The 71,005-nt window shown below is 46.4% G+C and overlaps 2 protein-coding genes across 3 annotated transcripts; one reads left to right on the plus strand and one right to left on the minus strand.

Moving 5' to 3' along the window:
* Positions 1 to 447: 447 nt before the first annotated feature.
* On the minus strand, positions 448 to 30,557 carry MOV10L1 (Mov10 like RISC complex RNA helicase 1). Its single transcript, XM_058023297.1, has 30 exons — positions 30,551 to 30,557; positions 29,776 to 30,071; positions 29,645 to 29,702; positions 28,334 to 28,525; positions 27,115 to 27,139; positions 26,146 to 26,285; positions 25,630 to 25,742; positions 24,665 to 24,855; positions 22,527 to 22,667; positions 21,418 to 21,644; positions 21,200 to 21,286; positions 18,441 to 18,564; positions 16,974 to 17,088; positions 15,493 to 15,670; positions 14,810 to 14,880; positions 14,344 to 14,435; positions 13,537 to 13,595; positions 12,874 to 12,989; positions 11,747 to 11,777; positions 10,459 to 10,637; positions 9,803 to 9,949; positions 8,908 to 9,029; positions 8,005 to 8,104; positions 7,462 to 7,626; positions 5,850 to 6,023; positions 4,940 to 5,089; positions 3,336 to 3,443; positions 2,490 to 2,627; positions 1,647 to 1,738; positions 448 to 1,127 (listed from the first exon to the last, which is right to left on the minus strand). Exons 1-30 carry the CDS (start codon positions 30,555 to 30,557, stop codon positions 1,118 to 1,120), a joined length of 3,648 nt encoding a protein of 1,215 aa, XP_057879280.1. The 3' UTR covers positions 448 to 1,117.
* Positions 30,558 to 34,501: 3,944 nt separating this feature from the next.
* MLC1 (modulator of VRAC current 1) lies at positions 34,502 to 48,627 on the plus strand. 2 transcript variants are annotated; one of them, XM_058022822.1, is made up of 12 exons: positions 34,502 to 34,593; positions 35,270 to 35,453; positions 37,568 to 37,657; positions 39,688 to 39,741; positions 39,891 to 39,992; positions 41,640 to 41,741; positions 42,641 to 42,712; positions 43,182 to 43,298; positions 44,019 to 44,075; positions 45,209 to 45,331; positions 46,736 to 46,903; positions 48,056 to 48,627. In XM_058022822.1, the coding sequence occupies exons 2-12, from the start codon at positions 35,274 to 35,276 to the stop codon at positions 48,128 to 48,130; spliced, it is 1,140 nt and encodes a 379-aa protein (XP_057878805.1). In that variant the 5' UTR covers positions 34,502 to 34,593; positions 35,270 to 35,273; the 3' UTR covers positions 48,131 to 48,627. The 2 variants fall into 2 exon arrangements, with proteins under 2 accessions (XP_057878805.1, XP_057878806.1); XM_058022823.1 differs by lacking the exon at positions 39,688 to 39,741 and having other exon boundaries at positions 39,906 to 39,992.
* Positions 48,628 to 71,005: the final 22,378 nt, after the last annotated feature.

Consider the following 71,005-nt stretch of genomic DNA (forward strand, 5'->3'; position numbering starts at 1 on the left):
TTTCCTTAAGAAGAGTGCAGATAAGTTACAGTAGCTGCACATTGTGCATTGCAAGGGAAAGAAGCACAGTGCATACCAGGAATGGAAGTGGCATGAAAGGACTGTAAAAAAGACAAACAGAAGCTTCCCATCTTTTCCCCCTGCCTTATTTGTTTCTCTGCAGCCTATACTCCTATCTAACACGCTTCTGTTTGATACAGAAAGCCATCTTGCTGTACTGGCAATTTTTAAACACAGTGTCTAATTATCGTGCTACTCCTGAAGTGCTGTCTGGCAAGACTTAACCACCAAGGAAAGGACAAGGAAGAGACAAAAATACTGTTTAATGGGAAAGCACAGTGCCAAATTAAGCCAAGAGCAGAAATACTGCTAATCTATGGTTTTGTTTTAATTTTGCCAAAATAAACACAATACTTTATTCTATAGCACATTTACAGGAAGGCAAAACAGTTTTAATTTTCTTTTTTTTCTTTAACCCACCACTTAAGGCATTGCTCTGACATGCACCACAGCAGATGGCTAAACTACAGTGGAAAGCAAGAACACCCTGTGTGATCTCAGCTGTATTTACAAAGGCCTTAAAAACTGGAAGTGGGGTTTTGGCTTAAGGTACTCAGTACCAGTTGAGTGGAAATATTTAATGTATCATTCCAGTTCACATCAAACATACATTACTGTAATGCTCCCACAACAATGACACACATTTACGTTCTTGGGACAGTCCAGTTTTAGGTGGCACTACACAAGGCTGAGAAAACTGAGAAGCTGAAACAATTATGGAATATGGAAAAGCTGATGTAGGAGTCCTTCAGTACTTTTCTCCTGAAGTCTGGAGGATTCAGGCATATTGTTCTTTGCAGAGGCACATTAATACACATTTTAAACAGAAAAGCTAATAAGGTGCCACTACTACTTTACAGTATTAATTTCAATTTTTTCACTTCTTAAAAGAAAAAAAAAAATCTTGTTTGCAGAAACTTCTATCCATTTCAGAACATGTGCCTCTCCCTGAGGACAAAAAGTGCTTGATCTGCTCAGGAGTAAATTTTTTATAAGTGTTTTTAGTTTCAAAACAGATGAATACCAAACTCTTGAATGCATCTTGAATACCAAAAAACTAGTCACACCTGTCAATTAAAGAGAGTAACATAAAAATCTTGCTTACTTTTCCCATAAACAACAGTTTTGATTAAAAAAAATAGTATAATCTAGGGTGATTATATATAATCATTGAACCCTATAATACCCATTGAACACTGTATTCATTACATGTTACCAGAAGAAACATATTTAAAATTTCAAGCACTTTGTTTTTAACTACAGTGAAATCACCTTAAATACTTCTGCTGTACCCTCCACCTTAACGATGATCAAATATGCCATTATCATTTGGGGATACATAAGATACCAAAGCCAACAACAGCTCTTATTTAATAATGAATGGTCAGATTCTTTTATGGGGCAGGAGAAAACAGGGTTACATTACACCATTATGTTTACATAATGTTTACTTAGGAATGCAAAATCCAATCCTACTATGGTAACCCAGGCTGTTGTACTGATCAATCTTCCAAATGACACCAGTTCTAAAAATACTGAAAACTGATCAATATCTGGCAAGGTTAAACTGAAGACCAGACACTTACTTGTGCAGGTGTTCCAGCTCTGTGGGCAGGTCACAACCTATATAAACTCTGTTCATTAAACTGTATTCTAACAGTGCACAAAAACAGGGATCCTACAAGAGAAAATTAATATATAATTGTAATCATGGTGCTCTGTAAAGTGAATTTGCAAACAAATTAACATGGCACATGAATGTAAGAGATTTAATAGGATCTCTTCCAGAAACAGAACTCTACAAATGGTGCAAGTATGGTGCAAAATGCGAGGAAGGTACCTACAGCTGCTCTCACTCACATAGTTACATGTTAGGTGTGGGGGAATTAAATTTTCATTCAGACCATTTCTGGAACACTGTTTTCCTTGTTGTTTGTCAGACATAAAATGAGATATTAAGACAAGCTGAACTTATTCCTGTGGAAGGACCATGCATGAGTCCAAAAGGAGTCCTCCCTGGCACTTGTTGCATTAATTGGGAACAATCACTTCTGCCACCCTCCACTTGAAGTGATGCAACTACATTTTGTGAAGAACCTAATTGTGTGAGGTCATTCAGAACATGCTTAATGGACTTGCATGATGCTGGAGAACTTGAGAGGAAGTCAGAGCCTCCAGGCTGGAGACAAAAAGGAGCTAGGAGTCTGTACACACAGAGCAGGATTTCCCTTGTGCTTGGAAATCTACTGTGTGTGTGCCTGAACTGTCTGTTCGTACTGAACACACGGAGATCAGATACTCCCAAATGCAGACTGAGGACAATATTCCTAACATGTTCTGATGCTTCCTCACATCAGATTAACCACAAAATCATACAACTGCTGGGGCAAATAACATATGCAATTCAAAGATATAAACCCAAAACTTACTTTCACAAGAACGTGAGGATTTCCCACGACAATCAGCAAAGCTTTTGCTCGAGTAATTGCTACGTTAAATCTCTTTGGGTTACAGAGAAAGCCCAGAGAGTGTTTTTCATCATCAATTACCATTTTCTGAGATCGCACCTAAAATTAAGGATAGTTTTAGAAATAAAATGATGAGAATACAACATACCACAGTGTAACTTTAACATAGTATTTCCTTACTGCAAAAATCCACTCAGCTGAATGACAATTCACAATGTGTCTTTCAGTATTCCTTCTTCAGTAGCCTCATCAGTGTGCTTTGTCTTAGCATAGGAAAACCAGCCAAAGCAAGTAGTGTGCTAAAACTATGACTCATTATTTTTTTACCCATTTTTCATCCATACGTGAACTTATCTTTGAAAAAAGAAAATCTTCATTACCTAAATAATGAGTTCTTATAAATAAGAGTGCAGTACATACCTAGAAATACTTTAAGGGAATTCTAATAGTGGACTGAAAAGCTATGGTATGATGTTGATCATCATACCACTTGTGAAACTAAGTACAGTACCACTGCCCTCAGGAAGAAAAAAAAAAAAAGTGAGAAAATCCTGGATTCTTCCTCCAAGCTGCAAGTATGAAGTACTACTACCATTATTTAAACAGAAAGCAACAGATTTTTAACAATCCATATTTTAAAGAGAAGAGCAACTAAACAAGCATGCACTTAATAAGCTCTGCTTTCAAATACTGTGATAGACTGACAAAAATATAGCTTCTAAATTTTTTAAAGGCCTATATCAAAACTGAAACACAGAGAATTAGACACATAAAAATTCTCAATAATACCACAGTAAATTTACGCACTGTTGATAAGATGATAACCATGTATTCCTGCCCTTGAAACTCTTCTACTGTGCCAACCTTTATGTCTTCCAAATCAATACTTCTGAGAAGAAATCTAATTTTTTCCACCTATCAAGAAAAAAAAAAACGTGGTTGAGGGAATTTAGTGTTACATTTGAGGGTGCACTGCTTTAAAACCAAAACCATACCACATACACCAAGCTACACAATCATTCACTAGTGAGATTTTCAAATAACATAGTAACTTTTCCTTCAAGAAAGTATCACAGCTAATACACAACTTAGGTAAAGGAGTACTCTCTACCATAAACTGAATAGAAGGCAAGATTTTTAGTAGTCCAGATTTTAAAGATAACTCAGATCCTTAAACCCTCTTTTTCCAGTGTGCATCATATCCAAAACAATGCATATGACAGATCCAAGGACAAGCAGCTTCCATTAGCCCTTGAAGAAGATGACCACAAAGATTCCACCTTTGCTTGCCAGGAGCATCATGCAGAGTGACAGGCAGATGTGGGGTATGATCTTAAGTACCCACCAAAAGAGAGAGAGAACAAGGAGTCTCAGGCACTGGGATCCTGGTACATATGGGATTACTGCACTGCCATCTGCTAAAAGTTGTTCAGAGATTATAACTGAAGTGCTCCAAAAGATTTCAGAAGAAATCCTGCCTGACTATGCTGAAGATTACAGTCAAAGACTACTTTCTAATCAGTGTTCCTGCAATACAAAGTGACTTTTTTAATGTGGACATTACTATCATATGCCTTGTATTATAGGCAGATGAAGGACAAAGTCGCATTAAATCATATGAAATTATTGTTTATGGAGTGTAAGAAATTCAGTAACATCAACAGTATGAATACTTACGAATATTTGAAAAAACAAATAACTGTAAACACAGCCACCATGAAATACAGTGTGGGAACTCAGCACATCACTCCTGATGTCCAGAGTTACCAAGACAACCCTTTGGGGGCTTGGAAATCCTGAAATGTTGCCAGAAGTGCTTGGTGGTTGGATTTTGACCCTGCACGGGATGTGCCACCTCTGTGAGGACAAGAGGTGTCCAATTCCTTCACCACTTGGGGATAAGTGGTGAAGGAATTGATTATTCACAGGGTGAAAATACAAGTTTTGGGATTTTGGTACAGGGGGGTTTTTAGGAGACAAGATGGAGGAATTAGGACGTGTCTTGTCCTTCTCCTCTTCTTCTTGTCATCCATCTTTGGTGGTGATGCTGGCACTTTAAGATTGGTTCACATTAAATGTGCACTTGTTAATAAGGGTAAAAGGTATCGGAAGGTAAAGGTAAATATCTTATACGTAGTTTTTAGTATAAAAATAGACGACTGCCCAGAGGGAGGTCAGTGTGCCCATGGCTGTCTTGCTGGGCAGACCTCTGTCAGGCTGGGGGACGACTTTGTAGATAAGAATCAATAAACAATATTGAAGACCGAAAAATCTGGAGAGTGCTCTCGTCCTTTGGAGCATGGGTTGTCCCAAGGCCATCCTACGCCTAACCAGGCAGAGACAACAGGCTGAGAATGGAGAATACAGCAGCTCTGAGGCTCTGAAGACATCAGACCTGCTGAACACTGTACCTGTTTGCGGTATGGTGCAATCACTCCAATGTCTGTCACTGGCACTGCAGAGTATTCACTTCTGGCCAGCTGGCAACAGTACGTCATCACTTGGACGGCCTCGGCTGGATTGAACCATGAAGGACTGCGACCTTCACGTGTTTCACTGCCCTGTGTTGGGGGAAAGGAAATGAGATGATGGAGATCAGGTGCAGAAATGACTATGTACTTATTAACACATTATTCTTATACCTCCTGAATGCAAAAAAAGTGATGGAATATTCTGTATCATTTCTCTCCCTCTCTATACACCTTTTCGAGAGAACAAGTATTACCTGACATTTTATATATATTTTTATACATTTATAAATATAAGCAATATAACAAAAGTATTTTAAGTATGCAACAAAGGAGTTATATCTCAACTCAGAATAAAATGTTAATAAGCTGACATCTTGCTTTTTTCAAGGCGGAAGAGTTCTAAACCAAGCCTCTCCAAGCAGCAGATATTACTTCTTACTAACTTCTTGGAAGATTCAAGAATTTTTTTTTCCCAAGGTACTACTTTTTCCCCTGCCAAGTTAAGCTCTAATGATCCTTTAGTTTTAGAGGCTTGTAACCATCTGAATGTAGGAAACTCTCATCAAAAGCAATCTAGAGCAGCTGATGGTAACACCAGTCTGGTCATCTGCTATGAATTTAAACTTGCATGAAAATGTCTCCACAGTGCACTTCAGGAGGCAGCTGTTCAAGTTCCTACTAAATATGTGACTTAAGTATTTGTTTTTAAAACCAGATGGTCAGGAAGTCACATTATCTGTGAAAGGCATATTAAGCTTTTTTCATATCCTTTCTAGAATTTATTCTAAAGAAATCAGCAAGCTGCTAGCAAGCCTATACATTTAGTTCACTGTATGAACATTTCACATACCCTTATTCCATGAAAAATTAATGGAAATCCCTTCCTGGGCAATTTCTCCCAATTCAAGAAAGAAGTCACTACTGAAGTATCTGCACAAACTTCTAGCTCCTTATGATAAAACAATTTAGATGGCAAGGCAAGCAACGCAGAATGTGACCTGTAGTTCTTTGTGAGTTTAGTGATCTGCAAAGACAAAATCCAAAATCTGTAACTGAAACAGGTAATTATTCATCAGACTTCTCAGAACACAGCTACTACCTTACCATCCACTAGCATTTAGCATTTCTAAGGCTGCCAAAGAACTGTATTCAAGGCAAAAACAGCAGTTGTGGTCTTCTGTAAGTAAGAAGTACACCAAAGCAGTTTTTTGAAGGACCATCTCCCTCCCTTCCAAAGGGGAAACAAAGAGAATTGAATGTACATGATAGACAAATAGGACATTCTCCAGTTTCTTGAAACATTTGATGTATAGACACATTCTCCTTTTTTAAGAGTCAGATTATTTCCATGGGATTTCAATGGATACAATGTCTTTTTCTGAAAAAGTCTTGACAGGCAAACAGGGAGCATCGGAACAGCTGACAGAAGCTGGCCTTAAAACATCTAAAAGGTGTTTTAAAGGTCTTTAAATGAAAAAATAATCTTAAGGAAGCATTCCAGAAAGTAATGACCAGCTCAAAAAACCCCAGTCCTGTAAAAGGGATAACATAGGATATTCCAGTCAAAACCTATCCTTAAAGCCCTCCCATTTCCTGATCTCTCACTATGCCAATTCTCCTCAAGCACCACGTAAGGAACACAACAACCAGAGTTTGCGCTAACAGATTTTAGGAGGAATTGTGACAGGTTTTTCAGCAGGCTGAACCTGACCTAAAGCCTAGGTCCAAATACCCTCACTTTCACCCTTAAATGTGCCATCAGATTTCCTCCCTTCTCTATTTCCATGGTCATTTAGTCATCTTTTGCTCTCAGTTTAGTCCTTTGAAGTATGTTACCATGAGAATAGGAAGGCACCTTAGGAAGCTTAACATCAGCCCTATGTTTGGGATTCAGACAGTAATTAAAGCAGCTCAAACATCTGTAATTGTTTAAATACTATGCTACCTCTGCCACTTAACATAGATTTTAGGTACTTGCCCATACAGAAATCTGGGGAAGCTAACCTTCAAATGAAGACATGATACAGAAATAAGAACAATTTCTCTTCTTTCCTTTGTGAAACATGATGTTTGCAAAATTAATCTTCAAAGAAGATACTCTGTCTTTTTATGGTAAAAGCAGAAATTGTACTTTTTCATCTGTGGAAAATGAAGTAATGGTAAACCTGGACTATGAATGTGAAAGAGAATTTTAAGCTATTATTTACAACTGTGCTTTGTGCACCATATTTGACTTATGATACTTAAGAATAGAGGATCCCTTCAAAGAAAAGTTTTACCATGATGGAAGAGTCAGCATCTTTACTATTCAGACTACATATGCAAATTAATCAAGCTTTTCTAGAGAATTCATGCTCAAGCTAGACTTATCATTAAGCATCAGGGAGCAAAACGGTGACAAGAAACCACAAGTTCTCCTTTTTTGATTGAGCTGAAAAAGATTGATGGAAGGCTTAACTCACCAACAAAGGATTGTATGCTCCACAGGCACCAAAAGCATCCTCATCTCTGAGATACAGCTCTCTTGATGACAGTCTTTCTAGCAAGGACATACTTAATCCAAAAGACTGTGCAAGTTTAGATTTTATTACTGGCCCTAATTGCTTCGGATCTCCAACGAGAATTATCTGTATATGAAATTTAAAAACATCCATTTTAGATTAAAATAATTGTTACTGAAACTTCATTTTATAATGACATACATGTTTCAGAATTCAAAGACCAATTCATATCAAGTATTCTGCTTTCTTTCAAACATTTGTTTGCAAAGAACAGAACACATCCTTTATTGTGGTATCTCCCACACAGACCCAGTCCTCCCAGCACAGATTTGCTCTAGAGGTAAAGAAACTTGTTTAAGTGTTGAGAATTGATATTATGCATGAATAATCTCTATTAAAAAACTCATTACCAGAAAATGGCTGCTTGCACTCTACATAATCCACAAAATATGAAAATAATAAACAAGCTTTTTCCCTTTAAGTAAATGATGTTAAGAGAATTACCTGTCCATCAGCTTCTGAAATCAACCCAATAGGAATGAGACTCTCTGGTTCACTTGCTTGACCTGCTTCATCCAGAATCACATGAGTGAAATGCCCAAGCCTGTAATTAAGTAACATTAACCTGAAACAGGGCTGTTTTCAGATTAGTTCGTTCTGCCACCCTGTGGTTGACCTCAGCAATTGTGTTAACATCCTTGTCAAGTGTGCCAGGCAACCCAAAGACACAGAGCAAAGATGGGTATTTCCAGAAGGAAATAGAGAAAAAACAATCCCCTAACTTTCATTTTTCTTCTTTGATTTCACTTACATACTCTGATATACACAACCTTTAATTAAAGCATTGTAGCAACGTTAAGATAGTTAGAAAAGCTTCCCTTATTCTCAGTATTCCTAAGATATTGAATTAAAACAAGGCACTTGGTACAGCAAAAACAATCCCCAAGCTTTGTTTCTGCCAAACAACTTGAGATAGGAAAGCTTTAGACTGTCCTTTTCCGAAATTAAAATCCAAGTCAGACACAACCTTGGTTAAAAGAACTGGTTATGAAAGTTGTTTACAGTTATTAAAGGGGACTTGATAAAAACCAAATACATGGTAATTTCTAGTGTGGCAATCATTTTGAGCCAAAGTGATTGTCAAGAGCAATGTAATTCCCACAGGAGGCAGAGGAGACATTATTGTTTCAAAAATCTTAAACATTCCTCCAGATAATTCCTAAATTTACCATGAGGAAAGTTTCTGCTTAAACATTACTCAAACCAAGTGCTTTGCTCTCTAACACAATACAGGTTCATGCAATAAACTATTAAAACAGCCCAAGTTACAGGTCAGTCAGGCTGTAAAAGCTCTGGGGTTTGTGTCATTCAGCCACTTCAGTGACACTGCTATCTATGGTACTGTACCGTGTATCTGTTTGATAAAACAGTCCTGCACTGCTGCATGTTGTAATTACAATCCTGGACCACAATGCCTTCTGAATATCATCACCATCTTTGCAGTAAGGTTTCACCATGTCATCAATTTGCTGCACAAAAAAAAGTAAAAAAAAACTTGAAAAAAAAAAAAAAGGTAAAACAACTTGCCAGCCTAAAACAGAAATTTTAAATCTGAATAGAAAAGCTCTCTGAAAACTGTTTTAAAAGCTGAGCAAAACACATAGCCTAACACCCATTCATACACCAAAATGAATGAACTAATTTTCCTAAGAAAATAGTACATATGGAAGACATCTGTGCTTTACTGTAAGGATCAAAATGGAACTTTTGGCTATTTTATGTACTCATCTATATATACACAAACATATATGTGCATATATACATACACACACACATATGTATATACACACAAATGTATATCTCTATATATACACATTTACATGTAAATACATACACATATGTATACATATACATGTATATATATGAAATGAACCCACAAGGTGTGTGTCCTGCATAGAGATGACAATCCTACCTGCTTACTTTCTGTGTAAGCAGTCTTAACCTGGACTGATAACAAAAAAAAACCTAAATGAAATCAAAAATCCCCACCAACGCCTATTTGCTGTTTGTAGAGTAATGCATAGCAAGAAAAAGGTGAAGATCTTATGCTCATACAATCAAATTAAGGATTATGATCAACTTTCCAGTTAATCTTCTGGAAAAGCTGAAGAAATGTAATACTCTGGATGCTAAGCAAACCTAAGCAGCCTCATAGCCGCTGAGAGTTAAAATACTAAATCAGTATTTTAAGGTAAAAATATTAAAATGGAAACCTTAAGTGACAGGCATATCTAATATTTACCTCTGCTGACCTGAAGGCAGCATTAACTCGAACCATAGTTCCTGGTTTTAAGAGATTGCTTTGATGCAGTCTCAAGCAAATCAGATCTGTTGCAGCATTTGATGGTGCACACACCAAAATCCGACTGTCTGGCAGAGTAAAGTGTATCTACATTAAAGAAGACAGATATTAAAAAAAAAAGGTTATTTAAGAAGCAGCAGTAGTGCAAACATTCCCATTTTATTGTACTGAATACAGAACCCAGAGGAGTTCTGCACATGTGTGATTTCCATTCATTCTTTTACAGTTCAGAAATGCTCCTGCCAACAGTCATGACTAAGTAGTCTCAAACTGAGTGTAGCCATAAAAGAACTAATTAATGATTATCACATTAATGTACACCGTGCTTCATGAATACATTATGCACTACTGGAATCACAAGGTAGATACTGTTCACTGAAGTTTTAAAGACAAAAAAGCTTGAAAATAAGCCATTCAAAATTTTGTTAAATCCATATGAAGATGGATTTTCCTCATTCCATGGAGCTGTAGAAAATTATTTTAAAAGAGTATTTTGAAAATGCCTTTGGAAAAAAATATGTTGGCACTTACAGAAATACTATAAATGTTCCAACATGGAAAAGACTAGAGATGACTGATTTGTTATTTACTACTACCTGTAAAATAGCTTCAATTACTGTCACTGTTTTTCCAGTTCCTGGTGGTCCAAAGAGAAGATAAGGTGTTGGGCGACATTCACCACTCAGTATCCTTTTCACTGCCAGCTTCTGTTGCACATTCAGCACAGGATTGAAAAATTCACCTTCTCTCTGTTTAAGTGCCACAGTTTCACCAGCTGTAATCGAGACAAGCATATCTCAGAAATTCACATATGTTTTTAATGTAAGTAGATTAAAACAATTCCTATTCATAACATGCTTCTGCACATTTTTTGTTTTCCTTTTGTGGTAACAACCAATGAATTTCTCTAAAATTCCATTTTCATTGAATACTAAGTAGAAAATAAGCCATTCATATTTCTAAAGTGTACTGGCTCTTTATTGAAAAGCACAAAAGGACCCTGATTACATAACCGAACAATCAATAAAAACTCTATTCAGTAATTTTAGAATCAAGTTCACTTTCTTGTCCTAGAACAGCAAAACTTGAGAAACTTCCAGTAACTGGCACTTTGGGAATGGTATCAGTATTACATGATCAGCCCTCTGCTACAACTGCTAGAAGTTTTTTTTCTTAATCCTGTCTGAATTAGTTTAACTTCAGCTTTCTGCAGTAGAATCTTATTAACCTTTGGACAGAAGTGCATTCTAGGTAATTTCTCAGAAATTCTTAAAAATACTTTTGACAAAAAATGGCATGATCACTCTCCTCTCAGGCATTTCATTAAAATGATATTTAAAGTCATATTTTCAAAAAAAAAAAAAGCATAGCAATAATCTGGGATACTTGAAAAAGTTTTAGCATCTTTAGCAAAACTTTCCCAAAGATGAGAAACAGCATCCCAATAACAAATTGAAAACTCTGAATATGATCAAAAAGTCATGAGTAAATGACTGGGAAACAACTATTTATTTATTACAAAATATCAGATGCTTGCTCCCCCTTCCCCCAAAGAAAGTGTTCAAAGCCAGCCTGGGTGAACTCTGGGCAACCCAGTCTAGTGGGAGGTGTTCTTGACTGTGGCAGAGAGGTTGGAACTCGATGACCTTTAAGGTCCTTTCCAACCCAAATCATTCTAGATTCTGTGAATTAGAGATGTTTAAGTCATGCACCAAAAGCCTCCATAGAAACTTCCTGCTAGTATTTCTAGAGTTTGTCTTTAAAGGCAGAGCCTGATTTACTGATGTGATACTTATTATTTAAGCACAGAAAATATACCAAGTTGGCTTTTTTGCAGAGTTACTCTCATCACCTCTGTTATGTTCACCTCCCTTGATGTCATACCTTTTGTCTGTTTGTTCTGCTTTTTTCTGATCTGCAAAGAGAAAGTGAAGATAAATGCATTTATAACCTTATGAAGACAGGCAACTATCTTCCCTGATAATTTTGAATTTGCTAAGCTTTAATTTTTTCCCCATTAAATAGAATACCTACTGTTAAGACAGAAAGGTAAGAACAGTAGGAGAAGGTGCCAGGAATTTCCATGTTAAGTTTAAGATTTCCAATACTTTGGCTCTGTTAACATTAGACATTTATTTCATAAATACTCTGCAGGCTCAGATGAGGATTCTGAAGCCATGATTACATAACTTGTTTGCTTCCACAACAGCAGTCAAATTCCAGACCACTTTGAAAGATACATCTTCCTTGGTGGACATGTCCCTTTAGATGGCAGCACAGGAGAAAATTGCTTGTAGGGAATGTGGTGTTGGCAAGGTTCTGGATGTCATCTTAAAAATACTGGTTCCAAATCAGATTGATTGATTACTTCTTGTTGTAAAGCATAAACTCCAGGTGAAATAATTAGGGAATTAGGAAAAAATCTTGAGTGTAAAGGTGGTGAAATACAGGTTATGCAGACACTGAGAAAAGTCTAGACAAAAAAAAAAAAAAAAAGAAATGCTGCCACATGCCCCCAAGCAGACTTGATTTAGTGCTGGTGACAGTCTTGCTTCAAAAAGGAAAGAGAATTAGGCAGCCTCCAAAAGTCCTTTCTACATTTTACTAATATATTATAAGTGGCAGCTAAGCCTGGGTAAATCTACTCAGAAAAGGATGATTTTTCTTCTATTACAAAATTATTTCCTGCCACATTAACTGGACTTACAGTATCTACTCAACAGTAGCTATGAGAACTAGTCTAAGGCAAATCTGACAATTTCCACCACAATCACACTTTTCACTTTTTTTAATATGCACTTTCCATTTTGTAAGCTTTATAGTATCAGCTGTCATAAAATCTCCCATCTCCAGGCAGCAAACAAAAACTTCTGTCATTAGAATGCAGCAGAATACAATTTGATTCTTTGATACTCCATTATTCAAGTCCCTTCTGGCAATCGCTGTACAGTAAGTATCTGGTACCCATCTGAATGAAGGAGTATTTTAAGGAACATTTACAGAATAGTTACCTTACTTTCCTGCTGTGAAGGTTGTTTAAGGCCATCATCAACAGCACAATACTCTGTAGCATTCTGGGTCCTTATAGCTTGTGGTGATTGTAACACAAGCCTTTCTGGAAATAACACTAAATTAAGCAGAGAAAAAGAAAGTAGAGAAATTTCAAACAAACACTTTGCATATTTCACTGATTAATTTTACTGTTCATACATCAGCTTAGTCTGAGCTGCCAAAATTGGTTTATAAGAACTAAGGTGGTAATAAGTGAAGTTCACATGCATTGCTCAACTCAACCATGGAACAGGAAATCAGTGGTTTTTAATAAATTCTGAGGTAATACAAAGCACAGCCATTTCAGTGGCTATTATTATAGCAGTATGCATGAGTCCTACATTTCTTGTTGGCTCTAACAGTTCACAAAGTTTGCTTCCTACCCTCCTGCCTGTGATGGCCAACAGATGAAATAATTTTGACAAAACCTTCTACACATTCAGTATTGTTTTTTCTTCTTAAAAACCAAACCAAAACAAAAAGCCCCTAAGGCATGGAAAACTCCTGTAAGAACAAATTACAATGCATTCTTCCCAGTATGCCCTGATGTGAAAGCAATAAAATCCACAGGACTCTGCACAAAGAAACTCCTCTAGACAGCTTAACAGTCAAATGAAATGTACCTTTTTCACCCAGGTACACAGCTTGCTGAATGGCCAACTGGCATCGCCTGCTAGGAATACTGAAACCAGAATACAGATTTGTAATTAAAGTAAAAGCTTACATTTCCATGTACTGTGAGAGCACACTCCTAGGAGTTACCTGGTACTTTTTACTGTGCATAAAAAAAAGGTTTTATATAAAAATGTGTGTTTTTAAAAGAAACAATCTACTGAGAAATATGTTGCAGAGGTATAAACAGCTTAGCTATGAAAAATATTGACACACATAGTCTCTGGCTTTTCAGTGATACAAAGATAGCCTGGTGTTCAACACTTTCAAGGAAGCTCTTTGCAAGGCTGAATTTACAGAGAAGATTTATTACATAACTCCAAGCAGGTAACAACATCCCATGAATTAAACATAAGTATAAAAGAATGGGAGGTTATCACCACCTACTTTTACTTCCTGCATAGTCTTGCAGCTATATTAGTACATTAAAAAAACAAAAACAAAACCAAACCACCCAAAACCTAAGAAAAATACCCCCAAACACCCCACCTCATTCCTCCCCATTTTTCTATCTGGCATTGGTGTGGCTATCTAGAAATGATTAAGATAACAACTCTTTGGACACTTGTACAGTTAAAGTCTTTTAACCATGAATATGGTGGCAAAGGTGGGTTGAGGAAAAGAAGTGAAAAACTTGGCAAGATCTTAACTATGTCTTTCTCTGTGTCCACCAAAATAAACAGCTGATGGTCATATTTTAAAAGTCATTCTACTAGAGGAATCATTAAACACAGCTTTCTGGAAGCTTATAAAAACACCTGCAATGAACAAATTCCACATCCATGGGCTCCAAGTTGTAAGCACGTTCAAAGTCAGCATTAACCTTAAGAGTAACATCTTCTTCACATATCTGTTGCAAAGATAAAAGAAGTCAGGATCCTGATGAAGATTTAGTACTTTAAACATAAAAAAGCACCTCTGAAAGCACTTAACCCCCCACTAACTCCAAAATGTAAATCTAGATTTACCTACTAACAACACATTACATATCTAGATTATGTTAAAAGTGCTTTCAGAGCAGGCAAACATTATAACCTCAAAAGAATACGGAAGCCAGTTATCAAAAATACAACAAAAATACAAAATCACCATTCCAAATACAGATAGAATAAACCTATCTTCTCAGAAGTCAGGTTAAAATAGTCTCCAACTCCAGGAATTGCAAGCTTCCCCTATAAAACCTGTGGACCATGGTATTTTCAAGAGGAGAAACACTTTGCTTACCTCAGAGACATAGGCAATGTACTCTATTATATGATCTGAGTAGACCTGACTTTTCAGTATCACCTTATCACCTAATTGAAAACAAAGATAAAAGGCAAAATACTGTTACAAGGAATAGCAACATTTTCACTGCAGCATGTAATTTCTCCTTCCCTCCTGCATGTTTAAACTAGGAATTTGGAAGAGGCTAACTTCAGCAAAGTTGCTGCATCCATCAGTACTGTTTTGAAATGCCATATGTAGTTGTATATTATAAAAGGTATCTAGTATTGATGCCATCAGACAACACCTCTTGAAAACACTATCTTGTATATTACTTGAAATTCTAAACTTAATTTTAGCTGCTTTCCCAGTCTTTTTGCTACACTTACTGCTTTTAAAGCTATTACTACATTGCACAGTTTATTTTTGCTGAAAGTCCCACTGATTATTGTAAAAGAAAAACCCTAAAGTGCTGAAACATCTGTAAGAACAGACACATGCAATGCTGCTTCAGATAGCAGCCACTGTAAGACTGAGACACTAACATAGTGTCCTTGAGTCCCCTGTCCAGTAGCCTAAATGAATAACTTTGTACTCAAACGTCTGAAAGACTTCTTTAAACAAATGAATAAACAATACAGTTTGCATTGTGAAAACATAGATCAACATGCCATTTGACTTTATCTCACATTCATTTCTACCTGGAATCAGGCGAGGTCTGCCCTCTTCTACTCCTGGCACTTCCAGCACTAACAAGTTCCCATTCCTTTTTAAAGTAACCCCACTCATGTAGTAATCTTTTAAATCCATTTCTGCTTTGATCTCTTCAAGCCATAAAAGAGTAGAAAAGTTTGCTTTATAATTATCTAGATTAAGACGCTGAAAAAAAAACCCAGAAGACACTATTGTGGTACACGAAGATACAGAATCCACTATTGCTAACATTAAACAAAACACTTCTTGAGACAGACTGCACAGCAACTGGGTTGCCAAATAAGATATCTAAATACATGCATCCATGCACTAGATAATATTTTAAACCTGCTAAATAGCCAAAATGAGATTAGTATAGTCCTTGAGCTCAAATACAACAGCCCCTCAGCTAAAGAGTTAACCAAGTCTCTCTCTACTACAGCAGCAGTTTCACCATCTGAATTCAGGGGCAGTCTACAGACTGAGTTCTAGGCTCAGAGAACAAAAAATCTAAATAGATGGACAGAGACAGCTGAAAAGAGAGAGTCATGTCAGTCTTGGCCCTGGCTGATGATCATGCAACTTACGGCGAGCTCAAAGAATCTGCATTTTCTCCCTCAGAGCTTACCGAATCTCACTGCAGAGGAATTCTCCAACAGCACCAACTTCTATCTAAGCTTAGGGTGTGGTTAAAAAAAGTAACCATTGATGGCAGGCCTTCACTGTAAAATTATTATAGACACTACAGAGCTTTATCTTCCTTTTTGAGAGAGGATGTCTAACCTACTAATTTAATGCTGTGATCCCAAGTTTAATGTGAGATATTTAGTCAGCAGACAATATAGCCTCTTACTTTAAGTATCAGCTCCAGTTTGTAAGTACTTAAAATTTATAAAAACATGTGAGCTGCAGCCATATTCTACCAGAAATCAGAGCAAAGTTTTGGAGAAGGAATCATTGTAGTACTCTTGTTAAGACTTTATAGCTTTTTGGGGGGTGTTTTATATGTATTCTGAAACTGCTATACTTGTGGGAAGAATTTGAACAAGATTTAGTGAATTACATCTGAAGATGTTTACAAAAACAATTTTTAACAATCAGAAAAGAATCCTCTGTTATTGCAGTAATTCAAGAGATTGCAATTTTCTATGAAATAACAACTTTCCTGACATCTCAAAAAACCCCTTCCAGTGATGCCTAAAAAGTGAGAATACAGAGAAATCTTTCTTCAGCTTCTATGATGTCAACCCCCAAAACACTTCAAGTCTCTTTTCAGATTTTCCCATTTATGCTTTTGTAGGCTTGGATTCTGTAACATACTGAAACCCATGGAAGTTATGGGATCCAAACTGAAGTTTAAGTCTACCTGATTAAGTGTTATGTCATCTTCTCTTACACTAAGGACTATACATTCTTCCTAAGTTAAAGGTGCTTGAACAAAACCACCATATCAAAAAGTATTTTTTATATAAAACCTACACTTACATACCTCTGCTAGGAGGGGCTGAAAGGTCAGTATGTCTAATTGCTGTTCCACACATTTTCTTAACTCATCTGGTATGGTAAAATGTGGGAGAAAGTTTGAACACCACCTTCTCTTATTTCTAAAATGAAAATGTACAACATTACATTTAGCTTGCTCAAGTAATGTACGTAAAACCAGCTGATTAACATGCCACATCACCATGACTATAAACCCAAAACACACACACACACAACAGACTAGTGACTCCTTCAAAGTGACAACTGAGAAATTTGTAATACTGGGAAGAAAGGTAAGAGATCTTATGAAGATGCTCCTTGATGCTGTAGGGAAAAAAAATGCACGTGGCCAAAGCTCAATTGAAGGTGAAGCTGTCCAGTACTGTGGGAGACAACAAAAATGTTTTAAAAATATGCCAATAGCAAAAAGTACTATTGGCCCATTACAGGATGAGGATGGTCACCTAACACACAGGGACACAGACAAAGCTCAGATGTTTAATGCTTTCTTTGTCTCTGTCCTCAACATCAATGAGGGGCTAAGGGAGTGCCACTGCCCTTAGCTGGAGAGTCATGACTGAGAATGATAAACTCCAAGTTGAACCTGAACTTCTGCAGGATTTGCTGCTGGATCGCTGTAAGTCTATGGGACTTGATGGTATTCATCTGAATACTCAAAGGCCTGGTTGATGTCATCACAAGACAGTAAAGTTTTAGATACTGTGTCTCAGAGGATCCTTCAGGACAAAATATCCAGCCCACAGCTGGACAAACACATCATGTGACAGTGAGCAACTGGCTCACAGGTTGGGCACAAAGGGTTACAGTGAAGGGGGTGACATCTGACTGGTGACCTGTCCCTAGTGGGGTTTCACAGGGCTCCACCTTAGGGTTACTTTTCTTCAACATCCTCTCAGATGACTTGGAAGCCACATTTGAAGGTATGCTGAGTAAGTCTGCCAATGACACTAAATAGGGAGGAGCTGAGAACTCCCTCAGATGCAGAGTAGCGCTGAAGAGAGACTTACACCAATTAGAAAGATGGACAACCATCAACAAAAGTTTTGAATGAAAGATGGGAGACATTAGTCAGATGTAGACATTAAAGTTGTGTAATGAATTAAGAAGCTTATGATCTCAGAAAACTATTCTCAGTTTCCCATTTTTTTCCACAATAACACAATTGTTACTAAGTAGATAACTAAAGAAACAGTGTTTTATCTTATTACCATACTGCACATTAGAAATTCTGTTTGAAAAACCTACAAAAAAAATCAAGCAGTTAATTACTAAACAACCTCTTCTATCAGAAATGTCCACAACCATCTTGTTTACAACATATACATGCATATGTAAAAACATGTAGAGATTCTCCCAGTTTCACATTTTCTTTCTCAGCATTACAGAAAAGATATAACAATACCAAACAGAGCAGTGTTAGGTAAGTATTATTTTATACTCAAAGTGACAGTACCTTTTTTGTTTAGGGGCAGCCACTGTTGTCTTCCTTAGCTGAGAATCTGGAATATTTTTAGGCTTTCCTGGAGAATAAGGTTGTACAGGTGCTATAAGTAATTCTTCTTCTTTTGTTACAGTGGCTTCAATATAGCGGCCAACAGTAAAATCAGAAAAGCCAAGCAGCAGGAGCTCTTTACTGTACCCATGAATCCTTCAAGTAAACAGAAGTTATCTTCTTAAAACCAACATGGCCACACTTCATTTTCCCCAGCCATGAGATAAATTCTCATTTCAGTTATATATGAGAATTGCTAATTTAGGGTAATTCCTCAACGCTCCCCCACCTCAAGTTCAATCCAGGTATCCCAAAAAATTAAAAAAACCCACCCACCTCACTCAACCAAAAAATACCAACTCAAAACCCCAGCAAAAAATCTCAACCCCACAATTTCATCAAAATCTTGGGTAAAATGCAAAATCCCTCCACTCAACCTACTAGGGCATAGAATTAATACTTCTGTTACAAGGAACATCTTGGAATTACTGCTACTGCAAAAGAAGAGCCAAACAGGTCCAACAGAGGAACCTGAAGCAAATCCCTTCACTGTCTGCAGTAACTGCTCCGCAGCACCTTGTGAAAGGCTACTCAAAACTGAACCCTAACTTCAAGACATCAACGGAGAAAGCAGGAAAAATCCTCTAAATCTGGAAAACATACTTTGTATTTGCAATTGTTGCTTGGGCAGTGACACATGGGACAAAAAGAGGAGGTTTGGTCAGATTGGTTTCTATGAAACCTAAGCACCGCTACAGTGCAATACCCTAACTACATGGTCCAACCCTGCTACCAAGTGCTGGAAACAAATGCATCCCAGAAGAATTCCAGCTTACCTTCTCTTTGGCAGGAAAACCACTTTTGCCAACTAAGACTATCTGCTCAGGTTAAAACTATATCCTGGTTTTCTCTGACATAAAAACTCAAAACAGACACCAAACCGTCCAAATTTATGGTCTACATCTGCAGTCTCTCTGGCCTCTTAAGTGGCCAGCAAACACAGTTAAGCCTTGTTAACTTCATGCTGCAGCCTCCCATGAAGCTTTGTGTGGCTTATTCTGTATTCTTAGAAGACTCTAAGACTTTGTGTCTTTTATGGCTTTACAGCGAAATATAAATCATCCTTTCTACATGTCTGTCTCCATGAAGGCAAGCCATGCCTGCAGCTCTATCTTTCAAACTAGAGCTAAATCATCCTCCTAAGAAATTTTTTACCCTTTACTTCACTATTTAAAATGAGAAGTAGTGTGAATATTATTGCAGCATTACGTCAATGAATTAAACCTTATTTTCCTCTGTCCAACTATTCCTTTACCATCCTAGGAATCAATGGCTGTGGAACACAAAGTCTGTAGAGCTACAGCTGGAAGTGAGTGAAAAGTTACACAAATGTAATACTCCTACTTGAATGCAGGAGCTCCCACAAAGCCACTTTCTATTCTTAACTAAATGAAGAAAGTATTTTGTGCAGCTGAGTATTTTTTCTTTTTCAGGGGTTTTCTAAGATTTGCAAACCACTTCCTCTGTGAATTACACCTTCAGTGAAGAAAGCATTTTCTTTTATATTTCAGCATACATAACTTGAATTTCCCATCACAGAACAGGAAAACTCAAGATCAGGGCATGTAGCAATACCAGATACTAGACTAGAGGAAATGCATCAGACATAACAGAGGAAATCTGCATTAGCTCTAGTGCTCATGGAGCAATGGATTTACTACTAAGAATATATCCATCTGCAGGCATTATACTCACCTCACTGTGTCATTTTAGAGATGCAACCTACTCCCACTCATATTGCTTCATTAGCTACTACAATTTTCTTTCAATAAAAATTCAGAATCAAGCAGTGAAATGGTAACTGCTTTCACAGTCACATACATTTCCAGATGTTTTGCTAATATGTATTGGCTTACTTTATACTACACCATGTGCCTGTTTTGACTGTGGTAGAGTTAATTTTCTTCATAGTAGCTAGTATGGGGCTCTGGCTTGGATCTGTGCTGAAGAGTGTTGATAGCATAGGGATGTTTCTACAGTGTTGAAAAAGGCTTGCACAGAGTCAAGGCCTTTTCCCCTTCTCATGTTGTCCCACCACTGAGGAGTCCAGGGGTGCACAAGGAGTTGGAAGGGGACACAGGCAGGACAGCTGACACCAACTGCTCCAAGGGATATTCCACATCATAGGGCATCATGCTCAGTACATAAAGCTGGGGGAAGGAAGAAGGGAGGACATTCTGAGTGACAGCATTTGTCTTCCCAAGTCACCATCATGTGTGATGGAGCTGTGCTGTGCTGGGGATGGCTGAACACCTGACTGCCCATGGAAGTGAATGTATTCCTTGTTTTACTTTGCTTCTGATGTGGCTTTTGCTTTACCTTATCAATTCTCTTTATATCAACACATGAGTTTTCTCATTTTTACTCTTCCCATCGTCCCCACGGTCCCACTGGAAGGAGTGAGCAAGCAGCTGAATGGGGATCAGTTTCCAGCTGGGGTTAAAGCACAACATGCCAAGAAGAGAACTATGCTCAGAAACAGAACTGCTAAGTCTATTTTCACTACTTCTTGGCATTGTATTGGTTAGAAATAAGGGAAAGAAATACTTACACAGCTGTGCATATAATCACTATGGATATTTTTTCACCTGGTGCTATCACAATTTCTGGAGTAATATTGCTGTGCTTAGTTGGTTGCTCCACATGGTCTTTTTGCTCACTTTCTCCATTTTGCATATTTTCATCTTTCACCAAGGAATTGTTTTCCTTTGTCCTTGATAAATTCGTATCTTGAAAATTAATTCCTTCTGGAGTAAATGTATAACAATAAACTTTGTTATCACAATTTCTATTGCTAACACAGGCAAATCTTCTCAAACAAACCTACTGGTCTCCCGAGGAGCTAACATTCAGCACTCAAACACTCATTTCACTGTACCTGGAATGACTCCATTCTTCATAATGGATGTATGGTTCAATGACTCACATGCTGTTCCTTCACTGTTGTTAAATGAATTAATTGCAGCTTTTGAGAGGTTTTCTTGATTTATTGGAAAAGATGGACTGCTTTCACAGTTTTGAGGAATCTCAATACTGAATTGCTTGTCTTTCACCCATCCAGCTAATCTGCAGCTGATTAAGGACTGTGGTATGCTCCCTTTATTCCTAGAAGTAGTTTGTGATTAGTTACATAATTAAGTGCAGGGTGTATGTTCTTGAGAAGTTTATTTCTACCTGAAGTCAAATCCAATTGTCTGCAGCAGGTTAGTTCCCCTTATTTCATAACTGCTATCAGAAAGAAATTGCACTGCTGCTTCCAACTAATGAGCACAAGAACCTCTGCTTTATGTTAATATTTCTAGGTCGCATCAACTACCATTAAAGCATATACAAATACCATGTATAATATAAACAATGGGAGCTTAAAGTTCATCATTGGGTAAGCAACTCTTAGGAAAGAACACAGAATAACAAAGAATGGATATGCAGGCTTGTCTTCATTTAAGCCTTGATGCCCAGATGTGAAAAAAAACCCACACACAAACAACCCCCATCAACCAACCCCCCCAAAACCCCCACCACCAAAACAAAACCCTCCCAAGGATGCACCGAATAGTTCTTCAGCATCCAAGTTCACAAAAAAAGAAAAAAAAAAAAAAAAAAAAAATCTGTTCTCCTTTTAATACACAAATATGCAACAATCCTCTTGTTCTAAGATTTTGAAGATGGCAGAGTATCTGCAGCTTAAGTTAAACACACAAGTAAAAGCTTTTGCTTCAATCCTTGCTCTAGGAAAGATTTTACTAGGATTGAAAAGAGATACAGAACTGGAGAGTCTCAAAACACTGTCTGCAAGATAAATGCTCAGTATCAAAAAGGCTATCCTACAGACATTAAATTCAGTGTGAATTTAATTCCATAGTAACTGGAGGTTACTTAAATAACACAAACCACAAGGCTCAACTAGCAGAGACTTCTGAATGTAAAACAGGTTAACAGATAGAGTGATAGAAATAAAGAAATCTTCAAATAATCAGAAAGGCTTACTCTATCCAGACCATCATTCTTTTAGATTCACCCTGCTTCAGAGTTCCAAAGTCAGTCATTCTTGATACTTTCAACTCTCCTTTGTCTCTCATTATGTCTTCATAAGGTTCATCCACATTACCTTCATTAGAGTGAGACTGTCTGCAAAAATAATTTTAAGTAGCAGTTTTTAAACACTAATAGCCTCAGGAAATATTTTTGACTCGGCACAAGTTTAGGAAACTATACCAAGACACAGTCACAATATTTAGAAACAAGCAGGTGAAATAGTTCATTTGTTTTTTCAGCCATTTATACTTCCAAGAAAATTAGATTAAGTAATTTAAGCAGCAACAAGTCTTTTGTCAGCAGCACAGTAAACCAGCATAAAACTTTGGATGCAAGACTAAAATGATTGGAGGAGTTAACAAATCCCTGCTAAAGAACTAAATCAAATGGTGAGTGAAGGAATTTCATTTTCATGGCTCTCTTTGGGAGCTGAACAAAGACACAACAAACAGCAGCTCCTTAGCAGGAGTCATGATTAGCACTGCAGCTAAGAGATAAAATGACTAGACTGGAAGTGTTTCACCCTATGCACTTGTGTCTTCTGCTTACTGTTCCTACCTGAAATCAGCAAGCTGAGGACAAAACTAACAAACAGTTGAAAACCAAAGATTACCCTCGAAAACTTTTATTACACACAACTAATGAAAAAGGCCTATGAAACCAGGCATGTGCTCTTTCCTGTCTGAAACACTGAGCACAAGTCTAAACTCCTGGTGTCTTCTGCCTGTAAAACAAATTTCCACATAGTTCCTATTCTGTAATTAAGAAACTATTAATTTAGATAAAGTGGCATGAAAATAATTTAGAAATATTTTAATAATCTCACTAATATGTATACACCCTCATTAATCCTGAGTTATCTGACATACTGAAGCAGAAAATGAGTGCAGCTGCTTTTCATTAGCTGTATCAATTTACTAGTCAAGCCCACTAGATGTCTCCCACTGCAGCCTAAGCTGCAGTTTTTGATATGGTAGATGTACACTAAACCTGAGAAATCAATCAATTTTCTATATAAAATGCATAATTAAAAATAGGTGCAACTGGAAAAAACAAATTATGAACAATTTGTACTGTTTTGCAAAATCATGCAAACGCCTCAAGTTTCATTTAGGTGCAACTTACTATATCTGTTATCTCTAGAGAAAACAAAACAGCTTATATCATTCTTTGTAGATCCTTTGAAGACATATATATGGCCACAAGGCCTTGGCTAAATTTCCTAGAGATCTACCAAAGATGATGTCTGAAAGATATCAGAATGCTCTCCCCTTGGACTTTCCAATTGACAATTTATTTTTGGCCAGCAGAGTTAGACTATGTAATCCTGCCAAGACCTCAGCATGGAAAGTGACTTTACAGTTAAAATATCAATTTATTCAGGTGGTAACTGTGTGTTTCACAGTACAGACACTTAAATTCCAAAGTCAAATTCCAGATCTTTGCTGAGGTCTGTTATTGACCTGTTGCCCATTTTACTTTCGTGTAGTTATTTTCCCTAAGTTTTGCTTCTCCATACTGAGGATCACCTACTTTTTTCCACCTCTTCTGCAGTGTATCCAAATCCTCCTCATACCACATTTAACATCTAAAGGCCCTGCAGAACCTCTCAGATCAATACTTGCAGGTTGAATTAATCCATTATTTAGACCATGAAACTTTTCCTTTTAAGACAGATATCCGAACAATCACTGTAACTTGAGACAAATAGATTAAAGAAACATGTATTTTATGTGAATTTTGCTGTGATTTGTTTTCAAACAGTGAAGTCCCTACTAGAGGAGCACAATGAACTTGGCATTTTACTAACATACATAAAAAACTCCTTCCCTGCCTAGCAATATCCCGGAGAGGAGCTGCTATTTGTTTTGCTTCTCTAGTAGCACTCATGTTCCCACCTTCTGGAAGGAGATAAAAACCCAAACAAGGGCCAAACCATCTCATGCTCTGATTTTACCAATGGTCTATTATGCCTTCTAGTCACCTAGGGAAATAGTCACAGTATTTCTTGCTGAACAGATGCAATAAAACGTCAGGTGCAAAACTACACCAGGTCTCTAACTGTGATAAAGAGAAGAAAGTAATGTTACCCATCCTGGCTGACTGGCACCAAGCAGAGAGCTCTCCAAATGTAACAGGACTGGCTGCTCTCCACCACAATCGTGTTCACTAGATCATTTCTCCGAGGTAGGTAGCCATCAGGAAGTCTCAGTGAATCCAAAGTGAAAAATATGCTGTCATCTATTGTCCCAGCTCTGCCACAGATGCTGGAAATGCGAACCTGTAATAGTTTGTATTCACTTGATATTATCTCTTTAAACTAACACACATACTATTTTTCACCTGAAGCAGCCCCTCTAGCATCAACAAAAATGCATTCTGAAATTTCAGTTATTCATAGGAGATAAACACAGAGCCCTAACCCAGAATCGCTGCGCCTGCTTTCAGATTTAGAAGAGTAAAGAAACACAAGTACTTCACATAAGCATTAAGTTCCACTGAAGTGCATGCTACAACATGCACTAGACTTAACCATGATACCTTTCTTGTGACATGTCAACTTAACTAATTTACACTTCCATACTAGCAGTAATGAGACATTTTTTTCCTATGCTTGATGTGCAAATATTCAATATATAGAGTTAAGACAAAGACAATAAACCACAAACCTACTATAGCATATGCATTACTAGAGCAAACAAATGTTTTCATTAAAATAAAAAGAAGAGACTGTGGTTGTTTTTAAGCTGAAACACTTGAATAAATTAAACTTAATAAATTCCCAATCATGACACGTCCTCATTATAACTAATAGCAAGAATTCAAACCAGCAATTCATAATAGGTAAGTTAGTGACTCCTTCTGTTCAATGAAAGTTATGTATGCATTTTCAAAATTATTTTACACACATGCTCTAAATGGATGAATTAATACATTTTATCTTTCAATTAAAGATGTTTTATAGAAGATCTACCAATACTTGTAACTGAAACCAATTTGAAACCCCACTTCACCCAGGATTCCTATTGCCAAAAACAACATGCAGAACATTTACCTTGTTTACTTGTTTATACCTCAAAGGCCTTACAGCAACTGCCTCAGTCTTCCATGTTGTCGAGTTAATATAATATTTAGCTTGCACCCAGTCCCCTTCACAAGGTTTGAAATCTATACAAACAGAACACTTCTCAAGGTTAATTACTATTGATACTATTTACATTACTCCACTACAGAATTAGTGTGAGTTAAATAAAAGCCAGAACAATGCATTATTCAGACCCACTGAGTCCAAAGTTTTCTCTGCAGTCCTTCACTTTGCAGGTTGTGGCAAACGACATAGGAGATGCTAGCTGAAAATCCACCTGCTAACATGTAACTTATGCTTAAATGCAGGCTGTGCTCAGTGAGAATGCACTGGCAGCTTTCTCCATCCATGCTTGGCTGTTTCACTATGTTCCACTGCATATTCCATTAGAATTTCTTTGGGATGACAACTGCAAGGTTGTCAGAAGATATTTCTATTGTATACACAAAATTATTAAGAAATAGCAAACAAGAAGTCCCTACACACCTTCCCAGACGTTTTGCATTGCAAAGTATGTATTCTGATTAATATAGCCACCATCCACAGAGAGAGAGGTAATATTGCCAATTAATGTTTTCTGATTTAGTTCAGAGGCATCACAAGTAGGACTGGACTCTTCTTGGGTACTCTGGATGGTGTCCACCTGTTAATACAAAAATAACCCAAACATTTAAACAGTTGACACTTATAATTAAATACATATTCCTACAACAAATATACAAAATTTCAATTGCTAATGGACACAAAGCTTCTTACTACACAATTACTTACTATAGCTGTTACTTTTTGGACACAAAAAGAGTAAATAATAAACAGTAACTTCTCTTTTAAAGAGAAACTTTAAAACTTCTCTTTTAAAGAGCAATGCATGCTGCAGTGCTGACAACTGCTAAAATTACATGTTGATTTTTCAAACTTTCTCATACCTCCCTTACTCTAGGTCTGCTTAAGATTTTTCAATTGACAGGAACACCATATCCAGCAATCTGTCTGTACAAAAGTGGAAGTAGAAAATGACTATTTCAGAAAGCAAAAAATATATTTTCAAGATGGTATTTATAAACACTACATGTATTTATATAGAGACTGACCCTGTCACTTTTTAGTAATTTGATTAAGAAAACCCCTAGAGCAGCTTCTAACAGACTCTTCATATCACCACCTCAGCTATGAGTTTACTGAAGTCTGACCCAATCTGAAGCATACTATCCTACTAAATTTTATGATTTATTTTGTTGAACATAATGCTTACCATTTGCAATAGTAATGAATAGTGTAAGTCTATGCATACTTCTGAGGTTTGTAAACACTAGTTGACTATAAATAGCTATTTTGTTTTTAGCCAATACTGTTTTATTGCATTAAAAGAGTTACTATTACATAATACTTGACAACATGAAAAGTTACTGTAAAAAAATGAAAGAAAAATCTATACTTTGTTCCAGTCTGACAGACATATCTTCCCATTCACTAGGAAGATCTAAGAATATCAAACTTTCTCCAAAGTGCTTTTTATGGCTTCACTTGGATAGGACATGAATAAGCAAACTGTTCCTCAGAAGATTACTAAATTGACACTTCATGCAAACTACACATGCACTTACACTTGAAAGTAATTTGCAGGCATAAAGAAATGTTTTTAAGACATGATAACACCTTAAAACTCCCAACATACATTTTCTTTTGATACTTCTCAATTTTTCTCTACCAATAAAACTAAAGTTCTTTCTCATACTAGGTTAAAAAGGCCTTCCTGCTACCACTGGTGGCAGCCTGTTTTTAAAGACTGCTACAAACCTATAATCATTCCATGCAGAGTTTAATTAGGACTGGACCTCAAATAAACTGAAATCCGAACTTTGGAGCCAGGATCTTTCCAAACCACGCGGCCAGCAGCTCCAAAGAGCACACTGAGCAGAGAGCTGACCATGGTCTTCCTAAAAGCAAGCAACATAAACACACTGACACCACCAAAGTCTGAAATGCACCTTCCAGATTCTGCCCCAAACTGCACTGGCAGTGTCCAGGCTTCAGAGCTTCTGTCTGCAATAGAGGAGTACCTTTTAGTTCACTTAAAACAAAAAGTTAAGTGGTAATATCTCAACTATTTGGGTACTGGTATTCAAGTATCTTTTTGTACAGTAGTTATTAATTATGCTTGTTAGGAAGCTAAATTTTCTCCTCTAACTAGGGGTTTGAAAATGGACTTAATTCTCTACCATGCAAAACAACTACAATTCAAATACTGTTGTCTGTTTTTATCAAATGTTCAGAGTATCTCAAGTTTGTGCCAGTATATGCAAAGTAAGGCAATACATCACAAAGTACAGATTGGTTTAGGTTTTTATTTATGTTCTTGGAAAAGTTATACAGATGCGGAGTAGCTATGACTAAAATTTTGACCTGATAATCTCAAGTAATAGCTTCTTGTTCACTACACCTACACCTGTATTCAGAGAATCAGTATTAAACGTAGTTTGAAAGGCAATGGAATGAAACAATAAAATGACCCACAAACCCCTTATCCCCTCTAGGGTGAACAGCTTATCCCCTCTAGGTGAACAGCTTGCAATTTCTCCTATTTTGTAGAATTTGTAAGGCTAAAACTATAGTAACTTCCAAAACAAAGTCTCAAGGTACTCAAGGAGAAAGTGAGACTACTATTTATCTTCACCTCTTACCCTGACAGCCTTCAGGCCGCCTGATGTTTTATCCTCTTCCACAGTGGCAATAACTTCTTGTCCAACAGCCAGCAACATGTTTTTTGTAACAACATCCTTTGTGAAGACTATTGTGTCATCTATCATCCCATAATCATGGCAAAGTCTTGTCACTACTCCTTGTACTGTTTTCAATGCTTTTTCATCTGCATCAAAAGGAAAAGTGTTGACATAAACCCAAATCACTTGTTTATAGAACTATGCAAAAAGTTATGAAGGCTATTAAAAGGGACATCCATTCTGTCAAAAGCCCAAATGAAAATAGCAACAGCTGCCAACTAATTATTTTCACAATTAAGTCTTGAATCTTAGGGCAATTTATGGTTTCAACCAATTAAGAAAGCTAGTTAAATACAAATATTTTAAAACCAACATGCTTAAAACTGTATTTTAAAAAATGAATTAATGGAATATCTCACACTAACAGAGACCCATAAGGATCATGGGGGTCTAACTCTCTGCTCCTCACAGGACTACCTAAAACTAAACAATATGATTCAGTGCATCATCCAGATGCCCCTTAACTCTGACAGACTTGGTGCTTTCCCTGGGAAGCCTGTTCCAGTGACTACCACCCTGCCAGTGAGGAGCCTTTCCCCACTGTCCAATTTAAACTTCCCCTGATGCAGTTTCCTTCCATGTCCTTGTGTCCTGTCACTGGTACTCGGAGATAGGAGACCAGCACCCTCCCGAAGGTGTGGGCTGTGCTGAGGTCCCACCTCAGCTTTCTTTCCTCCAAGCCGAACAAGCCGAGTGACCTCAGCTGCTCCTCTTAAATCACACCCCCGAAACCTTTCACCGTCTTGCTCAGCCTCCAACTAGACTCACTCTAATGGCTTGAGGTAGGTCGTGTATTGAGGCCTCTGAAAGTGCACAGAGGATTGTGAGGCTGTCCCAGTGCAGAGCAGAGCAGACAACCCCTCCCTCACACACCAAGGATGCAGTGTCTGATGCACCCCAGCAGGACATGACCGGCCCCCATGGCTGCCCGGGCACTGCTCCCACTCCTCACTCCATACTCTCAGCAGCAACAGGAACCTGTCCTACCTAGGAAACGGCAAAAAAAGTACTTCCGGGAAAACTTCCACATGCTCTGGAGTCAAAATGATGCCTTATCATCTCAATGATGCCTTATCATCTCAATCTCCTCCTTATATCCCTTCCTAAGGAAACAGGGCTGCACTCAGCTCCAGGCAGTGGGGGACGAGCACGCTTCACGGCTCAAAAGCTGCACCACAAACCCACAACAGGCCCGGAATTCCTACCAGAGGTCGCCCCTCTCTCATCTTCACCACCTGCGCGTCTCCAGAAGTAGGAGACCGCCTTAGAAAGGAGAGAGAGCATCCCGGAGCGCCTCAGCGAGGAGCCGGAGCCCCAGGACGGCCTCAGAACCCGCACTGCGGGCGCAGCCGGGACGCGACGTCTCCCTGCGGCCGCCTCGAGCCCGCGCTGCTGCCGCGGCCAATGGCGACGCTCGCTCCGGGTCACGCGGCAGCGCCACGCGCCTCGGGGGCGCCCGCAGGCCCGCGCAGGGGCGGCCCCGGCGCCGGGAAGCGCCCTCAGGGCTCCGGGCCGCCCTCAGCGCTGCCCTCAGGGAGCGGCCGGGGCGGGGCTGCCCTCTGCAGGGTCTGCCCTCTGCAGGTGCACGGCCGGCTGCGCCTGAGGGCGTGGGAAAGGTGGAGTCGCGCGAGGCTACCGCGAAGAGCTTAAAGGAAGAGGGTGTGTGCAGCCTGTTGCTTGCTGGTGGTGCTGTCTGAAATTGTGGTCGTAGTGTATGACAGCGTTCCTGCGATGGGACGCCCGAAGCAGGGAGAACCCACGGACCGGCTGTGACCTCCCCTGGGCTGAGCTCTCCGTGGCTCTGGGAATACGCCGGGCACGGAGTCGCTCCAGCGTGGTGAAACACCGGGCTTGGGAGAGTTTGCATGTGGAACATTGGTGGATTGTGATGCTCTCAGCAGCAGCCAGTTTCAAAATGGTAGAATAAACTCTAGAACGTGGTAAACTTGCCTAACAGGAAAAAAAAGGTGCTTTGGACTTAATATCGTTAATAAAGCAGCTGCTATAGTGCCTGAGGAAATATGATTTTACTGACTTGTTTACTATCTCTGTAGTTCTAGAGAACTATCTCAGTAGTTCTGGAGTTACTGTGTCTGTAGTTCTGTGCTTACTATCCATCTGTGCTTACTATCTGTGTGGTTACTATCTCTGTATTTTTTTACTAGTTGTGAAAAATGCATGTATTTTATGATTGGCTTTTCGCAAATATTAAAATGATTATTATATGTGTTGTGTCAGAAAGTAATTCTGAATTAATTTTCTTAAGTACTGTGTTAAATATAGTTTTAGGTTATGAAAATTGTTAAAATAGAAACGATGCTATGTAAGGTGCTTTGTTGAAAAGAAAGGACTTGCAGCGAGACAGCAGCCACAGGGCACCTAAATCTTTCAGAGAAAGGGAATTTATTGCCTTCTTATCAGAAGAAACGAACTTCTTCCCGCCTCGAAGGTGCTGTTAGGATTATGAGGAAGAAGTTGATGAAGACCAGATGGAATCCTGTGTTTGAATGGAATTTATGCATCATATATGAAGTGTATGAATATGCATTGGGCTGTTGTTCTTAATGGTTAATCCTTTGTTAACGGGTGTCCTTTCCTGGGCTCATGATGCCCAGAAAAAGGCACCTGGACATCCGTAACTCTTTGTTTTTGTTGTCTCATATTGTCTTCATTCAATTTGTCCAAATTGTTATTACTCTAATTGTGTTACTATTTTTTTAACCATTTTATTACTATTAAACTTTAAAAAATTTTAAAAACAAGTGATTGGCATTTTTCACACCAGTTCTCTTCACAAAGTGCAGTTCGGGTATCTTGTATAAGACCTCTTTGCATTTTGTTCAACAAATGCTGTTTCACAAAGCAAAGTTTTTTGAGTTTATGAGCTCAGCGTCCCAGTAGTTTAAATAGGAGCTGCCATATAAAGCTGTTCCAGGAGATGCTTTCAGGAGGTTGAGCAGAGCAGTGTGTAATTTTTTGTAGAAATCACAAAATACACTGCCTAAGTTGTGTGACTAAAGCAGCAGTTGTCTTTGGCAAATTTTTAGGTTCTGGCTGTATGGTTCACTCAGTGTTATTTAGGAAAAGAAGGGCTAGGAATGCATTTCAGATGGTTTAACACTGTTACAGAGTTCTGTACAGTTCCTAGAGCAGAATAAATTCTGGTTGCCAGTGACTGCACACAGGTTCCAGTGTCTCATTCTGAAGTAACTATCATGATGCCGTTGGAAGGAGAAATGTGAGTGTCTGTAGTCAGTGCTGGTTTTAGAAAAGTGCTGAGAGAGCCTTAGCCTCTTTTGGATACGTTGATTTAAAGAATTTTAATTACTGTTTTCTTTCACTGAGTTTCCAGTGGGTGTGCTGACAGGGAACTGTTAGCTGGCAAAAATGTAATGGATGAAGAGATTGTGTTTCTGGAAAAGATGATGTTTTAAATGAAGGATTAAATCCAAAGTATTGTACTGGGGAAGCAAATGTTATTCTAGGGGAGCAAAGAATCAGTTTGAAGCTATTTGATCTAGATTTTGATCTTGGTTCAGTACATGCCCCAGGACATGAGCTAGGAAACATGGACTGAGGAAACAGCTTCAGAGAAACAGAACAGGTTAAAGAGCTGGTTTTAAAAGAGGTGAAAATACTCAACAAGGAATACAGGTAATGAACTAAAGTAGCATAATTAAATATTGTGTGAAAAAACACAGAAGTGTTTTTCACACTGCAGCTGTTAACTCATCAGAAAATGGAAGAGTTGGTCAGGATGCTAAATGTAAACTTCACCAGAGCTTCAGGTGTGGTGTTCATTTAGATTTTGGAATGTGTGTGTGAACCTTTGTTCAGGGCTAGGGAACGTGGCCCAGGACAGAATGCTTTTTCCTTAGTCCTTATTAGCAAAACTAGGACTCTGGCAAGTTTATGTACCTTTTTGTCACATTGTCCCTTGGCCCTTGAGTTATAACTGGTAATCTGGTTTTTATCTTTTGTCATTACTGTGGGGGATGCTCACATTGCACACAGCCTGTGGCAAATGACCAAGCATCTGCTATAGCTGCTTCAGGCAGCTGCATTTATTCAGTGGTCAGTCCTGTGGTGGAAGTATGTAGTTAATCATAGCTGCTCATTATTTGATTTAATTGTCATCCCTTGACATCTTTTGGCCTAATTTAAAATTAAAACTCTTAATCTGTAAATCCTTTTCAGAAGGTTCTCATGTTGTGTTCCAATTGTTATACTTGCTGCAGTCCTTGTGTAAAATTCCTATGCATTCTTTAGAATTAGGAGGAATCTCTTTGTACACCACATTTGTACCTTATCTAGTATTAGAAGGTCTTAATCAATGACTTGGGTTCTGATCTTGCACAAAAAAGAGACTTTTTCTGCAATCAGGAACATGAGGTGAAGGGAACCTAAAATAAAGGCCTCAGAAAATTTTTAGAGTAGAAACTGAACTTTGAAGTTTAAGTGTTTTTTGTTCATGCTGATGCCAAGTGCAGAGGATGCATTAATTATGCAATGAACCTCTGTGCAAAAGGGAAATGGGAAATACTGAGAAGTACACAGGAAAGGGGGTAGGAGGAATTTCACAATAACCTGAGAAAACACTGTATAACCATGCTTGAGAGAGGGAACTTTCAGGTACAATACTGGCTGAAACACTTGGAACTGTGAACAAGTTGTTCTAGGGTTTGAATTCTGCTCTGGTCAGTGGTGCAGGACTTTATAAATTCTTTTTATTCAAAGAGATTAGATCAACTAAATACCTATCTCACACATTTTGTGAAAAAAATAAACAATACAAAACAAAACAACCCCCCCCCCCACAAACCTTCTCCCTAAACTGATCAAAAGGGTTAAAATATGATTGTGTTTTGTGTCTATGGTAATTTGTGTCAATCAGTTCCTAGTATTCACTGAAAAAGCTGTCAGATAAGCAATACCCATTTTCCATTAAACCATGGTCTTTGGAAAGTAACAGATAATGGAAATAGTTGTGCAGTGTTTCTTCCATAAGCAGAGGAACAGTAAGGCTTAATTACTTCAGAAAGTTCTGCTGGACTGTACAATCTTTTTCCCCCTCTTTTCTAGCACAGTTTACAGATGTGTCTATTGCTATGTATGGTGTACTAATTCCCCTGTTTAAATCTATTAAAACAACTGTAACATTTTCAGTATCGGCTGACATTATGAAAAAGGGAAAATCTACACTCTGTACAAACTGAGAAGTTGTGCTGTTCAGAAGTTTTTCTAGCATACTTTGAAGGTGATGCCCTTCAGAATACTGAAGATTTAATTGTGTCTTGGTTACAAGAGTGTTTAAAGTTTAGACAAAAGACCCTGTCATTGCTGTAGCTGTCAAGGTGCCAACATCTTCAAGATAAAAATGCCCTTTTTTTCCCTCTTTTCATTGCTTAATAAGCAGGAGGACTGGGTCCAAGGTACGCTGGCCATTGCATGTCACTGCTGCCTGCTGGGCTGAAAATATGTTGTTTGGTCATCTGGGTGCTCTGTGAGTGCGAGTGACGGCACGATTGAAATGTGCCAGCTTTGTCTGAGCACTCCAGAAAACTGGGGTTAGTGGAAAAAGAGGAGTGTTCTACAGTGAAAATAATAATCTTGATAGATTTCTAACCTCTAACTTTTGAGCTTCCCATCTTGTTGTGATATAGTAATAGTTGAACTTTTATCTGTAAGTTTTTTTTCTAGGAGAATATTGCATTGTATGTGCATTTTGCTATTTTGAAACAGGAGCTTGATTGTTAGATATTGTGATCACTGGGTATTATGATAGCCAAAAGTGGAAAAGTGAGGAAACTTTTATTTAAGATGCTAAGTAAGGGGTAGTACTCAAATAAAAAAGGGACATGAAACTTTTAATTTGTTGGTCTGATTTGGGGGCAGCCCTACGAGATGTAGTACAGTCATTTTCTAGTGTGTTCTCTTAATTAAAATTCAGGAGGCATTTTCCTGTTCCCTGGCTTAACTGAAGTTCTTGCTGTGCTTTTGTTCCATATCTGAATAGATGTTGTTGAAAGCCAAAGTGTAAGGGAGAACTTTTCAAAGCCAGCATGACTCACTGAACGGTGAGAATATCACAAAGTGTACAGGCAGCTGTGTTCACAGGGCTGCTTTAAACTGACAGTTCACTTTTCAGTGGAAGGTAAGCACCAAGGTTTTTAACTGCTGAAAAATCTACAGTACCTTAATTCTAATATAAGATGCTCCTCGTGGTATTTTAAGAGGTTGGGGAGCAGAGAGGTGAGCAAAAAAGGATGAAGTGAACAAGAGAAATGGTTGGTACAGGGTAAATTAGAAACAGTTTGCTGTAGCTGAGTTATTGTGGGTGTGTGTGTTCATGGGACTCATAGGGAAGTCTGTCATTTTAGATAGCTGATAAAAAGTGTTGAAATCAAATGGAATTTATATTGAAACCTGTTTGATTTTCTTTGCTGCCCTAGAGTTGAAAAAGAAAAAAGCTTTGGTTATAGAGGCATGCACTAACTAAACACCTCTAAAACTGGTTCTTAGATCTTGATATAGAAATTTACTGAGGTATCATAGATACACAAACTTTAAATATGTTGGTACTTTTATTATGTCATTATGAACTGTGGCTGTAGGATGAAATTTAGTTAAGGTGTGCAAGTAAGTTGTTAGAAAGTTTATGTATTTTGAGATGTAAATACATCCAGTAGCTAAACATTGTGTTTATTCATTTCGTCTTGAATGCAAAAAAACCGAGTTGAACACTGATTTTGGTATGTGAAGGGTCTAAATTATATTTTTTTCTCTTTCTTTGTAACTTGCATTATTATTATTTAATTGCCTTTGTGAAGTGTTATGACCAGGGAAGAAGGTTACAGAGAAGAATTTAGCTATGACAGGATGCCAACTTTGGAGCGAGGAAAACAAGAGAATGGAAATTATATACCAGATATCAAATCCAGTGACCTTCAGCTGTCAAAGAGGCTGCATCCTTGCTTTAGTTACAAAACATGGATATTTTCTTTGCTGATGGGAGTAAGTACTTTAAATTATAGCAAATTTCAAAATAGAGGCCTTAGTGCCCAGTTCTTAGTGCCTAGTGCTCTGTTCTGTTTGACATCATTTGAATACTAAGAATTTCATCACTGATATTATTGAAAAAAAATCCTTTGTAAAAATAGAAACATATTTAGCAAATTTGGAATGTAGACTGCTGGTATTCTTTGACTATTTTTTTACTTATCAGAGGTGGTGTATGAAGGCTTATTTTTATCATTGATATTAATCATATAAGTAGAGAATAAGTTTGGTAGGGGTAAATATCAGCCCATGTGTATGTATAAGCAGTGCCTTTTGGTAGAATATATAAAGTATGCAGACCATGTGTATTCTTTTGAAAATACTTCTAACTATTGAATGTACTCTGGCTCCCATGATAGCATTTTGGCATTAAAAAGATGTGTGGTACTTGACTGCCACATTAATCTATCAGGGTTCAATAGCCACATAATTATTTGGTATAATCGTTAGTGTGAAGAGGTATATACTTGTGCTTCTTACACAAATAACACAGTGATTTGAATTTTTCTGTTCACTGCTAGAATCACAGTATACTCATCTTGCATGTACATCATATGCTTCTCCATGTTCTGGGCCAAGTTAATTAAACTTCATTATTGCAATTAAAATTTGATCTTTTCTTTTTCTGTCAGCTTGTGTGTCTTGAAGCGTACTTTTTATTAAGAACTAAGATTGTCCCACTGTTAATATGGTAATTGCTTGTTTATGCACAGTGAATAAAAGTATTGCCTTATTTTTGTGGAAACAGCTGAGCATTTTTTCTTTTCTGACAAACTGCAAGGCTTGGATTTCCTTTCAGATGTACTGTCACATGAAAAGAAGTGCTGGCTATATTTGTATTAAATTTTCTCACACTTAATTGTCCAAAAGAACAACTGCCTGTAATTTACTAAGTAGTTGTAAATTTTTGGAGATAATAATATTTAATGATCATTTGCTGAAGTCATATTATCAAGGAGAATTAATTTCATGGGAAAATGAAAATAAAATGAAAATGCAATTTTATTAATAAACTCTTAGATTAAGTTCCAATTAGATTTTTCTTCCAAGTGTTTAGTGTCTATCAACCCTTCTGAAAGACAGTGTCCAGAAGAGAAAGTCTGCATGCTGAGCACTGTAAGTCACAGTGAACAGAACCATCTACTTCAGGAAGCAGTTGCCAACTGTACGGTGACATCAAAGTGGCTGACGGGCTGGTTTGGTGCAGAAACCATTTGATGAGCACCAAACACAATTTCAACTCATGGTTCCATAGATTGTTCTAACAGTCTGCCAAAATTCTGTGTGTGTTTGTACATGCACAGACGCTTTCCTTATTTTCTGTCCTTTTTTGACAAGGACTCTTTAAATACCCCCCAAAATTTTCCAACATGAAAAAAAAATAACCAAATAAAACAAAAGAGCAGTTCTGTCTCTTACCTTTCCTAGCTCCTTCAAAGAAATGCCTACTCATAGGAATGACAAGGAAAACCAAAATAATGTTAGTAGAAGACACTAATGGCTTATTGCAGAGTGTGGTACTGTGGTAGTTATGAAATAAACCTTTTAAGGTAAGAGGAGCAGTTGAACATTTTTGGATGTGCCACTGAATGAAGACAGGAAGAGAATTTGGAGGGATGTAAGAATATAGTGGAAGAAACTTCATTAATGTATCCCAATACTATTTTTACTGCTGTGTTCTAGTTGGCAATTGCCCAGCTGCCCATATGCATAATGAATGTTGGTAGACTCAAGCAGGGAATGCAAAGTAGAGACATAGCTGAGGTTTCTGAAACATTTTTACCACTAAACACTGGAGTTACCTTTTGAGTTATATTGAGGTATTTTCCAGGTCAGGACAAAATTCTTGATTTAAACATGAACATTGTTCATTATTAGGTCTTAGTAACCAGCAAAATATCTTCAGAAATCAGTGTATTTTGATATTTTTCTTCAAATTTATTCACACAAAAACTGCTTTCTTAAAAATAGCTCAATTTGAAAGGGGTTGATTACTGATTTATGTCTGACTAGTGTTTTTTTAAAAACAGTTTTGTTCATATAAATTTATCTTATTTGTTGCTTTGCAGACTTGCCTCCTTATTACTTCTGGATTTTCACTATATCTGGGAAATATTTTTCCATCTGAAATGGATTATTTACGTTGTGCAGCAGGTTCAGTAAGCATTCTTAATTATTTGCTGTGGCTGTTTGACAGCAAATGCAATAGAAAATAATTTTTGTGGTTTTATGTCTTTTATTCTTTCTTTTTCTACTGCTTTTCTTCATGGAAGATTTAATTATATTTAACAGTTCATTAAATGGATTTTTGTTGCATGGTTAAAGGAATAACTGTTGTCATAAAGACAACTGGGTTTGTGCTACCATTTTTGTTAATCAGCTTACTACTGGAATGCAAGGTTAATCTGCTGAGCAGTTTTTCTGTGCTTCATTTTAAGAAAAATTTTCTTGCTATGTATTTGGAAAGTTTTCTGGCTGTATGCTATCAAAATGTATTTAATATTATATCTCAAAGTGTTAAGTTTTCAGTTTATTTTTCCATATTATCCATGTACCGAAGCAGACTAAAATTCTCTTGAATTTTATTATTTTTTTATTTTATTAGTAAAATAATGCATTAAAGTAAAATAATATACCTTGAAGATGGCTGACATTTTCCAGAGCCCAGTATTTTTTTCTGTACTTTGAGGTGCACATATACATGTTTACTGTGGTATATATAATTAGTTTGTGCTTTAGATATTAATAAGTCTCATGTACTTGCTTTGTTTGTGGCAGTATTCTGTTGTTGTTATTTTCTCAACTTGACTTATATATTTAAGTGAGGTCCAAGATTACTTGAAACAAACAAGTCCCAGGAGTTGCTCTGTGAATGAGTTATCACTTGGGTTTCCACTAAAGGTGTTAAAGCTGGAGGAGTTTAAGTCAGTATCCTCACAAATACCTCATTCCCTGCAGCATTGGTTTGGTTACTGAGATGTCTTTCTCTGCCCCGATCTTGACTCTTGGAACTTCATGTTTGAAAATTTCCAAAGACCTGGTAGAACTTTGGCTGCAGCAGGTTATCACATTGGGTTTGAAGGTGTGTGTGTTTGGTGTCTGTATGTGAGGAAGGTGTTGGAGCTCCTGCTGCAGAGGGTGATGTTGGTGCAGTCAGAAGAGCCTAGAGAGATGTGGAGCCAGCTGGCCACCAAGTGTCTCGTTTAGCCTGAAGCTGAGTTGCTCTCTAGACTGTCACCATCTGGACTAGTACTTGCATTAAGTTGCCTAAACATAGTCCTGTAGCGTTCTAGGAACTCCAGGACATAGAAGAATGTTTTAATTATGTTCAGTAAAGGTCATTTAGGTGTTGAGGAAGTGCTGCCAAGAATTTTACCTATCAGTATTAATCTCTTCATAGTGTTCCATTGTTAAGCCGTTAGTGTTCAGGTGTGTGGGAAGAGAATTAGAAATGTGGCATTTATTGCATGATTCATTATTTAACTTTTATTATAATGTTATTATAATACTATAACACTTTTATTATAATTTTAATAGGCATTTGTGTAAAACAGAGTTGGATCTGTAACAGAACCATGTCTGTTGTGGTGGGGAACAGTGAAAGGATAGAGAAATTACTTTGTGAGACTTTTTATTGGTGCATGACTTTTCCATTTCTCTATGTCCTCAAGTAGGGAAACATAGTTCCCAGTGAGGCAAAAGGACATCCCAGGCACAATTCTCCAAGTGTGTCTTGACTCAGCAGATTTTCACAAGGTTCTTCAGAACTGTTTTGAGATTGGGCAAATTTTAGCATACTCAGTGAGGATGATGTCTGTCTAAAGAATGTGCAGGTCCAGTTTGGGAATAGCACTGTTTTCTCCTGCTCAAGGCCTCCTAGAGTTGATTTAAATTAGCAAAGGCATGAAATACCTCATGAAAGACTTTCTTTCTTTTACTCATCACATTTTGCTGGGTAGTTAGTCAAAACTGAGGGATATGGAAGGTATATTTAAACTTCTTGTAATTCTCAGACACTGACTGTGATTAATGAGTTCAGTCAAGTGAAACTTTTTCTTCAGAGGTTCTGATCTTCTGTTTGTCTAAGTGTACTGAGTATGAATTCAGACACATAAAATACATCTATAGAAGTATATATAAAATTCATTGTGCAGAAGATCCCACTAGTCTTTTCTTTTAATTTTCCCAGTGTATTCCTTCAGCAGTTGTGAGCTTTGCTATAGCAAGGAATAAAATTAATGTGGTAAGTATGAAACTTTATTGTCAATTTTATGTATCTTTCTATATATCTAGATCTATCTATATAATCTATCTTTATATATCTGTATGTGTGTTCATATTCCCCCCATGTTTAGAATAAGAGAAAAAACCCATTCTGAAACTGTTTTTCAGATACCAAATTTTCAGATTCTCTTTGTCTCCACATTTGCTGTTACAACGACATGTTTAGTTTGGTTTGGATGCAAACTTGTCCTCAATCCATCAGCTATAAATGTAAGTTACTAAAACAATTACTAATTGTGATACATTTATCTTTGTTAACAAACAAGGTGGGGAGGACATTAGGTGGCTGGAGATCACATGTCATTACTTTGCTGCCAATATCCCAGTATTCCTGCTTGGTCTGTGAGGAGAGATCATACAGCAGCAACTTTACATTTCTCTTTGCCCAATGTTAGTTACCTGCAATAATATTGACAAGAATATAATTTATTTATTCTTACTTTTTCAATTTCTGTTATTTACTTCTTGTACCTAGGACTAAGTGTGATAGTCCATCAGTTTAAGTTACAGTGCTTCTGGACTCAAACTTGTGCATCTACTTGGCACTGCACTGCCAAGTATAATGTGAGGCCTTGCCAGCTCATACCAGTGTTAGTGCTGTGTCAAAACATGTCTAAATCATGGGAATTTTAAATCTGGATTAAATTGTTCTGCAGGCCACACATTTAAACTTCTTCTTTTGCCTAACAAGTCCTGTATTCTTTATTGTAGCACGTTTTCTAGAAATTTACCTCAATGACATTTATCACTCTTTGCAGAGTTAGTACAACTGTACAGTCTGTTGGGTGCAGCAAAGCACATAGTTTCAATTATCATTTCCTAAGCAAAAGTGAATTTCAGTGTCCAAAAAAGCCTCCTAAATCTGCCACTTACTACATTTTTCAAAAAACATGTGCTGAAAGATATGTGTCAGAGAGAGATGGAGATTTCATCATCAACAAAGCAGGTCTGACATGAGGAAACAATATCATTCTGTTCTAAGTTGTTGAATAATGGTTTGCTGTAATTGTATAGGTTTGGAATGGTGTCAGTTCTTGCTAGACTTTTGGTACTTTGCCCCAATGGCCTGACTGACTACCAGATGTTTTTTTGGGCAGCTGATGGAAAAACATGGTGCTTTTGAAGACAAGATAGGGAGATACATTCTTCCTAACTTGTGTGCCTCTAGGAAATGATTCAGTCCATGCAGTGTACGTGTCTACCTCTTTTCATGAGAATAATAAGGAACAAAAAAGCAACATTAAGTATCGCATTCACTTATTTGTCTCTTGAATATGAGCAATGGCAGCATCCATGTTTTTGCCATGTAGTCTGCAAGCATCGTGAACCCATGAAGAGTGTTTGTGAATGCTTTACCAGCACTGAGCAGGGCACAGAACTGGGATCCTTGGTGAAGTTCTTTGGTTTGTGTTTTCATTCAGTGTCCAATATGGTAGCACACTGTTTGAGATTGCAGCCTAGGAGTTGTGACCTGTGGCCCTCCTTCCCCTGAGAATGTTCCATTAGTTGCTGCAGCGTTCTGGGCTCACATAGAAGGAGCTGCAAAAAGCAAATGTACCCAGCAAACACTCCCTTCTCATAAGCTCTTCTTCTGGAAGACAGTGATAGAATCTTCAGGCAAAATATTTCCATAAATGAAGTAAATGTTTCTTTCTTAGGTTAGGCATTCTGAGTATTATGTTGTTGTTGTTGAAGTTTGTCAAGAGCCAAGAAAAAAGATAACAAAGTATGTTATCAGTAGATGTGTCTAAATCTGACAGAAACTACTCAACCTGCCTAATCATGCTAGACTCAGCCCCTTCCTTTATTTTTCATATGGAAGACATAACTCATTCATGTCTGGGATTTTACTGACAGATAAATTTCAACTTGATTCTACTTATTCTGCTGGAAATCTTCATGGCAACTACTGTGATCATTTCAGCTAGGTCTACTGAAGACTGCTGTACAAGAAAGAAAGTAGGTACCCTTAAGGATTGTGCATGGTAAAAAAATCCCCATTTTCCTGTATTACATGTGCCGAAAATTTATTGGCAACACCAGTATATAACTTTCCATGCTAAAGCTATATTTGAACTACAAATAAAAGTACCATACTAAACAGTTATTTCTTCTTTTAGCTTTTAAAAGTGCAAAGACCCCACTCAAAATTACCCATTGAAAATTATATAGCACAGAGTTCTTTGAATATCCCATGAATGGGCATGGCAAATGTTTTATTTCTGTTTTGTAGAATGAAACTTGATGTTTGAAATATTAAAGTACTACAACTTGTATGTAGGCAAACAATACCTTTTTGAAGCCTGATGTAGAGAAAGTATTTGTCTTGTATGCTGGTTTGGTGGTATCTGCACAATGACTCTTGGCTTCAGGATTTGGGGCTATTGATAAAATTTTCTTTATTCACTAGTGCTGTCCCAAACCCCACCCTCATTTTTCTACAACAGTACTTCTTTTAGAATGAAGCAAACATGATGTTACACTGGAAATACTGGTTGATGTAGTTGTGTAGTGCCCTGTCCTCCTTTGTCTCGTGCTAATCCACATCTGTAAAATCTGAAGGCTCAGGAAAAAAGTATATTCTTTGAAGGTGGAAAAGGGAGACAAGATGAAAGTATTTCATTATTGAATGGTGGCTGTAGAACAGCTAATCTGATACTAATTAATTTGGTTTTAATGTAATTGATGTGGTCTTACCCAGGAGGACACTGTGATGTGTCACTGTCACCTCTTCTGGGCCAATCAGATATTAAGTACCACTGTTAGGACCTGTAAGAGGTTGTATAAGAAACTAGAAAGAAATGTGTATTTGTGTATTTTGTACATTTTTTACCACGATTTTTTTTATTCCCCTCTAGAATGCTGCACACGACAGTGCCATTGTTTTGAGCAATGTCAGCTTTCCTGCTCGAATTCTTAAGTCATACTCAGTAAGAAAAGCATTGTTTCATTGAATCAATTTATTATTTCACCTTTGTCAGTGCTAAGGTTCTTTAAAGCCGGGAAGAGATCACTGTAGCTAAGAATTGAAAGAATAAAGACAAAAATGAGAGATATATAGTAAAATATTTCCTTTTAGAAGATTGCAAGATCAATCACAACTGCTTTTTATTACGGGAAGGAGACTACATAATGACATAAGGATAAATAGTGTAAACTGAACTATTGTTCAGGGGAGCTAATAAATGAAAGCATAAATATGTATAATGAAGCTGATCTTTTTTTCACTTAAGCTAGTTAGTGTTTTGCCACATTTTAGATCTGGAAAACATGGACTTTATGCCTAGCTAGTAGCATAAATGCATTTTATTCTTTCCACTGAGGTCCTTTCTATATGCAAGTAGGAAATTTGATGTTCAAATATGTTATTAATAACTTGTGTGCTCTTACTTATTTTAGGTAATTGAGGTGATTATTGGAATTTCATCAGTATTTGGTGGAATAATTGCTTTGAATATGGATGTTCTAGTCTCAGGTCCATACCTCTCAGTAACATTCTTTTGGATCTTAGTTGCTGTAAGTAGTGCAAATAGAAGCTACTCTTTTAAAACAATGGCTTTTATTCAATTTTTTTTTCACTTTTCTCCTCCCCAGTGGAGTATTTATTTGGCTCTAATACTGTTTGGGAATTGCTGCTTAGAAAATTAATTAAAACTTCAATTACTTAATATATTTATGGAATATTTTTCATCTGTTTTGGTTTCCAATACTTCAGTAAATTGTTCTGATACATTCTCAGACCTCAATTCAGTAAAACAGAAATGAGTATTAAAACAAGTGTATTTGAAGTGAGGTGTTCTGTCAAAAAAGGTCATAGGTTTTAGAATATTTTAGGCTGCAAAAGGAAAAGTTTAGTTTCGTTTTAGCATGGTAAAATCCTTAGAATATCTTATTTAACCTCTCAGTTTTACCTGTTTTAAAAGTCTGAGACTGTGATTGGTAACCCTTCTCCTTAATGACAGCCTGTACCCAGGAGCAGTGGATTCAGAAATGATGCTGTGCTACCCTGCTAGCCACAAAGGAACTGATTTGGAAAGAAGACAACGACCACTAGGTTTATACATGTGTCTGTAAAATCCCTTTTCATGAAGTGGAAAAAGTTCATAAACAAGCTTTTCAGCATTCAAAATTCACAAAAGAAAAGAGCTGTGAATAGTGGGAATTACTGTAACTCAATAATAATTTTTGTAATTTTCAAGTTAATAAATACTTATTTTGTTGCACTCTTTTGTTTAGTGCTTTCCAAGTGCTATTGCAAGTCATGTAGCTGCTGAATATCCAAGTAAATGTCTGGTAAGTATGTAAAATACTTGGACTTCTAAATTAAAGTGGAATAATGCTAAGAAAATCTGCCTGATAATGGGCACTAATCAAGTTTGCTCACTTGTTTTTAGCTGCTTCTACAAAATGTAACAAATAAATATGTAGCAGGAGTGTTAGCTGGTATCCCTTAAAAGAACTCCAGCAGGTCCTTTGGAGGCCTCATTTAATCAGTTCTAGAAAAGAATTTGAAGAGTTTGGTTGGTTGTTGTTTGGTTTTTTTTTTGTTTGTTTGTTTTGTTCTGTTTTGGTTTTTGGATATTTTGTACCAATTCTGTGGGAAAAGATACTACTATAGAAAAATGACATGCCTCATATGGTATGGCAAGAACTGCTTTCAAGCTCCTGAGATGAAGTTCCCTTTTTCTTTCATTATCTGTTGTGGTTTCTGAAAGAAGAAAATTAGGTGTGCAGGCTGTGCTGGACCTAGAACCTATTTTAAACAAATTCTTCATCTTTGTGATTAGCAGCAAGCACTAATAATATTCAGTAGAGTGCATTTATTCCTTGAATGTTCTAGATGTATAGTTAAGGCTCCCTAAAATATCTGTTCTAATTAATAGTCATGTGACCATATTTAAGTGAGTAATGAGGCATAACCACAACTGAAGTCAGAGTACAATCCTGTAGGGGTGATATTTGAGTGAAGCTCAGCTGCTGTTGTGTGGCAGTAAATTTGCCTCAGGACACTCAAATTTATTTGCTTAAGGTATTTTATGTTGCAAGTCTGCAATATCTGTTTTTAATTCTCATTGCTTCATATAAATTGAGGAATAAATGGTGGCTTCTATACTGGCTCTCCAGATTGGGTATTACTTCCTCTAGGTGTGTATCAAAGGCTCTTACAAAATAAGGCAAAAATGTCATCATCTGTATTGAATGAAATATGAATTACAAGCCAGCAGTGTTTTGGCTAGGAAATTTAGGTTATACAAATCTTGCTTCTGTATCTTCATGAAATGTGGATAGCTCTTAGTATTTGTCTTTTGTGTATAATCTTATGCAGTTTTACACACTTTTGTTATGCTTGCTTCAAGGAGACATAGCTTACAAACCAGAGTTAATTTTTTAGATTATTATTTAACATTTATTATCTTATTTTTTAGGTTGAGGTCCTGATTGCCATTAGCAGTGTTACCTCTCCTTTGTTGTTCACTGCTTCTGCATACTTATCCTTCAGTATCATGCAAGTTGTTGACATCTTTAAAAGTTATCCACCTGCTGTTAAAGTATGTGTTTTTATGCAATTGAAAAATGAACTTCTATATGTTACAGTAGCAAGGCAGTAGCAAATCAGGGAATATATGAAGACAAGGTCCTGCATTATAAAGATTGAATGAAATGTTATTGAAATTATGTAAAAACTCTTGTTTGACTTATTATATAATTGAAATTATATTACATCTATTGGCACCCTGAAATTGTAGTTTAGAATAAAATCCTATCTTTTTAAAAGACACAGTAAAATAATATACAGTATGCTAGACTCCTTGAGACTTTTATAATTTGTAGTATTTAAATTAAAGATTCTAGGAGTCTTTGAAGAGTACATTTTTCTGTTTCTTAGGATGCTTACCAATCATTGGGATTGTAAGATTACACCTGTGTTTATTCAAAGTCTGGATTTGGACAGAGAAGAAACAGTTTGCAAAGTTTAAAGCATTTCAGTATGAAATGTTACCTGTGCATTGCTGAAGAGCTTTCTTGAGCTCTACTGGCAAAGTGTTTGCCAATCCCTGATGTTGTTCAAAGAACCACTTAGGGGCATTAGACCAAGGCCATTAAGAGTCTCCACTAGTCATTAAGTAGTCTTGTAACTTTAGAAGGAAAGAGAGAAAAGGTTTAATAAACTGATGTCTCAGGGACTGGAAAATCAACTTCTGTGATCCTGTTGATATTCTGGGGGAGTGTGCTGTGTTGTTGAACCACAGGAATGGTGACATTTCACATCCCCTCTCTAAGTAGCTTCTGTCACCCATGTTGGAGACAGATGACTGCACTGTCTAGACAGTTGGTGTGGCCCTGCAGAGCATTTCTTACATTCTCACTCTGCTTTGTGTGTGGTTACAAGAGTGGGCTGCTCTGCACAGGGTGATGAACTATGGAGCAGGAGGAAACAGCAAGACAGAAAATGAATAGAAACTTCATTGGCAAGCAGAGCAGTCCTACAGCATCCCAAAAAATAGTAAAGAAAGGCAGGTCCAGCCATAGTAGCCAGGTGCAGTGATTGCCAGGCAAGTCCACAGTACTGAAGCAAATCCAAGGTCATCCAGAAACTCAGGTCAGCAGGGCAAGGTCAGAGCCAGCAAGGCATAGGGCCAGGCCCAAGCATAGCTGTGACATTGCTTAGGTCAAAACCAGCAGTAAGACACTATTTTAGAAGATAGTTTCCTCAATTCTGTTCTGTTTCCAAAGGAAAAGATAATTTGAAAAATTAACATATTTTTAGAAGCTATAGATCTCTTCTACTTTCAACAAACTCAGGCACTTAAATTTTGGTTGAAACTTTATGCTGAAATAAACTGTAAATTATAATTTGTTAAAAAAGTCTAGATAGGAATTGTTAAAGTATAGAGATGGGAACATTATCAAATATTTTATTCAAGTAATTAACAACATATGTCTATTTTCAGCAATCTTATGATGTACTCCTGTTGCTTCTGATGTTGATGCTGCTAATTCAGGCATGCCTTACTATTGGAACTGTAATACAGTGTGTGAATTACAAGACAAAAATGAAACTACAAGATTCAGCATGGACACCATCACAGGTTAAGAAACAGGAATACAGAACAACAGAGGTTTGTATTTATACCCACTAGAAAATTTGAAAATGCCTATTTTAAAATACTTTTTTTGAAAATGTTTTGTGGTCTTAAATTCTGATCTTAATTCAGACCACAATTAAAAGTTGTTCTATGAAACTTAGTTTTGTAATCAAGATAATAGTTTCCTGGTTAGATGATAACTGGGCATGACATGGGACACAGAACTGTACTGCTTAGGCTTTCCTCTGTTGTACAGAGCTAAACCCTGTATCCTTAAAGACTCTCAGAGAGTAACTCATGTTTACTTCAATAGAAGGAGAGTGCTGGATTCAGTCTAGCACTGGATAGAAAGCACTGCGAGCAGAGACTGAAATCAGTCAAGTTAGTAAACATCTGCTAATGGAAAGGGAAAGCTTTGGAATTATGTCCCTTCAGGCTGCTGAGGATATTTGGTGTGGGTTGCTTATTTGCTGGGTCTGTGTCCTGGGCCTTAGGTTCTGTATAAAAGATGAAGCACAGCAGCACTTCCACTGCTGCAAGTCATGTTTTGGAGCATGGGTCATGGCACGGCTAAAGAGTTCTCTGCTGGAGATTATTGACAAAAGTGTTCCTGGTTTGTGAGTCAATGAGAACTTAGGTGTTAAATGCTAAAAGGAGCACTTTCCCTGCAAAAGCAACACTTTTTTGCTTACCTTTTAGTATTTAAACGCATGAATAATGTTACAGGTGAAGTTGCAAGTCCCTTTGGCTTCTCAGAAGTCTGTGTTCTTAGGCAAGACCTTACTTTGCTTGCATGTATATAGGTAAATCTTGCTTCAGTTGCACCATGAGGGCTGCTTCTGGTTTTGGGGTTAAAGGTTCAGGTGTGAAGGCTTTCAGTCATATTTTAGAAAAAGTCTTGAAAAAATGTCTTAAGTAACATGTTTAAAGTGGGAATCTGGCCAAGTTTCTTAGACCCAAACATTTCAAGTATTATACAATTTACACTGTTATATCCTAAATAGAAACTCTGTAATATCCAAAACTATACAATTTACAAATGTATAGAATATTTTAATAGCTCTGGCTGTACCTATTCACATTTGCATTCTGCTAGATTTTCTCAGGTGTTTATTTGCTTGAACTTCAGTTTTTAATCAAAACATTTTTCATGTTTACATTTGTCTGAAATTTGTTTACTTTTAGGTTTCCAATAATACCTTAAAGGATTTTGACAAAGATAAAGCTTGGAAAGCAGTTGTGGTGCAGATGGCTCAGTAGTTTGGATCCTTCAAATGCAGCCAACACAGCACAATCCAATAAAATAAATCAACTGTTTGAATGAAGGTTTAAAAACTTCAATTTTTAAACAGCAATATAGTTGCAGCAGTAGGAGCCATGGAATAACACAGTAAATGATGTATCTGTCTTATAATTTTAAAATTTGTTGTTAATATTTTTAACACATCTGTCTTTTCTGTTGGTATCTGTAGTCTAGTGTTTAGAAGATACCTTTAGAAAAAGGTAATGAGTCACATGGATTTATGCTGATGGCAAAGTGAAATATTGCAATATGTAGTAGGCTTCATATATTTGCAAGAGATTGTTGTAACTGCAGTTATGCAGTCAGTGTGACTGATAAATGCTTTTGTAAAGTTATGAGTACAAGTCATAATTGATGTTTTTGCTTATACTTCACTTTTGTAGGAGTTGTAAAGTTTTCTGCATCTTATTGCTTTTATATAAATAAAAGTCTTTATTATGTGGAAACTTGAGAATGTGGATTGACATTCTTATCTGAAGGGTGAAAACAGAATATTCTTTCCCATTAAACTTCAATTTCTGGGCTATTAAAAGAGGGGAGAGGCTTTTTCTGAGTGCTGGGACACATAAGCTGCTAGCCAGAACTAAAACATCCAACAAACAGAAAGAAACTGGCCAAATAACAGTAGATACTACTGATTTTGAAAGAGGCTTTGTTTATTTTTAGATATATTACTTCTCATTTATTTCTTTTCCTAACTATTTTTAAAACCTGTTTAACTTAGCTACCCTGAAACAAGGAACATTCCCCATACAGGTGACCTTTTCTTGTAGCTGAACTATGGGTACGATAGGGTAGATTTCAAACTCTATTAGAATTTCCAAGTTAATAGGAATTCTGGGGTAACCAGGGTGATAGCTGCTGACAAGGTGGTGAGGTTATTTTGTTCCTGTTTTTGTTGTTTTATTGTTGGGTTTTGAGAGATTATAGACTTAGAAGTTCATTCTTTTTAAGGTGAAATAATTCTGTTTGTTCAGAGCATGCTGCAAAACTTCGCTCTTTGCATTTGAGAAGGGGAAAGAAAGAGAGAAGGGTGTGTAGTGTGTGGAGCCTTTCAGGCACAGGAACATGTTTATTTTCATTTTGGGAAAGCTGACCTTTATTCTGGAATTAAATACATAGAGGGTACTCTTTCAAATTCAGAGCAGTGCTTTTTAAGAGCATGTAAACAGCAACCTCCTGGTCCACCTAAAAACAATAGGGTGTGCATTTGGGCCAGTCTACTACATCAACAACCACAGGCTGCAGTTGCTGTTTCTTAAATATTGCAAAATTTCATGACTGTACTGGTGCTACTTGTGTGACCATTCTCTCAATGTCACAGGTAATTAAGTGTATATCTGCTACAATCCTACCAATTTTACAAGTAGGAAAACTTAGGTTGACGGTACCCTATTTTTTTGAAAGTTGCAAAGGAATAGTTACACTCCTATCTAAAAATAAAAGTCTAACTTCCTAAATCTCATGAATTAAACAGGAAAAAGACTGTGGACAGTGTAGAAGTTCTTCATGAATCATTTAAAGAAAAAAGAGATTAATATGCAGAATAGTGGGACTATAACTTAACCATTTCCTTGATGATTTGTTTTAGTTTATATGGTAAAACACATTGTTTAACGGAATCTGTACCTTTAATAGATTATGTTTTCTGTCAAGTGAAGATGGAATCAACCTGACTCTACCGTCAGGCAGTCCAGCTCACGGCCTAAAGCCGAGGGGCCGCCAGCCCAGCCCTGAGGACAGGGAGGGCACACGGCCGGCCCCGTGACTCCTGGCCCCACGCCTCTGAAAGACCGGGGCCAGGGACACCCGCCTGATTACAGGGGGTCCCTCCAACCGCCCGCCGAGGCCAGGGGACGCACAGAACCCCACTTACGGGGCCGCCCCCCGCTGCCCGGCACCCCCCAACAAGCACTACGGAGCACAGGCTCCGGCCCGCGCCCCACTTGGGGACAGGCCAGAGCCCGGCCGCAGCGCAGCGCGGCAACACGGCCGCCTGCAGAGCCCCGGGAGCCTCCTGTACGAGGCCGCCAGCCACGTGGCGCCAGCCCGAAGCACTGCCAAAGGCAGGAGCGTGCCCTGCGGCACGGCACTTCTGCAAGCTGCCCCCTGGCAAGGGCCCGGGAGCGCTCGTTCCTGTCGCCTGGCTAAAGGAGCCTCCCCAGCCCTGCTTACAGGGACCCGGGTGGGGCTGCTCCTGGGGACAAAGGGTGCCGCCAAGGTCCTGACACGGGCCCCGAGTACAGGGCCCGCACGCTGGCAGCTCACCAGCACCACCGGCAGCGTGGGCGCACGCCCTGGCCCTGGCTACAGGCGGGTCACGCTGCCCACGCTGCCGCTAAGCGGCTTCGCGCCGCCCTCAGAAAGCAGGGGCAAGGCCGGAGGCTTTCTCCACCCGTGCATTTTGGGCACCCGCCTGCGGCTGCACAGAGCTCCTCTTTCCCTCCTGGGAAGTCTAAGCTACACTGGCTCTGTTCCTAAAGCACAACCACACTTCCTCACTCACACCAACTAGGGGGAAGACAGGGGAGGGGGAGGCAGGGGAGGGGGAGACAGTCCCAGAAGAGGGAGCAAGCTCTGTGCAGCCAACCTCCTCTAGGGAGCCATTGCTAATGCTGCGCGGGAGAGGAAAGCCTCAGCCCTGCCCCTGCACTGAGAGGAGGCCACAGGGGCCTCGACGCGCTGAAGCGCTTCAGGACCGGCACCAGGGACGCAGGCTGTGACACGCCCCGAGTACAGGGGGTCACGCTGGCCAGGGGCCAGCAGCAGGCAGAAAGCTGCCGGGGTTGGGAAAAAGCCCTGCCCTGCTTACAGGGTAGCTGGGCTGGGGGCCGGGAGAGCTCCGTTTCCCCCCTGCGGTGCGGAGACAGGGGCTCTCACACCCTCCTTTACAGGGTCGCCCCTCTCTCCGGGCAGCCAAAGGAGCACAAGGCAAAAGGCCAAGCACAGCAAGGACCAGCCCTGCACGCAGGGAGGTCGCCCAGCGCAAAGCCGGCCGCGGCACCCTGAAGGCGCCCTGGCCTGGAAAAGGCCCTTTGCCCAGAGGGCCCCTCGCGTCCCTCTTCGGCTCCTGTGCCTCGCCGTTCCGCTCTTGATCTCGAAGGCGCTGCCGCTCTTGCCCCGTCGTCCCACGGCTTCTGCCAACGGACGACGACACGCTCAGGCCTGAGAAACTCCAGGCCCCGTGCCTGCAGGGAACCGCCACCCAACAGCCCCACAGGGACATCCCCAACCGGCTGCCCAAAAGCCCCACACTTCAGCTCCAAGCTGCTGCTCTTACCTTGCGGCTGCGCTTCTGGGCTCGAGGCCGCCGATGCTGAAGGCTGGCTCTTGCCTCGCCGATCCACTCTTGAGCTCGAAGAGGCCGCTCCTGCGGCTCGCTCTTTCCTCGCTGTCCCACGGCTTCTGCAAACGTCGACGAGGACACAATCAGGCCCGAGGAGCTCCAGCTGCCATAGGGAAGGGCCACCCAACAGCCCCACAGCCTCGTGCCAGCAACGCCGCGGCCCCCCAGCTGCCCAAAAGCCTCCAACTACAGCTTCACTCACCGTCCCGACGTCCGGCGCAGTCCCACGCCGTGCTGGGAGCCGGGCCCTCTGGGCAAAGGAAGCTGGGCACGCAAGGCAGCGGCCAAGAGGCTGCACACCCCTGCTTACAGGGGGCTCAGGCCGCTGCCTGGACTAAAAAGTGCCCGGGGCTCCAGAGCACTTACAGGCCCCCACTTACAGGGCGGCTCTGGTCCCCAAGGCCTATGGAGGCTCCTTCTCTCCACCAGCTGCGGGGCGCTCCCCACTAACGGGGCGGGCGCCCCACACAGGCTGCCAGCTGAAAGGGAGCACAAAGGCTCCCAGACCCGCAGCCTGCTTACAGGCCGGTCCACACCCGGGGAGCCACAGAGCTCGGCCTTCCCCCAAGGCGACAGGAACCTGACTCTACCGTCAGGCAGTCCAGCTCACGGCCTAAAGCCGAGGGGCCGCCAGCCCAGCCCTGAGGACAGGGAGGGCACACGGCCGGCCCCGTGACTCCTGGCCCCACGCCTCTGAAAGACCGGGGCCAGGGACACCCGCCTGATTACAGGGGGTCCCTCCAACCGCCCGCCGAGGCCAGGGGACGCACAGAACCCCACTTACGGGGCCGCCCCCCGCTGCCCGGCACCCCCCAACAAGCACTACGGAGCACAGGCTCCGGCCCGCGCCCCACTTGGGGACAGGCCAGAGCCCGGCCGCAGCGCAGCGCGGCAACACGGCCGCCTGCAGAGCCCCGGGAGCCTCCTGTACGAGGCCGCCAGCCACGTGGCGCCAGCCCGAAGCACTGCCAAAGGCAGGAGCGTGCCCTGCGGCACGGCACTTCTGCAAGCTGCCCCCTGGCAAGGGCCCGGGAGCGCTCGTTCCTGTCGCCTGGCTAAAGGAGCCTCCCCAGCCCTGCTTACAGGGACCCGGGTGGGGCTGCTCCTGGGGACAAAGGGTGCCGCCAAGGTCCTGACACGGGCCCCGAGTACAGGGCCCGCACGCTGGCAGCTCACCAGCACCACCGGCAGCGTGGGCGCACGCCCTGGCCCTGGCTACAGGCGGGTCACGCTGCCCACGCTGCCGCTAAGCGGCTTCGCGCCGCCCTCAGAAAGCAGGGGCAAGGCCGGAGGCTTTCTCCACCCGTGCATTTTGGGCACCCGCCTGCGGCTGCACAGAGCTCCTCTTTCCCTCCTGGGAAGTCTAAGCTACACTGGCTCTGTTCCTAAAGCACAACCACACTTCCTCACTCACACCAACTAGGGGGAAGACAGGGGAGGGGGAGGCAGGGGAGGGGGAGACAGTCCCAGAAGAGGGAGCAAGCTCTGTGCAGCCAACCTCCTCTAGGGAGCCATTGCTAATGCTGCGCGGGAGAGGAAAGCCTCAGCCCTGCCCCTGCACTGAGAGGAGGCCACAGGGGCCTCGACGCGCTGAAGCGCTTCAGGACCGGCACCAGGGACGCAGGCTGTGACACGCCCCGAGTACAGGGGGTCACGCTGGCCAGGGGCCAGCAGCAGGCAGAAAGCTGCCGGGGTTGGGAAAAAGCCCTGCCCTGCTTACAGGGTAGCTGGGCTGGGGGCCGGGAGAGCTCCGTTTCCCCCCTGCGGTGCGGAGACAGGGGCTCTCACACCCTCCTTTACAGGGTCGCCCCTCTCTCCGGGCAGCCAAAGGAGCACAAGGCAAAAGGCCAAGCACAGCAAGGACCAGCCCTGCACGCAGGGAGGTCGCCCAGCGCAAAGCCGGCCGCGGCACCCTGAAGGCGCCCTGGCCTGGAAAAGGCCCTTTGCCCAGAGGGCCCCTCGCGTCCCTCTTCGGCTCCTGTGCCTCGCCGTTCCGCTCTTGATCTCGAAGGCGCTGCCGCTCTTGCCCCGTCGTCCCACGGCTTCTGCCAACGGACGACGACACGCTCAGGCCTGAGAAACTCCAGGCCCCGTGCCTGCAGGGAACCGCCACCCAACAGCCCCACAGGGACATCCCCAACCGGCTGCCCAAAAGCCCCACACTTCAGCTCCAAGCTGCTGCTCTTACCTTGCGGCTGCGCTTCTGGGCTCGAGGCCGCCGATGCTGAAGGCTGGCTCTTGCCTCGCCGATCCACTCTTGAGCTCGAAGAGGCCGCTCCTGCGGCTCGCTCTTTCCTCGCTGTCCCACGGCTTCTGCAAACGTCGACGAGGACACAATCAGGCCCGAGGAGCTCCAGCTGCCATAGGGAAGGGCCACCCAACAGCCCCACAGCCTCGTGCCAGCAACGCCGCGGCCCCCCAGCTGCCCAAAAGCCTCCAACTACAGCTTCACTCACCGTCCCGACGTCCGGCGCAGTCCCACGCCGTGCTGGGAGCCGGGCCCTCTGGGCAAAGGAAGCTGGGCACGCAAGGCAGCGGCCAAGAGGCTGCACACCCCTGCTTACAGGGGGCTCAGGCCGCTGCCTGGACTAAAAAGTGCCCGGGGCTCTAGAGCACTTACAGGCCCCCACTTACAGGGCGGCTCTGGTCCCCAAGGCCTATGGAGGCTCCTTCTCTCCACCAGCTGCGGGGCGCTCCCCACTAACGGGGCGGGCGCCCCACACAGGCTGCCAGCTGAAAGGGAGCACAAAGGCTCCCAGACCCGCAGCCTGCTTACAGGCCGGTCCACACCCGGGGAGCCACAGAGCTCGGCCTTCCCCCAAGGCGACAGGAACCTGACTCTACCGTCAGGCAGTCCAGCTCACGGCCTAAAGCCGAGGGGCCGCCAGCCCAGCCCTGAGGACAGGGAGGGCACACGGCCGGCCCCGTGACTCCTGGCCCCACGCCTCTGAAAGACCGGGGCCAGGGACACCCGCCTGATTACAGGGGGTCCCTCCAACCGCCCGCCGAGGCCAGGGGACGCACAGAACCCCACTTACGGGGCCGCCCCCCGCTGCCCGGCACCCCCCAACAAGCACTACGGAGCACAGGCTCCGGCCCGCGCCCCACTTGGGGACAGGCCAGAGCCCGGCCGCAGCGCAGCGCGGCAACACGGCCGCCTGCAGAGCCCCGGGAGCCTCCTGTACGAGGCCGCCAGCCACGTGGCGCCAGCCCGAAGCACTGCCAAAGGCAGGAGCGTGCCCTGCGGCACGGCACTTCTGCAAGCTGCCCCCTGGCAAGGGCCCGGGAGCGCTCGTTCCTGTCGCCTGGCTAAAGGAGCCTCCCCAGCCCTGCTTACAGGGACCCGGGTGGGGCTGCTCCTGGGGACAAAGGGTGCCGCCAAGGTCCTGACACGGGCCCCGAGTACAGGGCCCGCACGCTGGCAGCTCACCAGCACCACCGGCAGCGTGGGCGCACGCCCTGGCCCTGGCTACAGGCGGGTCACGCTGCCCACGCTGCCGCTAAGCGGCTTCGCGCCGCCCTCAGAAAGCAGGGGCAAGGCCGGAGGCTTTCTCCACCCGTGCATTTTGGGCACCCGCCTGCGGCTGCACAGAGCTCCTCTTTCCCTCCTGGGAAGTCTAAGCTACACTGGCTCTGTTCCTAAAGCACAACCACACTTCCTCACTCACACCAACTAGGGGGAAGACAGGGGAGGGGGAGGCAGGGGAGGGGGAGACAGTCCCAGAAGAGGGAGCAAGCTCTGTGCAGCCAACCTCCTCTAGGGAGCCATTGCTAATGCTGCGCGGGAGAGGAAAGCCTCAGCCCTGCCCCTGCACTGAGAGGAGGCCACAGGGGCCTCGACGCGCTGAAGCGCTTCAGGACCGGCACCAGGGACGCAGGCTGTGACACGCCCCGAGTACAGGGGGTCACGCTGGCCAGGGGCCAGCAGCAGGCAGAAAGCTGCCGGGGTTGGGGAAAAGCCCTGCCCTGCTTACAGGGTAGCTGGGCTGGGGGCCGGGAGAGCTCCGTTTCCCCCCTGCGGTGCGGAGACAGGGGCTCTCACACCCTCCTTTACAGGGTCGCCCCTCTCTCCGGGCAGCCAAAGGAGCACAAGGCAAAAGGCCAAGCACAGCAAGGACCAGCCCTGCACGCAGGGAGGTCGCCCAGCGCAAAGCCGGCCGCGGCACCCTGAAGGCGCCCTGGCCTGGAAAAGGCCCTTTGCCCAGAGGGCCCCTCGCGTCCCTCTTCGGCTCCTGTGCCTCGCCGTTCCGCTCTTGATCTCTAAGGCGCTGCCGCTCTTGCCCCGTCGTCCCACGGCTTCTGCCAACGGACGACGACACGCTCAGGCCTGAGAAACTCCAGGCCCCGTGCCTGCAGGGAACCGCCACCCAACAGCCCCACAGGGACATCCCCAACCGGCTGCCCAAAAGCCCCACACTTCAGCTCCAAGCTGCTGCTCTTACCTTGCGGCTGCGCTTCTGGGCTCGAGGCCGCCGATGCTGAAGGCTGGCTCTTGCCTCGCCGATCCACTCTTGAGCTCGAAGAGGCCGCTCCTGCGGCTCGCTCTTTCCTCGCTGTCCCACGGCTTCTGCAAACGTCGACGAGGACACAATCAGGCCCGAGGAGCTCCAGCTGCCATAGGGAAGGGCCACCCAACAGCCCCACAGCCTCGTGCCAGCAACGCCGCGGCCCCCCAGCTGCCCAAAAGCCTCCAACTACAGCTTCACTCACCGTCCCGACGTCCGGCGCAGTCCCACGCCGTGCTGGGAGCCGGGCCCTCTGGGCAAAGGAAGCTGGGCACGCAAGGCAGCGGCCAAGAGGCTGCACACCCCTGCTTACAGGGGGCTCAGGCCGCTGCCTGGACTAAAAAGTGCCCGGGGCTCCAGAGCACTTACAGGCCCCCACTTACAGGGCGGCTCTGGTCCCCAAGGCCTATGGAGGCTCCTTCTCTCCACCAGCTGCGGGGCGCTCCCCACTAACGGGGCGGGCGCCCCACACAGGCTGCCAGCTGAAAGGGAGCACAAAGGCTCCCAGACCCGCAGCCTGCTTACAGGCCGGTCCACACCCGGGGAGCCACAGAGCTCGGCCTTCCCCCAAGGCGACAGGAACCTGACTCTACCGTCAGGCAGTCCAGCTCACGGCCTAAAGCCGAGGGGCCGCCAGCCCAGCCCTGAGGACAGGGAGGGCACACGGCCGGCCCCGTGACTCCTGGCCCCACGCCTCTGAAAGACCGGGGCCAGGGACACCCGCCTGATTACAGGGGGTCCCTCCAACCGCCCGCCGAGGCCAGGGGACGCACAGAACCCCACTTACGGGGCCGCCCCCCGCTGCCCGGCACCCCCCAACAAGCACTACGGAGCACAGGCTCCGGCCCGCGCCCCACTTGGGGACAGGCCAGAGCCCGGCCGCAGCGCAGCGCGGCAACACGGCCGCCTGCAGAGCCCCGGGAGCCTCCTGTACGAGGCCGCCAGCCACGTGGCGCCAGCCCGAAGCACTGCCAAAGGCAGGAGCGTGCCCTGCGGCACGGCACTTCTGCAAGCTGCCCCCTGGCAAGGGCCCGGGAGCGCTCGTTCCTGTCGCCTGGCTAAAGGAGCCTCCCCAGCCCTGCTTACAGGGACCCGGGTGGGGCTGCTCCTGGGGACAAAGGGTGCCGCCAAGGTCCTGACACGGGCCCCGAGTACAGGGCCCGCACGCTGGCAGCTCACCAGCACCACCGGCAGCGTGGGCGCACGCCCTGGCCCTGGCTACAGGTGGGTCACGCTGCCCACGCTGCCGCTAAGCGGCTTCGCGCCGCCCTCAGAAAGCAGGGGCAAGGCCGGAGGCTTTCTCCACCCGTGCATTTTGGGCACCCGCCTGCGGCTGCACAGAGCTCCTCTTTCCCTCCTGGGAAGTCTAAGCTACACTGGCTCTGTTCCTAAAGCACAACCACACTTCCTCACTCACACCAACTAGGGGGAAGACAGGGGAGGGGGAGGCAGGGGAGGGGGAGACAGTCCCAGAAGAGGGAGCAAGCTCTGTGCAGCCAACCTCCTCTAGGGAGCCATTGCTAATGCTGAGCGGGAGAGGAAAGCCTCAGCCCTGCCCCTGCACTGAGAGGAGGCCACAGGGGCCTCGACGCGCTGAAGCGCTTCAGGACCGGCACCAGGGACGCAGGCTGTGACACGCCCCGAGTACAGGGGGTCACGCTGGCCAGGGGCCAGCAGCAGGCAGAAAGCTGCCGGGGTTGGGGAAAAGCCCTGCCCTGCTTACAGGGTAGCTGGGCTGGGGGCCGGGAGAGCTCCGTTTCCCCCCTGCGGTGCGGAGACAGGGGCTCTCACACACTCCTTTACAGGGTCGCCCCTCTCTCCGGGCAGCCAAAGGAGCACAAGGCAAAAGGCCAAGCACAGCAAGGACCAGCCCTGCACGCAGGGAGGTCGCCCAGCGCAAAGCCGGCCGCGGCACCCTGAAGGCGCCCTGGCCTGGAAAAAGCCCTTTGCCCAGAGGGCCCCTCGCGTCCCTCTTCGGCTCCTGTGCCTCGCCGTTCCGCTCTTGATCTCGAAGGCGCTGCCGCTCTTGCCTCGTCGTCCCACGGCTTCTGCCAACGGACGACGACACGCTCAGGCCTGAGAAACTCCAGGCCCCGTGCCTGCAGGGAACCGCCACCCAACAGCCCCACAGGGACATCCCCAACCGGCTGCCCAAAAGCCCCACACTTCAGCTCCAAGCTGCTGCTCTTACCTTGCGGCTGCGCTTCTGGGCTCGAGGCCGCCGATGCTGAAGGCTGGCTCTTGCCTCGCCGATCCACTCTTGAGCTCGAAGAGGCCGCTCCTGCGGCTCGCTCTTTCCTCGCTGTCCCACGGCTTCTGCAAACGTCGACGAGGACACAATCAGGCCCGAGGAGCTCCAGCTGCCATAGGGAAGGGCCACCCAACAGCCCCACAGCCTCGTGCCAGCAACGCCGCGGCCCCCCAGCTGCCCAAAAGCCTCCAACTACAGCTTCACTCACCGTCCCGACGTCCGGCGCAGTCCCACGCCGTGCTGGGAGCCGGGCCCTCTGGGCAAAGGAAGCTGGGCACGCAAGGCAGCGGCCAAGAGGCTGCACACCCCTGCTTACAGGGGGCTCAGGCCGCTGCCTGGACTAAAAAGTGCCCGGGGCTCTAGAGCACTTACAGGCCCCCACTTACAGGGCGGCTCTGGTCCCCAAGGCCTATGGAGGCTCCTTCTCTCCACCAGCTGCGGGGCGCTCCCCACTAACGGGGCGGGCGCCCCACACAGGCTGCCAGCTGAAAGGGAGCACAAAGGCTCCCAGACCCGCAGCCTGCTTACAGGCCGGTCCACACCCGGGGAGCCACAGAGCTCGGCCTTCCCCCAAGGCGACAGGAACCTGACTCTACCGTCAGGCAGTCCAGCTCACGGCCTAAAGCCGAGGGGCCGCCAGCCCAGCCCTGAGGACAGGGAGGGCACACGGCCGGCCCCGTGACTCCTGGCCCCACGCCTCTGAAAGACCGGGGCCAGGGACACCCGCCTGATTACAGGGGGTCCCTCCAACCGCCCGCCGAGGCCAGGGGACGCACAGAACCCCACTTACGGGGCCGCCCCCCGCTGCCCGGCACCCCCCAACAAGCACTACGGAGCACAGGCTCCGGCCCGCGCCCCACTTGGGGACAGGCCAGAGCCCGGCCGCAGCGCAGCGCGGCAACACGGCCGCCTGCAGAGCCCCGGGAGCCTCCTGTACGAGGCCGCCAGCCACGTGGCGCCAGCCCGAAGCACTGCCAAAGGCAGGAGCGTGCCCTGCGGCACGGCACTTCTGCAAGCTGCCCCCTGGCAAGGGCCCGGGAGCGCTCGTTCCTGTCGCCTGGCTAAAGGAGCCTCCCCAGCCCTGCTTACAGGGACCCGGGTGGGGCTGCTCCTGGGGACAAAGGGTGCCGCCAAGGTCCTGACACGGGCCCCGAGTACAGGGCCCGCACGCTGGCAGCTCACCAGCACCACCGGCAGCGTGGGCGCACGCCCTGGCCCTGGCTACAGGCGGGTCACGCTGCCCACGCTGCCGCTAAGTGGCTTCGCGCCGCCCTCAGAAAGCAGGGGCAAGGCCGGAGGCTTTCTCCACCCGTGCATTTTGGGCACCCGCCTGCGGCTGCACAGAGCTCCTCTTTCCCTCCTGGGAAGTCTAAGCTACACTGGCTCTGTTCCTAAAGCACAACCACACTTCCTCACTCACACCAACTAGGGGGAAGACAGGGGAGGGGGAGGCAGGGGAGGGGGAGACAGTCCCAGAAGAGGGAGCAAGCTCTGTGCAGCCAACCTCCTCTAGGGAGCCATTGCTAATGCTGCGCGGGAGAGGAAAGCCTCAGCCCTGCCCCTGCACTGAGAGGAGGCCACAGGGGCCTCGACGCGCTGAAGCGCTTCAGGACCGGCACCAGGGACGCAGGCTGTGACACGCCCCGAGTACAGGGGGTCACGCTGGCCAGGGGCCAGCAGCAGGCAGAAAGCTGCCGGGGTTGGGGAAAAGCCCTGCCCTGCTTACAGGGTAGCTGGGCTGGGGGCCGGGAGAGCTCCGTTTCCCCCCTGCGGTGCGGAGACAGGGGCTCTCACACCCTCCTTTACAGGGTCGCCCCTCTCTCCGGGCAGCCAAAGGAGCACAAGGCAAAAGGCCAAGCACAGCAAGGACCAGCCCTGCACGCAGGGAGGTCGCCCAGCGCAAAGCCGGCCGCGGCACCCTGAAGGCGCCCTGGCCTGGAAAAGGCCCTTTGCCCAGAGGGCCCCTCGCGTCCCTCTTCGGCTCCTGTGCCTCGCCGTTCCGCTCTTGATCTCGAAGGCGCTGCCGCTCTTGCCCCGTCGTCCCACGGCTTCTGCCAACGGACGACGACACGCTCAGGCCTGAGAAACTCCAGGCCCCGTGCCTGCAGGGAACCACCACCCAACAGCCCCACAGGGACATCCCCAACCGGCTGCCCAAAAGCCCCACACTTCAGCTCCAAGCTGCTGCTCTTACCTTGCGGCTGCGCTTCTGGGCTCGAGGCCGCCGATGCTGAAGGCTGGCTCTTGCCTCGCCGATCCACTCTTGAGCTCGAAGAGGCCGCTCCTGCGGCTCGCTCTTTCCTCGCTGTCCCACGGCTTCTGCAAACGTCGACGAGGACACAATCAGGCCCGAGGAGCTCCAGCTGCCATAGGGAAGGGCCACCCAACAGCCCCACAGCCTCGTGCCAGCAACGCCGCGGCCCCCCAGCTGCCCAAAAGCCTCCAACTACAGCTTCACTCACCGTCCCGACGTCCGGCGCAGTCCCACGCCGTGCTGGGAGCCGGGCCCTCTGGGCAAAGGAAGCTGGGCACGCAAGGCAGTGGCCAAGAGGCTGCACACCCCTGCTTACAGGGGGCTCAGGCCGCTGCCTGGACTAAAAAGTGCCCGGGGCTCTAGAGCACTTACAGGCCCCCACTTACAGGGCGGCTCTGGTCCCCAAGGCCTATGGAGGCTCCTTCTCTCCACCAGCTGCGGGGCGCTCCCCACTAACGGGGCGGGCGCCCCACACAGGCTGCCAGCTGAAAGGGAGCACAAAGGCTCCCAGACCCGCAGCCTGCTTACAGGCCGGTCCACACCCGGGGAGCCACAGAGCTCGGCCTTCCCCCAAGGCGACAGGAACCTGACTCTACCGTCAGGCAGTCCAGCTCACGGCCTAAAGCCGAGGGGCCGCCAGCCCAGCCCTGAGGACAGGGAGGGCACACGGCCGGCCCCGTGACTCCTGGCCCCACGCCTCTGAAAGACCGGGGCCAGGGACACCCGCCTGATTACAGGGGGTCCCTCCAACCGCCCGCCGAGGCCAGGGGACGCACAGAACCCCACTTACGGGGCCGCCCCCCGCTGCCCGGCACCCCCCAACAAGCACTACGGAGCACAGGCTCCGGCCCGCGCCCCACTTGGGGACAGGCCAGAGCCCGGCCGCAGCGCAGCGCGGCAACACGGCCGCCTGCAGAGCCCCGGGAGCCTCCTGTACGAGGCCGCCAGCCACGTGGCGCCAGCCCGAAGCACTGCCAAAGGCAGGAGCGTGCCCTGCGGCACGGCACTTCTGCAAGCTGCCCCCTGGCAAGGGCCCGGGAGCGCTCGTTCCTGTCGCCTGGCTAAAGGAGCCTCCCCAGCCCTGCTTACAGGGACCCGGGTGGGGCTGCTCCTGGGGACAAAGGGTGCCGCCAAGGTCCTGACACGGGCCCCGAGTACAGGGCCCGCACGCTGGCAGCTCACCAGCACCACCGGCAGCGTGGGCGCACGCCCTGGCCCTGGCTACAGGCGGGTCACGCTGCCCACGCTGCCGCTAAGCGGCTTCGCGCCGCCCTCAGAAAGCAGGGGCAAGGCCGGAGGCTTTCTCCACCCGTGCATTTTGGGCACCCGCCTGCGGCTGCACAGAGCTCCTCTTTCCCTCCTGGGAAGTCTAAGCTACACTGGCTCTGTTCCTAAAGCACAACCACACTTCCTCACTCACACCAACTAGGGGGAAGACAGGGGAGGGGGAGGCAGGGGAGGGGGAGACAGTCCCAGAAGAGGGAGCAAGCTCTGTGCAGCCAACCTCCTCTAGGGAGCCATTGCTAATGCTGCGCGGGAGAGGAAAGCCTCAGCCCTGCCCCTGCACTGAGAGGAGGCCACAGGGGCCTCGACGCGCTGAAGCGCTTCAGGACCGGCACCAGGGACGCAGGCTGTGACACGCCCCGAGTACAGGGGGTCACGCTGGCCAGGGGCCAGCAGCAGGCAGAAAGCTGCCGGGGTTGGGGAAAAGCCCTGCCCTGCTTACAGGGTAGCTGGGCTGGGGGCCGGGAGAGCTCCGTTTCCCCCCTGCGGTGCGGAGACAGGGGCTCTCACACCCTCCTTTACAGGGTCGCCCCTCTCTCCGGGCAGCCAAAGGAGCACAAGGCAAAAGGCCAAGCACAGCAAGGACCAGCCCTGCACGCAGGGAGGTCGCCCAGCGCAAAGCCGGCCGCGGCACCCTGAAGGCGCCCTGGCCTGGAAAAGGCCCTTTGCCCAGAGGGCCCCTCGCGTCCCTCTTCGGCTCCTGTGCCTCGCCGTTCCGCTCTTGATCTCGAAGGCGCTGCCGCTCTTGCCCCGTCGTCCCACGGCTTCTGCCAACGGACGACGACACGCTCAGGCCTGAGAAACTCCAGGCCCCGTGCCTGCAGGGAACCGCCACCCAACAGCCCCACAGGGACATCCCCAACCGGCTGCCCAAAAGCCCCACACTTCAGCTCCAAGCTGCTGCTCTTACCTTGCGGCTGCGCTTCTGGGCTCGAGGCCGCCGATGCTGAAGGCTGGCTCTTGCCTCGCCGATCCACTCTTGAACTCGAAGAGGCCGCTCCTGCGGCTCGCTCTTTCCTCGCTGTCCCACGGCTTCTGCAAACGTCGACGAGGACACAATCAGGCCCGAGGAGCTCCAGCTGCCATAGGGAAGGGCCACCCAACAGCCCCACAGCCTCGTGCCCGCAACGCCGCGGCCCCCCAGCTGCCCAAAAGCCTCCAACTACAGCTTCACTCACCGTCCCGACGTCCGGCGCAGTCCCACGCCGTGCTGGGAGCCGGGCCCTCTGGGCAAAGGAAGCTGGGCACGCAAGGCAGCGGCCAAGAGGCTGCACACCCCTGCTTACAGGGGGCTCAGGCCGCTGCCTGGACTAAAAAGTGCCCGGGGCTCCAGAGCACTTACAGGCCCCCACTTACAGGGCGGCTCTGGTCCCCAAGGCCTATGGAGGCTCCTTCTCTCCACCAGCTGCGGGGCGCTCCCCACTAACGGGGCGGGCGCCCCACACAGGCTGCCAGCTGAAAGGGAGCACAAAGGCTCCCAGACCCGCAGCCTGCTTACAGGCCGGTCCACACCCGGGGAGCCACAGAGCTCGGCCTTCCCCCAAGGCGACAGGAACCTGACTCTACCGTCAGGCAGTCCAGCTCACGGCCTAAAGCCGAGGGGCCGCCAGCCCAGCCCTGAGGACAGGGAGGGCACACGGCCGGCCCCGTGACTCCTGGCCCCACGCCTCTGAAAGACCGGGGCCAGGGACACCCGTCTGATTACAGGGGGTCCCTCCAACCGCCCGCCGAGGCCAGGGGACGCACAGAACCCCACTTACGGGGCTGCCCCCCGCTGCCCGGCACCCCCCAACAAGCACTACGGAGCACAGGCTCCGGCCCGCGCCCCACTTGGGGACAGGCCAGAGCCCGGCCGCAGCGCAGCGCGGCAACACGGCCGCCTGCAGAGCCCCGGGAGCCTCCTGTACGAGGCCGCCAGCCACGTGGCGCCAGCCCGAAGCACTGCCAAAGGCAGGAGCGTGCCCTGCGGCACGGCACTTCTGCAAGCTGCCCCCTGGCAAGGGCCCGGGAGCGCTCGTTCCTGTCGCCTGGCTAAAGGAGCCTCCCCAGCCCTGCTTACAGGGACCCGGGTGGGGCTGCTCCTGGGGACAAAGGGTGCCGCCAAGGTCCTGACACGGGCCCCGAGTACAGGGCCCGCACGCTGGCAGCTCACCAGCACCACCGGCAGCGTGGGCGCACGCCCTGGCCCTGGCTACAGGCGGGTCACGCTGCCCACGCTGCCGCTAAGCGGCTTCGCGCCGCCCTCAGAAAGCAGGGGCAAGGCCGGAGGCTTTCTCCACCCGTGCATTTTGGGCACCCGCCTGCGGCTGCACAGAGCTCCTCTTTCCCTCCTGGGAAGTCTAAGCTACACTGGCTCTGTTCCTAAAGCACAACCACACTTCCTCACTCACACCAACTAGGGGGAAGACAGGGGAGGGGGAGGCAGGGGAGGGGGAGACAGTCCCAGAAGAGGGAGCAAGCTCTGTGCAGCCAACCTCCTCTAGGGAGCCATTGCTAATGCTGCGCGGGAGAGGAAAGCCTCAGCCCTGCCCCTGCACTGAGAGGAGGCCACAGGGGCCTCGACGCGCTGAAGCGCTTCAGGACCGGCACCAGGGACGCAGGCTGTGACACGCCCCGAGTACAGGGGGTCACGCTGGCCAGGGGCCAGCAGCAGGCAGAAAGCTGCCGGGGTTGGGAAAAAGCCCTGCCCTGCTTACAGGGTAGCTGGGCTGGGGGCCGGGAGAGCTCCGTTTCCCCCCTGCGGTGCGGAGACAGGGGCTCTCACACCCTCCTTTACAGGGTCGCCCCTCTCTCCGGGCAGCCAAAGGAGCACAAGGCAAAAGGCCAAGCACAGCAAGGACCAGCCCTGCACGCAGGGAGGTCGCCCAGCGCAAAGCCGGCCGCGGCACCCTGAAGGCGCCCTGGCCTGGAAAAGGCCCTTTGCCCAGAGGGCCCCTCGCGTCCCTCTTCGGCTCCTGTGCCTCGCCGTTCCGCTCTTGATCTCGAAGGCGCTGCCGCTCTTGCCCCGTCGTCCCACGGCTTCTGCCAACGGACGACGACACGCTCAGGCCTGAGAAACTCCAGGCCCCGTGCCTGCAGGGAACCGCCACCCAACAGCCCCACAGGGACATCCCCAACCGGCTGCCCAAAAGCCCCACACTTCAGCTCCAAGCTGCTGCTCTTACCTTGCGGCTGCGCTTCTGGGCTCGAGGCCGCCGATGCTGAAGGCTGGCTCTTGCCTCGCCGATCCACTCTTGAGCTCGAAGAGGCCGCTCCTGCGGCTCGCTCTTTCCTCGCTGTCCCACGGCTTCTGCAAACGTCGACGAGGACACAATCAGGCCCGAGGAGCTCCAGCTGCCATAGGGAAGGGCCACCCAACAGCCCCACAGCCTCGTGCCAGCAACGCCGCGGCCCCCCAGCTGCCCAAAAGCCTCCAACTACAGCTTCACTCACCGTCCCGACGTCCGGCGCAGTCCCACGCCGTGCTGGGAGCCGGGCCCTCTGGGCAAAGGAAGCTGGGCACGCAAGGCAGCGGCCAAGAGGCTGCACACCCCTGCTTACAGGGGGCTCAGGCCGCTGCCTGGACTAAAAAGTGCCCGGGGCTCTAGAGCACTTACAGGCCCCCACTTACAGGGCGGCTCTGGTCCCCAAGGCCTATGGAGGCTCCTTCTCTCCACCAGCTGCGGGGCGCTCCCCACTAACGGGGCGGGCGCCCCACACAGGCTGCCAGCTGAAAGGGAGCACAAAGGCTCCCAGACCCGCAGCCTGCTTACAGGCCGGTCCACACCCGGGGAGCCACAGAGCTCGGCCTTCCCCCAAGGCGACAGGAACCTGACTCTACCGTCAGGCAGTCCAGCTCACGGCCTAAAGCCGAGGGGCCGCCAGCCCAGCCCTGAGGACAGGGAGGGCACACGGCCGGCCCCGTGACTCCTGGCCCCACGCCTCTGAAAGACCGGGGCCAGGGACACCCGCCTGATTACAGGGGGTCCCTCCAACCGCCCGCCGAGGCCAGGGGACGCACAGAACCCCACTTACGGGGCCGCCCCCCGCTGCCCGGCACCCCCCAACAAGCACTACGGAGCACAGGCTCCGGCCCGCGCCCCACTTGGGGACAGGCCAGAGCCCGGCCGCAGCGCAGCGCGGCAACACGGCCGCCTGCAGAGCCCCGGGAGCCTCCTGTACGAGGCCGCCAGCCACGTGGCGCCAGCCCGAAGCACTGCCAAAGGCAGGAGCGTGCCCTGCGGCACGGCACTTCTGCAAGCTGCCCCCTGGCAAGGGCCCGGGAGCGCTCGTTCCTGTCGCCTGGCTAAAGGAGCCTCCCCAGCCCTGCTTACAGGGACCCGGGTGGGGCTGCTCCTGGGGACAAAGGGTGCCGCCAAGGTCCTGACACGGGCCCCGAGTACAGGGCCCGCACGCTGGCAGCTCACCAGCACCACCGGCAGCGTGGGCGCACGCCCTGGCCCTGGCTACAGGCGGGTCACGCTGCCCACGCTGCCGCTAAGTGGCTTCGCGCCGCCCTCAGAAAGCAGGGGCAAGGCCGGAGGCTTTCTCCACCCGTGCATTTTGGGCACCCGCCTGCGGCTGCACAGAGCTCCTCTTTCCCTCCTGGGAAGTCTAAGCTACACTGGCTCTGTTCCTAAAGCACAACCACACTTCCTCACTCACACCAACTAGGGGGAAGACAGGGGAGGGGGAGGCAGGGGAGGGGGAGACAGTCCCAGAAGAGGGAGCAAGCTCTGTGCAGCCAACCTCCTCTAGGGAGCCATTGCTAATGCTGCGCGGGAGAGGAAAGCCTCAGCCCTGCCCCTGCACTGAGAGGAGGCCACAGGGGCCTCGACGCGCTGAAGCGCTTCAGGACCGGCACCAGGGACGCAGGCTGTGACACGCCCCGAGTACAGGGGGTCACGCTGGCCAGGGGCCAGCAGCAGGCAGAAAGCTGCCGGGGTTGGGGAAAAGCCCTGCCCTGCTTACAGGGTAGCTGGGCTGGGGGCCGGGAGAGCTCCGTTTCCCCCCTGCGGTGCGGAGACAGGGGCTCTCACACCCTCCTTTACAGGGTCGCCCCTCTCTCCGGGCAGCCAAAGGAGCACAAGGCAAAAGGCCAAGCACAGCAAGGACCAGCCCTGCACGCAGGGAGGTCGCCCAGCGCAAAGCCGGCCGCGGCACCCTGAAGGCGCCCTGGCCTGGAAAAGGCCCTTTGCCCAGAGGGCCCCTCGCGTCCCTCTTCGGCTCCTGTGCCTCGCCGTTCCGCTCTTGATCTCGAAGGCGCTGCCGCTCTTGCCCCGTCGTCCCACGGCTTCTGCCAACGGACGACGACACGCTCAGGCCTGAGAAACTCCAGGCCCCGTGCCTGCAGGGAACCACCACCCAACAGCCCCACAGGGACATCCCCAACCGGCTGCCCAAAAGCCCCACACTTCAGCTCCAAGCTGCTGCTCTTACCTTGCGGCTGCGCTTCTGGGCTCGAGGCCGCCGATGCTGAAGGCTGGCTCTTGCCTCGCCGATCCACTCTTGAGCTCGAAGAGGCCGCTCCTGCGGCTCGCTCTTTCCTCGCTGTCCCACGGCTTCTGCAAACGTCGACGAGGACACAATCAGGCCCGAGGAGCTCCAGCTGCCATAGGGAAGGGCCACCCAACAGCCCCACAGCCTCGTGCCAGCAACGCCGCGGCCCCCCAGCTGCCCAAAAGCCTCCAACTACAGCTTCACTCACCGTCCCGACGTCCGGCGCAGTCCCACGCCGTGCTGGGAGCCGGGCCCTCTGGGCAAAGGAAGCTGGGCACGCAAGGCAGCGGCCAAGAGGCTGCACACCCCTGCTTACAGGGGGCTCAGGCCGCTGCCTGGACTAAAAAGTGCCCGGGGCTCTAGAGCACTTACAGGCCCCCACTTACAGGGCGGCTCTGGTCCCCAAGGCCTATGGAGGCTCCTTCTCTCCACCAGCTGCGGGGCGCTCCCCACTAACGGGGCGGGCGCCCCACACAGGCTGCCAGCTGAAAGGGAGCACAAAGGCTCCCAGACCCGCAGCCTGCTTACAGGCCGGTCCACACCCGGGGAGCCACAGAGCTCGGCCTTCCCCCAAGGCGACAGGAACCTGACTCTACCGTCAGGCAGTCCAGCTCACGGCCTAAAGCCGAGGGGCCGCCAGCCCAGCCCTGAGGACAGGGAGGGCACACGGCCGGCCCCGTGACTCCTGGCCCCACGCCTCTGAAAGACCGGGGCCAGGGACACCCGCCTGATTACAGGGGGTCCCTCCAACCGCCCGCCGAGGCCAGGGGACGCACAGAACCCCACTTACGGGGCCGCCCCCCGCTGCCCGGCACCCCCCAACAAGCACTACGGAGCACAGGCTCCGGCCCGCGCCCCACTTGGGGACAGGCCAGAGCCCGGCCGCAGCGCAGCGCGGCAACACGGCCGCCTGCAGAGCCCCGGGAGCCTCCTGTACGAGGCCGCCAGCCACGTGGCGCCAGCCCGAAGCACTGCCAAAGGCAGGAGCGTGCCCTGCGGCACGGCACTTCTGCAAGCTGCCCCCTGGCAAGGGCCCGGGAGCGCTCGTTCCTGTCGCCTGGCTAAAGGAGCCTCCCCAGCCCTGCTTACAGGGACCCGGGTGGGGCTGCTCCTGGGGACAAAGGGTGCCGCCAAGGTCCTGACACGGGCCCCGAGTACAGGGCCCGCACGCTGGCAGCTCACCAGCACCACCGGCAGCGTGGGCGCACGCCCTGGCCCTGGCTACAGGCGGGTCACGCTGCCCACGCTGCCGCTAAGTGGCTTCGCGCCGCCCTCAGAAAGCAGGGGCAAGGCCGGAGGCTTTCTCCACCCGTGCATTTTGGGCACCCGCCTGCGGCTGCACAGAGCTCCTCTTTCCCTCCTGGGAAGTCTAAGCTACACTGGCTCTGTTCCTAAAGCACAACCACACTTCCTCACTCACACCAACTAGGGGGAAGACAGGGGAGGGGGAGGCAGGGGAGGGGGAGACAGTCCCAGAAGAGGGAGCAAGCTCTGTGCAGCCAACCTCCTCTAGGGAGCCATTGCTAATGCTGCGCGGGAGAGGAAAGCCTCAGCCCTGCCCCTGCACTGAGAGGAGGCCACAGGGGCCTCGACGCGCTGAAGCGCTTCAGGACCGGCACCAGGGACGCAGGCTGTGACACGCCCCGAGTACAGGGGGTCACGCTGGCCAGGGGCCAGCAGCAGGCAGAAAGCTGCCGGGGTTGGGGAAAAGCCCTGCCCTGCTTACAGGGTAGCTGGGCTGGGGGCCGGGAGAGCTCCGTTTCCCCCCTGCGGTGCGGAGACAGGGGCTCTCACACCCTCCTTTACAGGGTCGCCCCTCTCTCCGGGCAGCCAAAGGAGCACAAGGCAAAAGGCCAAGCACAGCAAGGACCAGCCCTGCACGCAGGGAGGTCGCCCAGCGCAAAGCCGGCCGCGGCACCCTGAAGGCGCCCTGGCCTGGAAAAGGCCCTTTGCCCAGAGGGCCCCTCGCGTCCCTCTTCGGCTCCTGTGCCTCGCCGTTCCGCTCTTGATCTCGAAGGCGCTGCCGCTCTTGCCCCGTCGTCCCACGGCTTCTGCCAACGGACGACGACACGCTCAGGCCTGAGAAACTCCAGGCCCCGTGCCTGCAGGGAACCACCACCCAACAGCCCCACAGGGACATCCCCAACCGGCTGCCCAAAAGCCCCACACTTCAGCTCCAAGCTGCTGCTCTTACCTTGCGGCTGCGCTTCTGGGCTCGAGGCCGCCGATGCTGAAGGCTGGCTCTTGCCTCGCCGATCCACTCTTGAGCTCGAAGAGGCCGCTCCTGCGGCTCGCTCTTTCCTCGCTGTCCCACGGCTTCTGCAAACGTCGACGAGGACACAATCAGGCCCGAGGAGCTCCAGCTGCCATAGGGAAGGGCCACCCAACAGCCCCACAGCCTCGTGCCAGCAACGCCGCGGCCCCCCAGCTGCCCAAAAGCCTCCAACTACAGCTTCACTCACCGTCCCGACGTCCGGCGCAGTCCCACGCCGTGCTGGGAGCCGGGCCCTCTGGGCAAAGGAAGCTGGGCACGCAAGGCAGTGGCCAAGAGGCTGCACACCCCTGCTTACAGGGGGCTCAGGCCGCTGCCTGGACTAAAAAGTGCCCGGGGCTCCAGAGCACTTACAGGCCCCCACTTACAGGGCGGCTCTGGTCCCCAAGGCCTATGGAGGCTCCTTCTCTCCACCAGCTGCGGGGCGCTCCCCACTAACGGGGCGGGCGCCCCACACAGGCTGCCAGCTGAAAGGGAGCACAAAGGCTCCCAGACCCGCAGCCTGCTTACAGGCCGGTCCACACCCGGGGAGCCACAGAGCTCGGCCTTCCCCCAAGGCGACAGGAACCTGACTCTACCGTCAGGCAGTCCAGCTCACGGCCTAAAGCCGAGGGGCCGCCAGCCCAGCCCTGAGGACAGGGAGGGCACACGGCCGGCCCCGTGACTCCTGGCCCCACGCCTCTGAAAGACCGGGGCCAGGGACACCCGCCTGATTACAGGGGGTCCCTCCAACCGCCCGCCGAGGCCAGGGGACGCACAGAACCCCACTTACGGGGCCGCCCCCCGCTGCCCGGCACCCCCCAACAAGCACTACGGAGCACAGGCTCCGGCCCGCGCCCCACTTGGGGACAGGCCAGAGCCCGGCCGCAGCGCAGCGCGGCAACACGGCCGCCTGCAGAGCCCCGGGAGCCTCCTGTACGAGGCCGCCAGCCACGTGGCGCCAGCCCGAAGCACTGCCAAAGGCAGGAGCGTGCCCTGCGGCACGGCACTTCTGCAAGCTGCCCCCTGGCAAGGGCCCGGGAGCGCTCGTTCCTGTCGCCTGGCTAAAGGAGCCTCCCCAGCCCTGCTTACAGGGACCCGGGTGGGGCTGCTCCTGGGGACAAAGGGTGCCGCCAAGGTCCTGACACGGGCCCCGAGTACAGGGCCCGCACGCTGGCAGCTCACCAGCACCACCGGCAGCGTGGGCGCACGCCCTGGCCCTGGCTACAGGCGGGTCACGCTGCCCACGCTGCCGCTAAGCGGCTTCGCGCCGCCCTCAGAAAGCAGGGGCAAGGCCGGAGGCTTTCTCCACCCGTGCATTTTGGGCACCCGCCTGCGGCTGCACAGAGCTCCTCTTTCCCTCCTGGGAAGTCTAAGCTACACTGGCTCTGTTCCTAAAGCACAACCACACTTCCTCACTCACACCAACTAGGGGGAAGACAGGGGAGGGGGAGGCAGGGGAG

This window comes from Melospiza georgiana, chromosome 4, assembly GCF_028018845.1.
Source record: "Melospiza georgiana isolate bMelGeo1 chromosome 4, bMelGeo1.pri, whole genome shotgun sequence".
Classification (NCBI taxonomy): Eukaryota; Metazoa; Chordata; class Aves; order Passeriformes; family Passerellidae; genus Melospiza; species Melospiza georgiana.

Bases quoted from the DNA above. Each gene is read 5' to 3' on its own strand.
- MOV10L1 (XM_058023297.1), bottom strand. The intron at 24,856-25,629 runs GTAAATGTTCTG...AAACTATTACAG, and splicing joins GGTATAAACAAGTAAACAAG to GTTCGCATTTCCAGCATCTG. The intron at 3,444-4,939 runs GTACAGTGTTCA...TTTTCTTGATAG, and splicing joins TTGCACCATACCGCAAACAG to GTGGAAAAAATTAGATTTCT.
- MLC1 (XM_058022822.1), top strand. From the start codon at position 35,274: ATGACCAGGGAAGAAGGTTACAGAGAAGAATTTAGCTATGACAGGATG. The intron at 35,454-37,567 runs GTAAGTACTTTA...GTTGCTTTGCAG, and splicing joins TATTTTCTTTGCTGATGGGA to ACTTGCCTCCTTATTACTTC. The intron at 44,076-45,208 runs GTAAGTATGTAA...CTTATTTTTTAG, and splicing joins AATATCCAAGTAAATGTCTG to GTTGAGGTCCTGATTGCCAT.